The 58877-nt window shown below is 53.0% G+C and overlaps 1 protein-coding gene across 2 annotated transcripts; it reads right to left on the bottom strand.

The window, feature by feature from the left end:
* Positions 1–12211: 12211 nt before the first annotated feature.
* SLC39A14 (solute carrier family 39 member 14) lies at positions 12212–57930 on the bottom strand. 2 transcript variants are annotated; one of them, XM_056119005.1, is made up of 9 exons: positions 57769–57930; positions 26748–27022; positions 24103–24289; positions 22770–22939; positions 19220–19342; positions 17856–18044; positions 17517–17724; positions 15667–15851; positions 12212–13165 (listed from the first exon to the last, which is right to left on the bottom strand). In XM_056119005.1, the coding sequence occupies exons 2-9, from the start codon at positions 27006–27008 to the stop codon at positions 13019–13021; spliced, it is 1470 nt and encodes a 489-aa protein (XP_055974980.1). In that variant the 5' UTR covers positions 27009–27022; positions 57769–57930; the 3' UTR covers positions 12212–13018. The 2 variants fall into 2 exon arrangements, with proteins under 2 accessions (XP_055974980.1, XP_055974978.1); XM_056119003.1 differs by lacking the exon at positions 22770–22939 and adding an exon at positions 21020–21189.
* Between the last annotated feature and the right edge of the window lie 947 nt (positions 57931–58877).

Raw genomic sequence — 58877 nt, 5'->3', positions numbered from 1 at the left:
CCTTCCTTCCTTCCTTCCTTCCTTCCTTCCTTCCTTCCTCCCTCCCTCCCTTCCTTCCCTCCTCCCTTCCTCTTTCCCTCCCTCCCTCCCTTCCTTCATCCCTCCCTCCCTTCCTTCCCTCCTTCCTTCCTCTTTCCCTCCCTCCCTCTTTCCCTTTGCCCTTTATTTCTGTCATAGGCTTTAGAACACAACAGGCTGCTGTCCCTGAGTGTCCCTTAGCCCTTGTCTCTGTCTTCACTCAGCCTTCCACTGACCCTGGCATTTTCTGAAAGAATGAATGTAATTTTACTCTTACCTGCAGCAGGAGCTCTTTGTGTTGTTGGTTTTGGGGGAAAACAACTAGCAACGCTCGGGAGCTGAAGGACCAAGTGGCACCAATGGTCCCAGCATGCACTTCAGCCTTTAGCCATCTCCCTGGCCTCTGTACACACACACACACACACACACACACAAATATATATGTATGTATATATGTATAATATATGTATATGCATGTATATATGTATATATATTTGTGTGTGTGTATATATACATATATATACAAATATACAGTCTTTTTGGGTCAAACCCTGACTTATACAGGGTTTATTTCTGGCTCTGCACTCAGGAATTACTCCTGGCGGTGCTCAGGGAACCATATGGGATGCCGGGAATTGAACCCAGGTCTGCCACATGCAAGGCAGATGCCTTACCTGCTGTACTATGGCTCCAGCCCCTTTACCTGTATTTTTGTTTCATTTTGGTTTTGTGCCACACCTGGTTCTGCTTGGCTCAGGGCATACGTTGCAGTGGAGGGTGGTGGGTAGGCTGCATGCAGGCAAGAATCTTACACATTGTACTATCTCTCAAGGTCCTTTGTCTGTGGTTTTGAAGTTTCAAATCCCTCCCTTCCCAACCTGCTCTCAACTGTAAATGAAATTAAGATTTTGAGTAAATTAAGTACTTAGCTTCAGGTGTGTGTGTGGGGGGGGAATATATATTCAGTTTCTCAAAGGAAATTAGACCACAACGGGTCACAACGGAGCGATAGCACAACGGGTAGGGCGTTTGCCTTGCACGCAGCCGACCCAGGTTCCATCCTCCGCATCCCATATGGTCCCCCAGCACTGCCAGGAGTAATTCCTGAGCATCGCTGGGTGAGACCCAAAAAGAAAAAAAGAAAAAAATATTAGACCACAAAATATGAATCAGCACTGTCATAGTTTTTGTTGTTGTGATTGGTTGGTTGGTTTGGGGCCACATCTGGCAGTGCTCAGGGCTTACTCCTGGCTCTGTGCTCAGAGATGACTTCTAGAGGGGCTTGGAGGACCATATGCCATGTCAGGGATTGAAATGAGGTGAGCTGTGTGCAAGGGAGTGTTTTAATCCCTATCATTTCTCCCTGACCCTTGGCATAGAGATTAAATTTGGGGGAGTAGGAGACCTACACCTAGTGGTGCTCAGGGCTTACTCCTGGCTCTGCTCTCAGGGATCACTCCTGCTAAGCTTGGGGGATCACACGTGATCCTGGGGATCTGCCATGTGTAAAACAAGTGCCCTCCCTGCTGTCCTACCTCTCTGGCTTCTGGGGTTGTGCTTGATAGAGCATTTCTCACACATCTGGCTCTCATTCTGTGTCTGGAGAGAGATGGTATAGAGGTGATCATTTCTATATATCTGTTTGTTTGGGGGTCACACCAGTGGTTCGAGGACTTACTCCTGGCTCTGTGCTCAAAGATCACTCTTGGCAGGCTCATGAAACCATAATGGAGTGCTGGGATTGCACCTGGTTTAGCTGCATGCAAAGCCAGTGCTCTTCTTCTTCTTCTTTCTTCTTCTTCTTCTTCTTCTTCTTCTTCTTCTTCTTCTTCTTCTTCTTCTTCTTCTTCTTCTTCTTCTTCTTCTTCTCCTTCTTCTCCTTCTTCTCCTTCTCCTTCTTCTCCTTCTCCTTCTCCTTCTCCTTCTTCTCCTCCTCCTCCTCCTCCTCCTCCTCCTCCTCCTCCTCCTCCTTCTTCTTTTTTTTGGGTCACACCTGACAATGCTCACGGACTACTCCTTGGCTCTTCACTCAGGAATTACTCCTGGCCGTGCTCAGGGGACCATATGGGATGCTGGGGATCAAACCCAGGTTGGCCATGTGCGAGGCAAATGACCCACCTACTATACTACCAATCCAGCCCCTGAAATGACAGGGAGTGTGCTGCAGGCCCACCCCTGTTCCCAGGGTCGCTGTTGCTGAAGATCAGAGACACTTTGTAAAGAGCAGAGGCCACACCCCCACACTCTGCTGTGCCCCCCCAACAGCCGGGCCACACCCAGAGGTCCCCAAGCTCCGCCCCTGTATGTTCAGTGGTGCTCAGGGAGCCCAGTGGTGGGGAGGGGTCGAGTTCCAGGACCTGGCACATGTCAGCCACACGCACCGCAGTTTGGACGGCCCTGAGCCCCAGTGATGCGTCTCCAGACTTTCCTGGCACCTGATCAAAGTCCTGATTCTTCATAAGGATTGGGCCACACCTGGGGGTGTGTAGGGGCTCCTGGCCCTGGCTCCAAGGCAGCTCCTGGCAATGCTCAGGGTGGCTCCATCCAGCACACAAGCAAGCAGGACTTCAGCCCTCAGACCATCGCTCCAGCCCAAAGACCTGATGATGCATTCACTTACTTTTGGTGTTTTGAGTCACACACAAGCAGTGCTCGGGACTTACTCCCAGCTCTGTGCTTAGAGGTCACTCCCAGAGGGACCCTGTGGGATGTGGCGGATTGAACTGAGTCAGCCTCGTGCAAGACAAGCGCCCTGCCCACTGTGCTATTGTTCCAGCCTTAAACCCCTTTTTTTCTTTTTAAATTTTTTTTAATTTTTGGGTCACACCCAGCTATGCACAGGGGTTACTCCTGGCTCTGTACTCAGAAATCACCCCTGGCAGTGCTCAGGTGACCATATGGGATGCTGGGAATCGAACCTGGGTTGGCCACGTGCAAGGCAAACACCCTACCCGCTGTGCTATTGCTCCAGCCCCCTTTTTCTTTCTTTTTTTTTTTTTTAAAAGGAAAGTCTCCTACATTGATGTAGTTGTTTCCCCCTGAAAACCCACCACTTAGTATTTTGGAAGGAATTTCCATGATAGATGGAAAGGCGTCTTGCATCCTGCAGAACTGCCAACTTCCTGGGCATCAAAGTGCCCCGGCTGTGCCCTAGCCCTGGGCAGACGGTAGGGCTTAGCTCCAAAGTGTGGTAGCGGGCGCCCTTGGCCAGGCTCTACCCCAGCCTCAGGTCCTCAACAACCCACGCACATGTGGAAGCAGCTGCCCCAGCCCCCTCCCTTCTGCAGGGGGCTGGGACAGGCTGCTCTGGCTCCAGGGCCTCACCTGATGACTGCAGGGCCCACAGGGAACTGTGGACACCCAGGGGGACTGCATGGGGGTGGGAGCCTTTCCAGTTGACAAGATTTTTTTTCTCCCTCCAGGGCAAGCTCAAAATCAGAGCTGACCACCTCATGGGCTGACCACCTCACAGATTAACCAGCTCATAGGCTGACCAGTTCACAGACCAACCATCTCACAGCCCAAGCATCTCACAGCCTGACCATTTCACAGACAGACCACCCTAACAGGATGACCACCTCACGGGCTCACCACCTCACAGGCTGACCCTCTTACTGGCTGACTCCCTTACAGGCTAACCACTTCAAGGGCAATGCAGGGCTTCACAGGCCCAAGGGTGAGTTCGCTCACCCGTTCACCCGATGGACAGGCTGGTCTGTACCCCACTGATGCTGCATCCACAGTTTCCAACCCAATGACAGGCTGGGCGCTGGGGACACACTGACTGCCACTCGGCAGCGCCCCATTTGGGGGCCATGAGCCAGAACAAGGTTTGGTGGCGTTTTGGCACCAGCCCTTCCAGCTGGGCCGCCCTCCCAGCAGGCATCTCCACCCCGACCCTGGGTGGGAGACGTGGACTAGGAGCCGACAGTGGCCCCCTCGGCTTCTTGATAGTCTCAGGGGGCTGGCCCTGGCCTGGAGGCCCCGCGGTGGTGACTGTCGCGGCAGACACCGCTCCCAGGACACTCGCCACTTCCGTGGGGGTCACAGGATACAGGTAGGATGGGGGGGGGGGGGGGGCGGGTAGACAAGGGACACCTGCCCGGCCCTGCCCAGTTTCACAGTGGCACTTCTCTTCTTTATTTGGGGGCTGCCAGGGCGACCCGGACTCCAGCATGTAGGTAACCAACCCCTGCACGCCCCTACTCCGCACCCCACCCCCCGCCGCCGCCCCAGCCCAACCAGCTCAGCTCCCGCCGCCCAGCGCAGCCCGAAGCAGCCTTTTGCCGGGACAGCGACCCCTGGCGGCCACTAAGTGCCCCGCACTTTCTCCTAAGGGTCCTGGTCTGGGTTCACTCACTCTTTTTTTTTTTTTTCTCTCCTTTTTCTTTTTGGGTCACACCCGGCGATGCATTACTCCTGGCTCTGCACTCAGGAATTACCCCTGGCGGTGCTCAGGGGACCATATGGGATGCTGGAAATCGAACCCGGGTTGGCCAAATGCCTTACCCGCTGTGCTATTGCTCCAGCCCCAATTTCACTTATTTTAAAATGAATCTCTAGGAGCTGGAGGGTTATGCAGCATCCCATAAGGTACCTCAAGTCCACCAGGAGTGACCCCTGAGAGCCGAGCCAGGAGGAATCTCTGAGCACTTCTGGGTGTGGTCCCCAGAGCAATACAACTCCCTTCTTTTTACTTTTATTTTAGATTTACAGTACTCTAAATGGGCGGGGGGGGGGGGGTGGTGGTGGTGGTCCCGCACCACACCCTCCACCTCTAGTCCTGCGTCCCCCACTCAGAACTGGTGACCGCTTCTCTTCTCCCCTCCTCCTCTAGCCCCAGTGTCCATCCTGCCCTCATGATACAGGCTCCTTCTGCAGACCTGTTCTCAGCTTCTGTTGCCTTTGAACCTATTACTCGCGTACTGTGATTCTTTATTCTCTGCACATGAGAGTGTGCGCCCCTCTCCTTCTTAGCCTGGGTTTATTGAGCACTTTGTTATATGTATACATGTATTTGTGAAAACTTAGATGAGTTATTGCCTGGGTTTATTTGATTTCATTTATCTGGGGAGCAGACCTGGTGGTGCTCAGGGAGCACTCCTGGACTTGCTCATGGTACTGGGGATCGAATCTGGGTCATTTGCATGCAAGGTGCCTGCTGTACTGTCAGCTACTGGACCGTTTATTCTTTTTTGGGGGGGGGGGAGATGGGACAGGCGTTGAGTCACATCCAGCAGTGCTTAGAGCTTACTCCTGGCTCTGTGCTCAGGAATCACTCCTGGTGGGGCTCAGAGGACCATATGGGGATGCTGGGGACTGAACTCAAGGCATGTGCAAGGCAAGCTCCTAGGTATAATCTTTTTTTTTTTTTTTTTTTTGCTCTTTGGGTCACACTCAGCTATGCACAGGGGTTACTCGTGGCTCATCCATTCAGGAATTACTCCTGGCAGTGCTTGGGATATGGGATGCTGGGAATCGAACCGGGGTCGGCCGCATGCAAGGCAAACGCCCTACCTGCTGTCCTGCTGTGCTTTCGTTCCAGCCCCCTTAGGTATAATCTTAAGCAATCGTAAAGTTCCACAGATTTGTAAGCAAGCACAGAGAAGACAGCCAGGGTCTGGGGAAGGGGAGCTGCTTCTCGGCCAGACTGGGAAACCTTGGGATTATTCCGTAATTACAGCTGATGCCACCACCTTGGAATCCGGAACTACTGCCAGGGTCAGCGATTGCTGTCACACAGGATGAGCGTCTCTGCTCACTCCCTTCCTTTGTTTAAAATGAGCTCAGAATAGACATCTGGCAGGGCCTACTAATGCTGGAAAGAAAAATGTTTTCTTGGTTAGAAGCTCTAAACATACTTAGCTGAAGGCTGATAAAAACCTGTGGATCTTTTCCAAGCTTTTTTTTTTTTTTTAAAAGAACCATCTTTCATGAATGGAAAGGAATACAGTTTATTCTAGAGCAAGTACAGAAATCCATTTCTGCTGGGCCTCAAAACCGCTTTCTTCAGACATGGAGGCTCTGACTCCATCCGTGTTTATCAGCCTTTTTCCAACCTGGCCACCCCATCCTACCAGTGGGCCTCCTGGTCCTGTGCCATGGCCCGTTTACTCAGTTTCATCCTTGGAAAATCTGGGGGATCACGTGGCCACTGCTTGAGAAACACCATCAAACCACAGAGCACCAAGGTCTTCAAAATAGAGGAACATCTTTTCACATAGATCAAAAACCCTGCTTTCATATTTGGTGTCTATTATTCCTTGAGTGGGTGTTGCTCAAATCAGACCTCAGCGCCACTGAATGGTAAAGAAAGATGTGTGGGAATATGCAGCATAGAAGGGCATCCAGGCAGAATGTCCTGACCCCTCGGAGGGGGGCGGGTTGGGTTTCTCTCCCCGCCCCAAGCAGAACCCCGGCAGCCGAAAACCTCCAGAACCTAACCACAACCATGTTCAAGGCCACTCTCCACATGCTCGGACAAGCTTCACCCAAAAGGGAATTGGCAGGAAAACCCAGGTATGTGAGACCCTTGACTGAGATCTCCAAGCTCACTCGGATCGGGGCTGGGCCTCCTCCCCCCAACTCCCCAGTTTTCCAGTAGCTTGGCAGTCACACCCACAAACTGCCCCCCGGTGCCATGTAATCTCATCAACGGCCAAGATCCAGAGACTTTATTTTATTTTGCTTTTTGGGTCACAACCGGTAATCCACGGGGTTTACTCCTGGCTCATGCACTCAGGAACCACTCCTGGTCGTGCTCAGGGATGGGATGTGCTATGGGATGCTGGGAATTGAACCCAGATTGGGCATGTGCTAGGCAAATGCCCTACCTGCTGTGCTATAGCTCCAGTTCCCAAGAGACTTTAAACTAAATCTCCTGGAAGAGAACAACACAGAATTTCCTGGAGTGCGCAGTCGCATTTGCAGCCAAGCAACCTCTTATACTCTAGCCCACTAACATACCAAAAGTAGCACACACTTGTTTGGTCTTAACACACTTGTATTCTCCTACATAAGGGGCTTAATTGGCTCCAGAATGAAATACAACTTTCACACACTTCCGTCTTATTGTGGTGGGATTGGTGTTTGAATATTGTGTATCATGAACTGAAGCACAGCGGGTAGGGCGTTTGCCTTACATGCGGCCAACATGGCCGACCCGAGTTCGATTCCTCCGCCCCTCTCGGAGAGCCCGGCAAGCTACCGAGTGTCTCGCCCGCACGGCAGAGCCTGGCAAGCTACCTGTGACGTATTCAATATGCCAAACACAGTAACAATTGTCACAATGGAGACGTTAGTGGGCCCGCCTGAGCAAATCGATGAACAACGGGAGGGCCGTGACCATGACTGTATCATGAACTATTGTGAACTACGTTATGAAAATAAAATATATAAAAATTGAAAAAAAAGGGGGGGCATTCACTCCTTCACCCTCACCAAAAATGCAGCCTGGCCTGTACAGGTCTGAGGCTGCAGGTCACTCCCTTGCACCTCCGTGAAAGGCCAGAGCAAAGCAAACCCGAAGGAGAACTGGGCTGGAGACAGTACAGAGTGGAAGGCTTCCCATGCGTGGTCTTCCATATGACCGACCCAGACCCAACTCCCGATGCTGCAAATGCCCGCCCCTCCCTGGTCGTGAACCATCAGGAGTCATCCCAGAGCACAGCCAGGGTGTGACACAAATACACCACACAAGAGCACTACAGGGGTAATCCACAGCACTGCACAATCCCCCTGAGCACTGAGCTTGGAGTAACCTCTGAGCACTGTCAGAAGAGACCCTGGAAATAAAGGAATATTACCGGGGCTGGGGAGATGGCTCAAAGGGTTGGAACATGTGTTTTGCATGTCGAGGCCCTAGGCTTAATCTCCATCACTACATGATCCCCCAAACACCAAGCGAAGAGTAAACCCCTCCCCAGCACCTATGGGTGTTCCCTTACCACTCAGAAATCCCTTACAAAGAAATGGAAAATATGTTTCAAATGCTTTATTTTTGGGTGGGTGGGGGGGCATCTGTGGCAATACCTAGGGATTATTCCTTGCTCTGCACTCAGGAATTACTACTGGCTGGCTCAGGGAACCCTATGAGGTGCCAGAGAATTGATCCTGGATCGGCCGCGTGCAAGACCAAACCACCCACTCGCTGTACTATTGCTCCAGCCCCTCAGTTTTAGTATTTCAGACTTTTCTTCCTCCCCTTTCCTGCATAATTACATCAGGGGGTTGCACATGTTTGCTTACATTAAAAAAAATGGAATTTATATTTGGTTTTAGGGCCACAGCCAGGGGTGCTCAGGGGACCTGTGGCATTAGGGACCAAAGTTAAGCCTCCTCTGGGCAGCCTACCCTCTCCCTCCTGAGTTCTCCAGCCAGTGCTCACACGTGACAGTCCGAGCTCTGGGGGCTGCACGAGGGGCCACGGTGCTCCCTGAGGCTGTTTGCTGGGGTCACACCATGGCTGAAGCACACGATGTCTGTGCTGTGACTCCAGGCTAGGGCACGTCGATCCTCTAAAGTGCCCACACACGCACCTGGCAGCAATGCGACTAGAAACGGCTCCCAGCACCAGGGCCCTGCCCAGGGCACCAGAGACTGGGACTTGTGACCGCAGGCTTGAGTCTCTGTGCTGTTTTTTTTTGGGCCTAAAGTTGAAATTAAAAAAAAAATTTTTTTTCTTTGTTTAAGAGCCAGATCTGGCGGTACTCAGGTCTTACTCCTGGCCCTGCACGTAAGAATTACTCCTGGTGGTGCTAGAGGGTCCATATGGGATTCTGGGAATCGAACCTGGGTTGGGCATGTGTGAGGCAAACACCTACCCGCTGACCGTGTTGGCCTCTCCACCCACCTGTGGGCTTCCTGCTCTTGTGCCGTGGCCCTCCAGGGTGCTGCGGATCAAACCTCCTTAAGACTTTTTTAACTGATGAAACACTGGTTTCCATGAACATAAATCTTATCAGTATTATCCTCTGCACCACCTACCTGCTATTACCCTTCTGCCGCTGTCCACAATCCTGTCAGTCCACTTCCTTAGGTTTTTAAATGACCTCTGGGCTTAGCTGTTTGGTGTGGGTCCCAGGGCCACCCCCCCCAAATCTGCTCCTAAATTCAGGAGGACAAGGAACAAGGCATGAGTAAAAATGACACCCGAGCAAGTAAGCAGAGGATTGAGGCGCTCGGATGACCAGCAGCTCACTCCCCCTGCAGGTGCTGAGTGACAGACCACAGTCCCCTCACCCCTGACACACACACACACACACACACACACACACACACACACACACACACACACAGATTCAGGGGCCCGGGGGGCCATGGTCTGCTGGGGGCACCCTGAGCCCAGATGGACACGGACACAGGATACCATGAACGGCATTTTCAATCACTCCTGGTCGTTTGATGTGACAGTGAGTTTATTTCTGGAAATTCTTTGCAGGAAACACCACCAAACACTCCCATCAGGGAACATAGGCCACAGGCTCCAGGGGAGAGAAACGAATCATCGTGGTTTTTCCGGTGGTGCCAGGGATTGAAGAGGGTCTCTCACATGTGAGGCAAGTACTCTACCACCGAGTCACTTCCCTGGCACTGAATCAAATAATTTTATTATTTTTAATCTCTGATTTGTTTTGGGCCCACACTCAGTGATGTTACTGAGGTGTTATTCCTGGCTCTGCATCAGGAATCATTCGTTCCTGGTGGTGCTTGGGGGGGCGGGAGGGGAAGGATACTGGGGATTGAACCCAGGTCAGTTGTGGGCAAGACAAGTGTCCTACCTGCTGTACCACTGCTCCAGTCCCTGAACGAAATAACTTTTAAGTCTGTATATTGGGTGGGAGAGACAGTATAGCGGGTCGGGCGCTTGCTTTGCAGGCGGCCAAAACTGAGGTTTTATTCCTGTCATTCCTTAGGCCCCCTGACCACCGCCAGGAGGAATTCCTGAGTGAAGAGCCAGGAGTAACTCCTGAGCATTGCCAGGTGTGGTTCAAAGACAAAGACAAAACCAAAACCAACCAAACAAATCAAGTAGGCATATCTAGGTACCGTCTACAACTCTCCTCTTCAAAGTCAGAGACCAGTTAAACAAATCTTTACACGTCAGCGGGGCACCAGCGCCACCTTGTGTTCACCTGCCTTCATTACAACCACGCTAGCACGGAAGAGCAGGCTCTGGGATTCGAGAGTTACAGAATATAGCTTTATTTATAGAATCTTACAAATAAAACATTTACAGTCCACATAAGTTATTTTATTTGCTAATTTGTTCTCATAACACCTGAGTTATTTTTTTTAAATACTGTGATGGAAATGTAGAACTGCAAAAGGAAATATGAATAAAAACTACCCTCTCTCTTTGCAAAAAGGAGACAACTTGTTTTACAGCAGGTTCCTGTGGACTCCCCTCTCTGTGGAGGAACTTCCTGAAAACTGGCCACAGGGTCCCTGGACAAAGAAGTCCTCATTTTCAAACCTAGAAGGAAGGACTCTCGCGGGAAGCTCTCAGGTCGACAGAAGACACCTGACCTCTGACCCGTGCCTGCTGAGGATGATGGGGACAGGCAAGACCCTAACTCGGGCTCATGGTCTGTGGGCACATAAAAATGCTTAAAACAGCAAAGCTGACATTCGAAAGCCTGTGAGAACCTGCCACGTTCCCCAGCCACGAGGCAGATCCACCACCAGCAGCCGTAGATCAAGCAGTGGCAGGGTCTTCATGTCCGTGTCCCTCCCGGGTGCCCACCAGGACTGGCCCTCTGGGCCAACTTCAGGTAAGACTTTTCCCTTTGAGGCAGTTATCTATGACAACTTCTCTTTTGTGGTGTCCGGGATCAAACCCAAGGGCCTGGCACCTGGGAGGGGGCATGTGTTCTACCACGAGCCACATTTCCAGTCTTGAGGAAAAGGCTTAACAGACATGTTCATGACAAGAGAAACGGCCCCGCTTCTTCAGATTTCATTTTTTTCCCCCTACAAGTTAAAAGATTCTATTTTGGAGCTCTTCTAAACTAGAAACCCACTAATATTCTAACTTAATATTCTACTCCAAGAATAATGGTGTTAGTAAGGAATGACAGCTCTACTGGGAATGACTAAAATTATAATACATCAATGTGAACAGAGGAAAGCAGAATCTTCTAGTCTTTATTTTGTTTTTTGGGTCACACCCGGCGGTGCTCAGGGCTTACTCCTGGCTCTGTGCTCAGGAATCCTTCCTGGCGGGCTCGGGGGACTCTATGGGGTGCTGGGTATCAAACTCAAGTTGGCCGCGTGCAAGGCAAGCACCCTCCCCACTGTACTATCACTCTGGCCCCAGATATTCCAAAGCTTAAAAGTTTGAGTGTTATTTTCTGTTAGCTCCTGAAAGCAAACTGAGGAAAATAAAATGGGGGGTGAGGTGGGCGGGGGTAGGGGTAAATCATTCTCAACCAGTAACATATTACTAATAATGAATGAGTTATATATATATATATATTAAAAAAAAATGATTCCGACATTCAAGGAATTGGTTCTTTGGTAAAACCGGACCATGATCCCATCAGGAGCCAATCCTGATTTTCATCTCGAATCCTGATAAGCTGGAGTTTTCCTTCGGCTTCAGCCCATTCTCACGTCCATCGGAGTCAATGCACGAGAGAGGCAGGAGAACATAAGAGGGCGTGTGGCCAGGTGGCGCTCAGATTCATTTCAAGAACATTCCTGTCTGAGGGGCGCGCCCCAGGAAGCAAAGAATCAAAGTAGATGCTGTTTTGTAGTTTCTGCAGAGAAAGAAACTTTTCCTGGGCCAGAACAGAAAACTGGCAGGTGTGGGCCATGGGCCAGCTCTGCTGGGCCCCCTCACAGATCCAGCCCCAGGCACGGCCTCTGGGCTCACTGCGAGGAGGAGGAGGAGGAGGAGGAGGAGGAGGAGGAGGAGGAGGAGGAGGAGGAGGAGGAGGAGGAGGAGGAGGAGGAGGAGGAGGAGGAAGGCTTCCGGAGAGAGAGCCCCCCAGAGTGGCTCAGGAATCTCACATTATCAATATGATAATAATAATTCAATTCACCTAGTGAACCTGGAGATGAGCTCCCCTTGAAGCCAGGACTGTGTGGGGCCGTCCCCGACCTGCGTGACTCCCACCCACCTGTCCCTGGTCCCCCCACTTTCCAAAGCGTCAGAGCAACGGGGATTCCGCCCAGGACAGGGCTTGCCCCGTCCCGGTCTGGGATGTGGGAGGGAGGGCTGAGCCCTGTGGTGTCCTCAGCAGCCTCTGGACCGCAGGGACCCGCCACCTCGGACTTGTGGTCGGGAAGTGAATAAATCCTAGGCTCCGCCCCCCCAAGCCCACAAGCACCTGTCCAGGCAGGGCCTGGGCTGGGGAGAGTGGGGGGTGGGGGTGGAACCTGGACCCTCTTGATGTGCTCGCTGGGCTTGGGGAGGTGGCTGGGGGGACCGTGGTAAACCCGAGAGTCTGGCAGGAACAGGAACTGAGGGTGGGACCCAGCCCCACCTCAGGCGTTGCAGGCCAGGGGCAGCCTGAGACAGGGGGTGAGGTACCCCTGCCCCCGCAGACTGGACACCCCTGGGCCCCACTGTCCCTTGGCACAGGGGGGGCCCCTGCCCCTCCACCTCCTCCCTGCCCTGGTCAGCTTCTCCGGCACTCCCATCTCAGGGTGACCGGGTGCCTGACGGACCGTGCGACCCAATCGGAGGGGCCCAATTCAGTGTCCAGAATGCAAATTCATGGGTCTGGACACTGATCCCCCTGCGATTTCTAACCCAATTGGGACTGGCCACTATACTTTGGCATTGTCGGGGGAGGACCTGGCATCTCTCGGTGTGGGTTCGGGGAGGACGGTGCGGGGAACCAGAGATGAGTGGTCTGCTGTGTGCTGGGGCCCGTGTCCGGCCTTGAGTCACTCTGAGGAGGGGGCCCCGGCAGCTTCGTCTGCGGCACTGTCTCTGCTGGAGCTGCCCGCTCTGAGGGGCCTGCAGCCGAGGGCCTGCCCCGTCCCGCCGGCCCTAGCCAATCTGGATCTGTCCTGAGTACATGGTGAGCACCAGCATGATGGTGAAGCCCGTGAGGAGCCCCAGGTTCTGGATGGCAAAGGGGACCAGGACGCTGCCCTTCCGCTCGTCTTCCTGGGAGACCTCGTTCATCTCAGGGAACTGAGAAAGGAGACAAGAAATGCGGTCCAGAAGGGCTCGTACTCCCGCCACTGACCGTCAGGCATGTGCCCACCGGGGCCCAAGGACCACACCGTGACATGCACCTGCGATTTCTAATCAAGTCGCAGCTGAGCGCGACATTGGTGCATCGTCGGGAAGGGGTCTGGTAGCTCTCGGTGCTGGTTCGGGGTGGGGGGGAGGGTTTGAGAAACCAGAGGTGATGGTCTGACATGACTCTAAACTATCACCCGGGCCCCCTCACATCTTTCTAAGCAAAGCTCGCTCATTAAAAACAATCCAGGGGCTGGAGCAATAGCACTGCGGGTAGGGCGTTTGCCTTGCACGCAGCCAACCCCGGTTCGATTCCCAGCATCCCATATGGTCCCCTGAGCACCGCCAGGGGTGATTCCTGAGTGAGAAGCCAGGAGTAACCCCTGTGCACCGCTGGGTGTGACCCAAAAAGCAAAAAAAATAAATAAAAATAAATTTAAAAAATCCAAAGGGGGGAGAGAGAGAGAGAGAAGCGAAGTTCCTGCCATAGAGGCAGTGGAGGGGTCGGGGCAGGGAGAGGGGAACTGGGGACCCTGATGGTGGGAAATGTACACGCTGGAGGGATGAGTGTTGGGATTGACTGAAACCTGACCACTTACAGCTTTATAACGGTGTATCTCATGGTGACTCGATTGAAAAAGAAAAGAAAGAAAAATCTTGTTTCACTTTTTTAAAAGAGGGAAATACTTTATGCACACGTGGCCAATAGATATCATGATAGAAAACAAGGAAGGAAACTAACCTTGCTATGCAGGTCGATCAGTGAGGTATTTTGGCAGCACACTTTAAGCTAGTGGGTTATACTAAATGGTATTCTTTTTTTTTCCTTTTTTGAGGGGGAGTAGAGGGTTTTTGGCCATACCCGGCAATACTCAAGAGTTACTTCTGGCTCTGCACTCAGGAAAATTACTCTTGGTGGTACTTGGAAAATCACATGGGATGGCAGGGACTGAACTCAGGTTGGCTGTGTGCAAGGCAAGCGCCCTAACTGCTGTATTCTCTCTAGTCCCTAAATAGCACATTTTGAAGTTAATGGTAATACCAAGTGTTGGTAAAGTGCAATGGTATATGTTTTACACACTGATTTTTTTTTTTTTTTTTGCTTTTTGGGTCACACCCAACCAATGCTCAGGGGTTACTCCTGGCTCTGCACTCAGGAATCACTCCTGGCGGTGCTTGGGGGACCATATGGGATGCTGGGAATCGAACCCGGGTCGGCTGCGTGCAAGGCAAACGCCCTACCCGCTGTGCTATTGCTCTAGCCCCAGACACACTGATAAATTTAAAAATTATGTTAAGCCCTTTTAGAAAGAAACTTTGCAGGGCATGTTAAATGCCTTAAAACATGTATTTCAACAATTCTAGTTCTGGATAAGATATATGTTTTTACCAAAAAAGGGCTGGAGCGATAGCACAGCGGGTAGGGCGTTCGCCTTACACGCGGCCAACATGGCTGACCCGAGTTCGATTCCTCTGCCCCTCTCGGAGAGCCCGGCAAGCTACCGAGAGTATTCGATATGCCAGACACAGTAACAACAAAGTCTCCAATGGAGACGTTACTGGGCCCGCTCGAGCAAATCGACGATCAACGGGAGGGCCTTTACCTTTACCTTTACCTTAACCCTTGAAAAGGATACTTTTTAAAGAGCATATAGCATGAAATATATTTACTATACATTAAATCGGGACATGAGTAGTTAAAAGCAGACACAGTGTGTTGAGACAGAGTGACAATTGTGTTTCCAGGGACAATGATTAAAGGGAATGTTCTTTTCATCTTTCCCTCCCTTCTTCCTTCTTTATTATGTATCTGCAAATGCCAAATCTTCTCAATCCATAATTGAGAAGCCTAGGTTGAATTTTATATTTTTTTCCTTAAAGATGTAAATTAATAATGGGGCTGGAGCAGTAGAACGGCGGGTAGGGTATTTGCTTTGCAAGTGGCCAACCTGGGTTCGATTCCCAGCATCCCATATGGGTCCCCTTGAGCACCGCAGGAGTAATTTTCTTTTTTCTTTTTGGGTCACACCCGGCGATGCACAGGGGTTACTCCTGGTTCTGCACTCAGGAATCACCCCTGGCGGTGCTCAGGGGACCATATGGGATGCTGGGAATCGAACCTGGGTTGGTTGCATGCAAGGCAAACGCCCTATCCACTGTGCTATTGCTCCAGCCCCCAAGAGTAATTCTTGAGTGCAGAACCAGGAATAACCCTTTACATCGCTGGGTGTGACTCAAAAAACAATTAAAAAAAAAAAGATGTAAATGAATAAGAACAGACCTTCTTCTCACGCTGCTGTCCCCTTCAAAGGCACTGATTTGTGAAATCGTGTATTACTGGAGGGATTCAGTCAAGAGAGCTTTCACTGGAACCAAGCTCACTCATGTCCCCTTCACTGTTCTCCTACCCAAAATCCAACACTCCAGGGCACTGAGCGTGGGAGACTCACCATGTCGGCCAGAGCGATGTACAGGAACATCCCTCCAGCCAGTGCGAAGATCCAGTTGGCAGAGAAGTGGCTGCCCGCCAGGATGCCGAAGGCCAGGCCCACATAGCAGCAGCAGGCCGAGAGGAAGTTGAAGAAGAGCGCTTGCTGGATGCTCATGCCCGCGTTGAGCAGGATGACGAAGTCCCCTGGGCGGGAAGAGACGGAGGCGGCGCCTGAGCACCGGGCGAGCACGGGCTGCTCCCGGGAGGGACCCAGTCAGCCTGGGCTCCTGAGGGGAGTGGCCGGAGCCCTGGACGTGGGCCACCCTCACCGCCCGGCCCCAGGATTGTCCTCCCTTGCCAGACTTGTACTTCCACCCAAGTGGCTGGAAACAATTCAGGGGAATTGAAAATTAGAGAACTGACAGGAATAGCTTCAGTTTTTTACTTTTTTTGCGGGGTGCCGGGTGGTGGTAACACCCCATGACGCTGAGTCAACTTGAGGGTCAACACAGTGCTAAGGCCTGAACCTGGGCGTCTTGCATGTAAGCACATGCCCAGCCTGTGGAGCCGTCTGTCGGACTGAGGGTGAGTTGGAAGGTTGCTCCCTGGCTCACCACTCTCTTTTGGGAAGCAAAACTGAGACTGGAAGAAGGGACATGGGTCTCCTAGTGCTCAGCACAGACTGTTGGAGAGAGGGGGCCACCGCCTGCCACTGCCCCAGACCCGCGGAGCCCACCTGGGCCCTTTGTCGGGTCTGAGCTGTGAATGGCGGGATGTGGAATCAGGAAACTAACTTGTTTCCATTTCTTTTCTGCAGGAGGCAGGGTGTCGTAATAGTGGCTCCTCACAGAATAAAAATATATCAGAAAGACAGAAAGGGGTGGGGGAGTAAGCAGGGGGGAGAGGGGGTGAAGGAAATGGGGAAAAAGAGGAGAGGGCGAGAGAGAAAGTGAGAGAGAGAAAGTGTGAGAGAGAGAAAGAGAGAGACAGAGAGAGAGAGAGAAGTAATTTCCTTTAAGTACCAAGTAATGGCAAAATCAGGATTTGACACTGAGTCTCTGAGTGAGGCAGACTCTTTTTGTTTGTTTGATATTGGGGGGGGGCACACCAATACCAGACGATGCTCAGGGATAACTCCTCATTCTGCACTCAGGGATCACTCCCAGCAGATTCAGGAGACCATTTGGGATGCTGGGGCTGGAACCCGGGTCAGTCGTGTGCAAGGCAAGCGCCCTCCCTGCTGTACTGTCACTCCAGGCTGGAGACAGGATAGAACTTTGTGCTGAAGCGAAGGACCCTCTAATCCTCAGGCACTTCTTCCACCCACCAGGCCCGTCACACACTTCTCGGCCTCAGTAAGATGACAGGGCTTTTAGACATGACCAGCCTGGAACGCAGACTAGGGCGCAGCCGCAGTAAGGCCTTGCCCTCTTGCCCTCTTTATTTCTCACAGTAGAGCTGAGAGCTGGGCACTGATCTGAACCCCACGGTACAAGTCAGGAAGCAGAGCCTGGGGATACCAAAGGGAAAAAACAAATCTCTGCAATAAATCCATCTTGGAGCCGCAGTGATAGTACAGTGAGCAGGGCACTTGCCTTGCACGTGACGGACCTGGGTCCAATCCCCCGACATCCCATACGGTTCCCCGAATGCGCCAGGACTGATCCATGAGCGCAGAGCCGGGAGGAGCCCTGAGCACCACCGGGTCTGGCCCAAACCCCAAGGCACCCCCCCCACTCCCCAAACTATCTTTTTCCAACCTCGCTTGCTGAGAGTGAACTCAGCTGTCAGGGTCAGTGCTGAGTGTGTTGATGGACTCTCAGCGGGGGAACTTCCAGAAGGGCACCCTGGGACCAGCTGCGTGCTCACCCAGCTCGTGCGGGAACTCCTCACAGAGGATGGCCACCGAGGTACTGATGCCTTGGAAGACGGACACGGTGAAGGAGGCGCCGATGGCCAGGCCGTCGATGAAGTTGTGGAGGCCGTCGCTCAGGGTGATCATCCAGGCCAGGGTGCCGATGTCGGAGTAGCGGACGCCCTTCAGCCAGTAGCAGGCGCTCTGGGAAGCCTGCAGGTCCTGGGGGAGAGGCCGTGCCCGGGGACCCCCTCGGTCAAAGGGGTCAGCACCAGTGACCTTCCTGGGAGGCCTGAGGAGAGAGGCCGCTCCCCCTCGAAGGTGCCCCCCAGCGAGGAGGACCGCTGGCTGACCTGCACAGAGAGTGAGCCCACGATGACTTTCTCGTCGCCTCCGGGGGCCCTGCCGTCTGGCTCGCTGCCACAGTGCTGCGGGATCATGTGGTCCAGATCTCCGTTCTGCAGCTTCTCCGTCACACCCTCCTCCTGGTCCTTCTTGGATGGCAGTGTCTCAGAGGTGTAATGGCTGTGCCCGTGAGGATGCTGGGGGGGGGGGGGCGGGGGGGGCGGCAGGAGGCGGGTTGGCCACAGCACTTGCCCAGACCACCCAGAGTGAGCATGCGATGGCCCTGTTCCACCGTCCCAGCAAGCACAAGCACAGAATCCCGAGGAGAGTTCTACAGTGCTGGGCCAGGCCAAGGGAGGCTATGGTGTGTGAGCACAGATAGGGCAAGACCAAAACCCATTCCTGGGAGATAGAACCACTCCCGGGGCTCACATCTGCTCCCACGCAACTACTTAGGGCGTGGGCACGCACCAGCCACCAAAACCAAAGCAAACCTGAGCATCCTTTGGGAACTATAATGAAAGATTCTGGTTTCCTTCCTTCCTTCCTTCCTTCCTTCCTTCCTTCCTTCCTTCCTTCCTTCCTCTCTTTCTTTTTTAATGAATCACTATGAGGTACAGTTACAGACTAACTTTTGTGCTTATGCTTCAGTCATACAATGATCAAGTACCCATCCCTCCACCAGAGCCCATTCTCCACCACCAACGTTCCCAGTATCCCTCCCACCACCCCCACCCCATCTCCCTCCCCACCCTAACTCTGTGGCAGGCACATTCCCTTTTACTCTCTCTCTCTCTGTCTCTCTCTCTCTCTCTGTCTCTCTCTCTCTCTGTCTCTCTCTCTCTCTCTCTGTCTCTCTCTGTCTCTCTCTCTCTCTCTCTCTCTCTCTCTCTCTCGGTGTTGTGGTTTGCAATGCAATGTTCTGGTATTAAGAGGCCATCATGTTCGGTCTATAGTCTACTTTTAGTACACATCTCCCATCCTGAGCGGGCCCTCCAAGCATCCTCTACTTGGTGTTCCCTTCTCTATCTGAGCTGCCTTTTCCCTTGGCATGTGAGGCCAGCTTCCAAGCTGTGGAGTGATCCTCCTGGTCCTTATCTCTACTATCTAAAACGTTCTGTTCACAACCACACTTTACCCACGATGAATGTATATGCGAAGTCCCTGCCCTCTCCTCCAAGGGGCAATAATAGCGTGAGGAAATAATAATGGCATGAGGAAATATTCTTGGACACAGCAACGAGGATCACTGCTGCCCACAGAAAGGCACACAGCTGTTCCCCTGGCCTGCCGGCCAGAGTGTGGGGAGAGACTAGCGCCCCTGTTCCCTCGGAAGCACCACCTCCAACCTCTGCCAACAGGGGGGGCTCACCTCATTTTTCTGCTTCAGAAGCATCTTCAAGATCTTCTCTGTGAAAAAGAAAAGGTAAAAGCCCCCAAATACCACTGCAGACTTGGAGACGTAATAGTCTTCCAGGGGGTTGAAGCCGAACGCCTGCAGACACAGGAGAACAAAGGAAGTTTAAAGAAGTAACACACCTGCATTGGAGTCCTCCCGGCTCCTAAGCGCCTCCTAGCTTCTAGGGAGTGGGAGGGGTGCCTGCCTGCGAGACCACCCCCAAAGCCCCGCCCCGAGGGTTGATGCCCCCATCACTGGGCATATGACGCCAGGGACCCCTTTAGAGCCGTTCTCCAGAACAGCCGCCCCTTCACGGCCCTGCGCTTGGAACGAGAACTCAATCTCGGCTTCTTTGGTGCTTGATTTGCCATAAGGGCAGACTGCCGGCCAATTCCGGATTTAAGGAGAGAGGACTCTGTTTACTTTCATCTGGCGTCCTTGGCTGATCTGCCTGGAAGCACAAAGGGAGAGGGTGTAATTATGCTTTCTAAGATGGTAGGTCCAACTCCCCAATTAAGAAGCACAAACTGGAACAGCCCTGAACGCAGACCTCCCGTGGGCCACAGGGCCAGGAAGGCAGTGTGTGAGCCCATGGGGGTCCCTGAGGCCCTTTCTGAATAGTCTCATTGTGGGGTGGGGGGAAAGCTGAATAAGAAACATCCATGGGAAGAAGTCAAGAGGGGTCACACTGAGAAGCGCGCTGCCAGTGACGCTGCTGACCGGGACAGCCTTGGGAATCTGTCCGGGGACTTGCTCACATCTCTGCTTTTGGACAGGAAACAGGCTGCGGAGACGCCAGGCTCCTCGGGAAGGGGCCAGAGAAATAAAAGTGGGCCTCAGGGCCTCGGGGATGTGCAGATCCCCCTGCTCTTCCTCTCTGTGCTAACGGGATGAGACGCAAGCTCCCCGCTCTGGAGCAGTTTGCTGAGGGGCACACGGCCATGTTCTGGAGCAGAGCGGACACACTCGGGTCCACTTCCCAGGAGAGCCAAGTGTCGAGGCACGGCCGAGCCCACAGGCAGGAAGCACTGTGGTCTCCAGCGTCTGAGGGCCAGTAAAGGGAACCCCTGCCGTGTGGTGAGGGGTGAACACGCCCTGCTCTTCATGGTATAGCTGATCTGTGGTATTCTGACCGAGCACAAAAGTGCATGGGAGAACCCTCAAGGGCCCCCAAAAATGTGTGTGTGTACGTGTGTGAGCATGTGTGTGTGTGTGCACGCGTGTGTGTGCCTGCCCCCAGATCTTTCTGCTTCAGCCACAGGTCTGTCTACCTCGTGACCTGCAGGCAGGCCCCTCGCGTCCCTTGGCTCAGCCGCAAAGACCACAGCAAGCATGGCCATCTCGAGGGCCCGCTGCCCAGTCACAGAGACTGAGGAAGTCTACTCCCTCCAGGGTGACTTCTCTAAAACCTGGCCGAGGAGCCAAAGGCATGCCCCTTGGCCTCCCTTTCTCCCTGAAGGTCCTGCCCGGGATAACTGATCTTCTAACCCCGACCTCAGGAGGGTGCAGACGTGTTTTAGCCCAGGGGGAGTCCAAACACGACGTGGTGATGGCCAGCACTTGGCCAGCTTGGTGCAGACCCCATGCCTGCTGCTGTCCCCGGTTTAAAGAGAAAAGGAGTCCGAGGAGCGATGCCTTGGGCGGCGGGCCTGGGGCTGGAGACCCGAGTCCCTCTCGCTCGCTCGCTCCTGGGTCTGAGCATCTTCCCTCTCTGGGAGGAGGGGGGCTCCGTGGAAAGGCCTCCCACCGGGCACTGGGCCGGGCTCGCCATACCTCGGGGATGAGCTGGAAGAGGGCGTTGGAGTAGAGGGTTCCAATCGCCAGGGCTATGAAGTAGAGGAGCAGCCGCTTGTAAAAAGTCTTCTTCATGAAGGGCACCACGCTGGCCCCCATGAGGGAGCACAGGGAGATGACGGTCACGCAGAGGAGACCGTACCCCCACACTGCCGAGCGGAGAGGGCAGCCCACCCGGGACGGGGACCGGGGACAATGGCGACCACCATTTGTGGGGAGGGAAGTGGGGATGAAGGGGGAGGGGGGGAGGAGAGATTAACACAAGAAACAAGAGCAAAATCGGAGAAGAAAAAAAAAAGGAGGGAGGGAGAGAGGGAGAAATAGAAAATTTGTTAGTGATTCAAGTCCGGTGCAATTTCTCACAATCAAGTTCAGCAGAAATGAAGAGGGTTTCTGGGTCCTCTTGGAACTCTGGGTGGGCCCGAGCTGTCCAGGGCGACCGGTGGGCACGGACACTGAGCCCGGCTCTGGGGGCAGCTGGCAGGGAACAAGCCCTGCGTGTGTGCTGACCCCCGGCTCCCTGGGCCGTGTGCAGGGTGGGGTGAGTAAGTGCCCCCAGGCCCGTGGAAACAAGGCAGTTCCACTCTGCTTTAGGAGGCAGCGATGTTGGTTGGTTTCTATTTTTGTGTTTTTTTGTTGTTGTTGCTTTTTAGGAGGGAAAGTTCGATTAGGGACCAGAGTTCCAAGATCACCCAGTCACAAAATTCATTCCTCCACACAAAATTCATTCCTCCAACGCTTTCCTGGATCACACAGCCCGGGGTCGGGCCAATAGGAGCCCAGTTCAGACACACCACTGTGGCCAGGCACGGGGCGGAAGCTGTAATCACTGCATTTCCATTCCACTCTTCGGGTATATTGCTTTTCAAATTAATAATAATAATAATAATAATAAAAAATTCTACTTCTGAAGCTGAAAAAAAAAAAGTCCAAGATGAGGGAGAGCCACGAGAAGTACCCATGAGGCTCGCCAGGAATTCTGGAGCCCGGCATCATGGTGACGGCAAGCCTGATGCAGGCCTGGACAGTCCAGCTGGCAGCCTCCCCAGGCGGGCTGGCCACTGGCATGAGGCTTCAGTGAGCCTCCCCCACCTCCCCCCCGACACTTTACCCCACAGGGGGTCTGCTCAGGACCACCCTGTGTGCTTCCCTCTGCGCCAACTTGGACTTGATTTTTTTTTTCCAGCTCCACAGTCTTCACAATTAAAAAACCAAAATTAAACATTTCAAAACGGTTCTGGGAAGGGTGTGCCAGGAGGCTGTTCTCCTCAGGAAGAGGCCGAGATGCAAGGCGTGTGTGGAGCAAGGCTCCCCTCCCTTCAGCTCTGCCATTTTAACTGCTTTTGGTGAAGCCCGTCTCTGATTCAGAGACCTGTGTGATGCATTCTGGTCGCTTCAAACGCGGGTGTGGCCCCGCCTTAGGCCAAGTCTTCCTGGTTAGGTGGGTAACTAACCGGTGTGCTGCCTCGGCCTCTGAGGGGCATTTGGGAGCCCTACGGACAGGCCAGCAGCTGCCCAATAGACAAACATTGGGAGTCGCCCCCAAAGAACCTTGCATCTGGCACTACCCTGAGGGGTCCAGGGCCTACCTGGTGACCCAGAGAGAGAAAACGCTGGAAACTCAGAGATAGAGATCATTGGAGTCCCTGGACACAAGGAAGGGGGAGGCCACTTTTTTTTGGGTGGGGAGGGCGCTGCTGAGGCCGGGCGGGCCTGGGTTCTACTGCACCTCGGGGATGAGCTGGAAGAGCGCGTTAGAGAGCAGCGTTCCAATGGACAGGGCGATGAAGTAAGTGAGCACACGGCTGAAAAACGCTTTCTCCGTGCAGGGCAGGACGAGGACTCCCAGGAGAGAGGCCAGGTTAATCAGTGAGACACTGAGGAAACCAAAGCCCCACACTGCGGAGGAACAAGAACAGACGAGGCCTCCATTACTGAGGGCGGGAGCGGCCCTGACTCGCCGCCGCTTGGGCAGGCAGGGAGCTGTGGCCCCGTCAGGAATGTGGAGCCAGGCTACCTCTTGTTGGGGGCTTTGAGGAAGGAAAAAACAAAATAAAAAATAAACACACACACACACACACACAGACACACACAGACACATACTCTCTCTCTCTCATGCACACCAATCAAACACACCCCTCTCTCTCTCTCTCTCTCTCTCTCTCTCTCTCTCTCTCTGTCAGGCACTGATACACACACACACTCTCACACAGACATACACATACTCACTCACACACACAACTCTTATACACTCTCACACACTGGCACACCATTACACACATATACACACACACACACTCTCTCTCTCTCTCTCTCTCTCACACACACACACACACATACATACATTCTCTCTCTCTCTGTGTCAGGAACCGATACACACACACACACACTCACACAGAGACATACACACACAACTCTCTCATACTCACACTCTCACACACTGGCACAGGGTATACACGCACTCTCTCACATACATTCTCTCTCTCTCTCTCTCTCTCTCTCTCTCTCACACACACACACACACACACACACACACACACACACAGCTTAAGGGCTGCAGAGACACCACACAGGGTCCTTGAAGTCTGTCAGATGTGACCCCTGAGCACAGAGTCAGGGGTAAGTCCTGAGCACTGCTGGGTGTGCCCCCCAAACAAATTAAAATAGAATACAGAAAATCTGCTATCCAAAAGTAGTGTGACTCTTCGATGGAGAGGTAGAGGGAAATGACACACCTCGGGGCTGGACAGCCACTGGGAGGTGGGGCGGGGGGGGGGGGGGCGGGGGAAGGTGGCACAATGAGAGGCAGGACGCTGACCCCGGCACCCCGAGCTGGGAGATGCAGGAGGCCCAACCTGGTAAGGTCTTCCATGCAAAATGAAAATACAAAAGTGTCAGGGCCCTGGGGTAAAGAAAAAGGCACCTTGGCCCCCAGTGGCCGGCACTCACCTGCCCTACCTGGCGTGGCACTCAGCCTGCAGCGCTGCCCCCCAAGCCCCCACGCCCTGGCAGCCCACCTGCAGCAGACCGGCCCCGGCTCTGGCCCTGCCTCCCTCCCTCACCCTCCACGGCGCTGGGCTTCCCCTCCTCCGTCTGCTCGTTCTCCTTGTTCTCCCGGTTCTCCGAGGAGCAGGCCTGGGAATCCAGCTGCTGGAGGATGGTGGGGCAGAATTCCTGGAACTCACGCCTCCCGATGCGTGACTGGTCACTGAAGTTGTGGGCCGCGAAGAGCTCTCCAGCACTGAAGCACTGAGGTGGTGGGGGGAGGGAGGAGAGAGGGAGAAGACTTAAGAACCCGCGGGCCCAGCCCGGCTCCGGGGAGGGTGCTCCGCAGACTGATCGCCAGGGGTAAGAAAAACACTGGCGAGAGTCAGGCGCATCCTAGATAGATCAGCCGTCTGCGGCAGTCTCAGCCCGATGTGCCCCCATCCCTAAATGGCTGTCCAGAAACATCCTGGAAACAATTCGGTTCTAGCCGTTGGGACCAGGATGTGGATTCTTTGGAAACGGTCTGCTATCTGCATACCTGACGGGCTACGCCACGGAGACCCCCAGCTTGGCAGCATGTCACCAAGGCCAGGAAGCTGCTATGTTAAAACCCAGCCTTAGGGCCGGAGAGATAGCACAGCGGGGAGGGTGTTTGCTTTGCACACGGCTGACCCGGGTTCAATCCCTGGCATCCCATATGGTCCCCCAAGCACAGTCAGGCGTAATGGCTGAGTGCAGAGCCGGGAGTAACCCTGAGCACTGCTGGGTGTGACCCAAAAAAGAAAACCCACAGCTTTGGGCCCAAGTGATAGTACAACAGGTGGGGCACTCACCTTACAAGGCCAGGGGTGGTACCAACGATAACCCCACAGCCACTGCTCCCCAACCCCTACCCCCGACCCTGCCCCGTAGCTTCCAGAATTCTCCAGGGACGTGTGTGTGGCAAGTCTAGGGAAATATTTGTCTCTTCACCATATAGGGTTGGGGAAGAGGTTCCCAGCCTGAAGGGGTTGGCGATGGTGAGGGAGGGAAGGTTGGCCTAAAAGCCAGCATCTACCGTGGGAGTGAGCGTGGGCTGGCCGGTGGGCATGAGCCCGGAGCCATCGAGGACGCAGGTAGGAGGCCGGCACATACCATTCCTGTGAAACATCCCAAGCTTTACTTCTAATGATACGGACTTGCTTCGACATGGACCAGCCCTCCGGGTGTGTTGACGAGAGCGAGAGAGCTTCTGGGCCTGCGAGGCTGAGGGCTGGACTCTGGAGGCCTGGGGGGTCGGGCTGAGTTGTCATCCTCCTCACCCACTCAGGCCCTGGCTGCTTCTCTGAGTCCACACCACGTGGGCGAGGAGCTCACCGAACGCTCTCACCCGCCAGGATATGGCCTGGGAAGCTTCCTGCCCGGGGCCCAACCCCGATGCGTTCCCACGGGGGCCGCTAATGGCTCTTCGAGGCTGGATGGGCCCCCACTTCCCCGTAAGACTCCCTGCACAAGGGGTTCTCTGCTTCTCACAATGCCCCGAGCGGGAGCACAGAGCCCTACTGGCTGACACACAGCCTCCTGCTCTGGTCAGCTGGGAAGTCTGGGAGAAAACACAGGGAACCATGAGTTGAAAGACCCCAGTGGCTCAGTCCCAGGAACTTCATAAGCAGCTCCCAGAAAATGAAGATTTTTTTTTTTCCTGCCAGACTCAACCGGGATAGCAGGCAAAGGGTTTTGAAGACTGAAAACCGTCAGAAACATTCCAACGGGAGTAGACAGGACCATAATGGAGTCACTTCTGCTATTCCCCACTACAATTTATTTACTGCTCCACTGCGGTTTGGCCTAGATGATATCCTGAGAAACAGGTGGCCTGTGGGGAAGGCGCCTGCCCCCAGCACCCCCAGACGGTGACCCTGCTGAACCCATTCCAACTCATTGCCAGCTGGGATACTGACAGGCACAAAACCAAAGAGATCTTGGGGTTCACGCCACTGAATTTCCTTTCTTTCTTCTTTTTGGCGGGAAGGGTGGGGCCCTTTTGGGGCCTCACCCGGCAGGCCTCACTCCTGCCTCTGCACTTACTCTGGGTAGCCTCCAGGGACTATATGAGACACTGGGGATGGAGCCCAGGTCAGCTATGTGCAAAGCAAGCACCCTACCCGGCCTCATTTAAAAAAAAAGATTTTTTTTTTTGTTTTGGGTCACACCTGGTGATGCACAGGGGCTGCTCCTGTCTCCGCACTCAGGAATTACCCCTGGTGGTGCTCAGGGGACCATATGCTGGGAATCGAACCTGGGTTGGCTGCATGCAAGGCAAATGCCCTACCTGCTGTACTATTGCTCCAGCCCCTAAAAAAAATTTTTTTTAAGGTCACACCCAGCTTTGCTCAGGGGACTGTATGGGATGCTCGCAAACGCCCTCCCTGCTGTGCTATCGCTCAAGCCCCAGAAGTTGTTTTCTAACAATGTTACCGTCCCCCAAGGTTTCATCTTTCCAGCAGTCCCAGGGTACCCCTGATCAGTAGGAGAGTCTAGGGTAGAGGTAATTCCCCACTCCCCAAGTTTCACAGCCAACCTGGGGAAAGGGATGGCACACCTAAAGCGGCGTGCCTGGAGAAGCCCACCTGGCCGGTCTACACCACTGGCCAGTCCTGGGCTGCTGAGGGCCCGCCCCCCCCCCCGCCCCAATCCGTGACCCAGACCCAGGTCTGGTCCCGGGGGTGCCGGGCCTCACCGTGGAGAGGTTCCGAGGTCCCTGCACGGGCTGGCTCATGTTGGCCTGGCTCACGACCACGTTCAGGTGGTCGAGCAGCTTCCTCAGTTCCTGCAGCGTGAGGCTGTCGCCCTCCCCATAGTGATGCATGAGGTCATGCAGGAACGAGGCCGCGCTGAGGGTGGTTGTCCCCCTGGACACGGCGGAAGCCCCCGAGGCAGACGTCCAGATGCTGAGCAGGGCCAGAAGAAGGCAGGCCCCAGAGTCTGGGCGTAGCTTCATGGTGAGAAGTCGGCCTGGACACGAGGGGGAGAAAAAGCAGGTGAGCGAGGGCACGGCGTAAGAAGGCCTGCCGGGCTTGGGGTGGGGGGGGGCGCGAGTAGGACTGCAGAACAGACCCATGGCGGGGAAGGCCTCAGGACTCAGACCCACAGTGGGCAGTGCAGCCCCATGTCACCACAAGCATTGTAGAGGTGGGGGTGTTCACTCTCTCTCTCTCTCTCTCTCTCTCTCTCTCACACACACACACACACACACACACACACACACACACACACAGTGGCAGTAAGCCCTATATCATCACAAGCATTGTGGGGTTGGGGATGTTTACACACACACACACACACACACACACACACCGTGGCCCGGTGAGAACCCCTGGCAGCACTTGAAGCACTGGACGTCGTCAGTCAGTTCCTGGGCCCCTGGACGTCGCTCTAGGTTACCTGTACTAAGCACGGATATAAATAACACCCCGGCCCCAGGTACGTGCGTGAGGCACTCTTTGGAGGCCCCGGCTCCTTCTGCACTGTCGTCTCCACAAAACTGCTCCTCACCTCCACGCTCTTTCTCAAATCTGTCCCCACCAACTTCCAAACAGCCCGGATGAACACAAGCCCGCTTCCAGCGGGAGAGGCCCAGGTGACAGTTTCGCCCGGAGCTCCCTCAAGTGCCAGGAGACAGGGACCCTCCAGGCGATACCTCACCCACCTCACCCCACCCCAGGACCCTGACCACTGCGCAACGAGTTACTTCAGGCTGAGGGGAGCCTGTCACGGGCCGGTGCCACAAGGCAGGGGCTCCATAGCTGCACAGGGACTCTGGCAGCTGCTCAGCCACTGCAGACTCGAGAGCACCTGGCCTCTGGCCGACACCCAGGGCACTTTCTGCTCTAGTGGAGATTCGCCCAGGAGAGGGAAACAGCGAAGAAGAAAGTCTCTGGAAGAAAGGAGAGAGCAGAGCACACGGGGCACAGTGCGGGTGCAGTGGCAGGACACGGGTCCCAGATGCAGGAAGGACAAGTAAGCAGTGGAGAAGAGCAGGCGCAGCCGGGCAGGAGAACAAGCCGACCAGCCTGGAGCCCGGCACCCCTTTGTTCCTTGGGCACAGCCTCAAAGAGCCTGAGAGCCTCGGGTCTGTCTCCAGGGTGCCAGGCCCAACCTGGGTGTACCTGAGAGAGAGAGAGAGTGTGTGTGTGTGTGTGTATGTGTGTGTGTGAAGCCCAACCTGGGTGTACCTGAGTCTGTGTGTGTGTGTGTGTGTGTGTGTACAGGGAGAAAGTCAGCCACAGGCCTGCACTAACCTCAGTGGGACTTCAGGTCTCTACATTTGGGGGGGGGGGGGGCGGAGAGAAAATGAGGGAGGGAAAGAGAGGGCAAGAGATAGGGGGGGGGTCCTTGGACAGGAACCAGCATTCCTGCTCTTAGGGGTGACCGCCTTGCCTGGAACTTGGTGGCAGAGGCTAGCCACTGAGGTGAGAATGTTGGTAGTGAAATGGGAAGGGCGTCAAGAAGTTCCCGCCAGAGTGTCATCTTGTCATGCAGGTGATGAGATGACGGGAACAGGAGATAGATGGAGGCAGAAGGAAGCCCCTGGCAGGGAACTGAGCCCTCAACTCTTCCCAGACGGATGAGAGGACAGCAGGGGTCTCACCCATGTGCACAGGGCCAAGGAAAGTGGAGGGGACCGTGCTGGGGGACGGCCCAAGTGAGGCCCAGTGACAAGATACAGAGCAACACGCCCCATCAAGGGGACAGAGGCGGGCTGGGTTCCAGCTGCAGATTTCAGGTCTGGGACAAGTACAATGGATAGACAATGGCGTAGAGAGAGTGGAGGTAGGGTGGTGGCCCAGGGACGGGCTCAGGACATCCGGGCATTGGGGACAGGACATCAGGCCCTATGTGGGTCGTAAAGAGGTTGTAAGTGGGTGAAAGGAGAGGCCTGGACACGGAGAAGGGCTCAGACTCATCCACACAACTGGACGATGAACTTTAACTTCTATAGTTCTGTTGATTTTTTCTTTGGGGGCCACATCTATGATGCTCAGGGATTAGTCCTGGCTCTGCACTCGGGGATCACAGGGGGCAGTACTCAGAGGACCCTATGGGGTGCTGGGATTGAACCCACGTTGGCCACATGTAAAGCAAATGCCCTGCCTGGTACACTATCTCTCAGGCCCCCAACTTTAACTTTTTAAAGTTTTAGGACTGGAATGATAGCACAGCAGGCAAAGCACTTGCCATGCTTGTCCTCAGACAACCCTAATTCAACCCCCGGCACTGCCAGTAGTGATCCGAGCACAGAGCCAGGAGTAAACCCTAACCATAGCGGGGGATGGCCCCAAAATATAACAAATACTACCCCCAAATGCACCCGAGTTTCATATGCAAACTCTCTATACAATACTGAAGAGTTCAGGGATAAACACACACACACACACACACACACACACACACACACACACACTTCTGTGGGAATAAGAATAGAACCCCCTCACCCTGGGTGAGACCCCTCCCCACCCCAAGGGACCCAGCCCCGGCAGCGGAAAACCTCCAAAACTCAACCGCCGCGTCCTCACAGCTGCTCTTCACACACTCGGGCCGAGCCTCACCCACGAGTGAACCTATTCCGAGATACCTCAAAGGACACACCCTACCCAGACATACTCCAAGAGTACTGCACCACATTGGATGTAGGAGGCAACCAACCTTAGAGGGTAATATTAAATTATTTCAGTTCTGCTTTGGGGCAAGGATTGGGGTTCGGGATGGAAACACCTGAAATATGATGGTGGGATTAGTGTCTGACTATTAAATGTAATCAAATGTTGTAAACTACTTTATAAAAATTTTTTAAAAATTAAAAAAGAAAAAAAGAACAAGACTCAAGACACCCCTCTCCCTCCCCTCCCCGGCAATGGGCCTAGGAGCCACCAGGCACCCAACACACACATGGAAACCTCTGTGCTGAGGATGAGTGTGGGCCAGTCCAGTCACGTGTGGAGAAAGCCCAGCCGCTCCTGAGGCCGAAGGGTGAACCCCAGGAAGTGGTGCTGGGCTCCCCACTGCGGCCTCCTGTGTGACTCCTCCACTGATCCACAGGCCAGCTGTGCACACCCGCTTGGCAGCAGGAAGCGGGGGCTGGACACTGGCTGGGGATGGAGAGATGGAGTGGGGGGTGGCAGTGCTCCAGCCATCACAGGCCTCTGTGACCATCTCTAGCTCATTAACTGTGTCTCAGCTGAAATACAAAAAAAAAAAAAAAAAAGGGCGGGGGGAAGTGAAGAGTCGAATTCTCTTCCAGGCCTCTGGGGACTGAGAACAGTCGGGCGTCAAGATGCCGAGATCTGCATCCACAGTGCAACATAGGGCAGCCCCCGACCCTCCCAGGTGTCACTCCATGTGCCAGCCCTGCCCACCCTCTCACGGATGACTCATCCCCCTGGCAGGGCTGGCACAGTGGTACAGGCTCTGTGGGCACTGTTGCGGGGTAAGCTGGTGCGGGTGACCCTGAAGGACCTCAAACTAGCCCAGGGCGCGAGAGCCGGTGGCCTCAGGAATGAAGCCTCAGGAGCTGGTGCCTGTCTGAGCACGGAAGGTGCCAGGGAGGGGCCAACCAGGGAGGAGTCACCAGGTCTGTTTCCTGAGCTTAAAAAAAAAAGGAGGACAATAAACCAGCATAAAGGGAAACACTTGATGCAGAGGAAAACACTACATTAAAAAAAAAAAATCAAGATGTTGAGCTAAAAGGGGAAACTGAAATGGCATTGCACTTTTCCTCCGGGGGAGTCATGAACATCTGAGGAAAAAACAGTGGGGTGGGCCAGGTGGGGGAGAAGGTCCAGACGCCAGCCAGGCAAGGAGGCCGCGCTGACTTCAAACGCAGGGGAGGAAAGGGCTGCGGCGGCCCGGTTGCAGTGACCTCCCGGAACCCTGAGGCTGCCTGCCCGCCCGGACCTGATTCACTGGCCAGCTGCTGGGAAACAAACAGGTGGGAAGCGAAGAGCATCACCAGGTCAAGGTCCTCGCTGAACTGCTGAGCCCGCCTGGCCCCTGCAGGAACAGGAAACGCAGCCTCCAAGCAAGCAAGGACAAGGACAGCGTCCCGAGCCCCAGGTGAGGGGGGAACCTGTCACCTGACCGCCGTCTCCATATTCCCCCGCCATCAGGCTGCAGAAAAGCGGACCACGTCCCATGCGTCACTGCAGCTGAGTGAAGGAAGACAAGTCAGCATGGACGTTGGGCAGGAAAGGGAAGGACTGTCTAATGTTGGGGGGACGGTCGGCGAGGCCACAAACAAGCGGAAAGTCACCGTGGACAAACGCAAATGCATGTTGAGTCAGAAAGTATGGCAGACCCCAGGGAAAGCAAGGCCGCAGAGTGGGACTGGGAGACAGCCCAAGGACAGACGCAGCACTGCGTGGTCCCCCAAGCACAGAGCCAGGAGCAGCACCAGCATGTGTGGCCCAAAACATTTTTAAAAGGGGGTTGAAGTGATGGCACAGTGGGTAGGGGACCTGCCTTGTGCACAGCGAAGCTAGTTTAGATTCTCAGTACCCCATATGATCCCTGGACCCCACCAGGAGTAACCCCTGAGCACAGCCGGGGGCGGCCCTCTCCCCCTCAGCCCCCAATTGAAACACACTTTAAAAAAGCGTCAGCACAATCCACCCCAGCGCCATCTTACAGCATGCAGAAGTGAAGAAAACCGGCTGGTGGGCACCACCACCCCCGGAGAATTCTCTGGGCCTCCTACTGATCCAATATCACTGGGAGGTCCCAGATGGGGTAGGTGCTGTCTCCCTGCCTTCTCCAGATGGAATCCCGGCGACCATGAGCTTCTACAAGCATGGCTCCGGTATGCGGGTACCAGGACTGTTTTCCGAACTGCGCGGCCGTGTAAGACATTTCCTGATATGCAAAGTGATCAATGGAAAGTAAATGATCTAGCGTTTGTCCCTGAAAAACAAGCCTGAATGGTGATGGGAAAATCTGAGCCAAATATAATGCCCAACCAAAATGCAAAAATAAATAAATGTCAGCAAACTCAGACACCTCTTCCCAGCAGCAGCACTAAATTAGAAGAAAACATGTTTACCTAAGATTGAGATAAGACAAAAGGTGAAACTCTTTTTTTAAAAATTATTTCTTATTATCTCATTCTTGCTTTGGACAACCTGGCAGACTACGGAATGTAACCTGCCCACACGGCAGAGTCTGGCAAACTCCCCGTGGCGTACCCAATATGCCAAATACTAGTAACAATGATGGGTCTCATTCTCCTAACCCTGAAAGAGCCTTGAATGTGGCACTTTTTAGAATCTCAGGGCTAGGACGAAGGAGACCTTACTGGGGCCTGCTCGAGGCAATCAACAAACAACAGGATGATCATGATTGTGATCTTTTTTTTTTTTTGGTGGGACAGCCTCCCAGGGATTGCTCTGGGGATCAGAGGAAGGTAGGAATCAAACCTGGGGTCCCAGATACGTGAGGCCCGCATGGGCTCCAGACCTTCCACCTACCTCCCCAGGCCCCAAAGGAGGAATTCTTTCACTGGAGCAGCTCCACGCTCCCCAGTCTGAGACTATGTACCCCCCAAGAACTCAGCTGGGGGTGGGGGGAACCAGTTCCCACGCTTGTGGATGTGGGCACAGTTCGATGACTACCCAGTGCGGCTGTGGGCCACTGAGGGGGTTCCCAGGCCTCAGTGCCTTCCCCCCCCGAGGTCAGGGTGGGTGGAGAAGGGAGGCAGCATCTTTTCTCTCATGACTGGGACAAGTTACACAAGTTCCAGCATTCACACAAGTTACCGGCACCCCCCGACCACAAAATGGTAATATAGTACATGAAAACGCGGATGATGCTCTCTGGGGTAGGGAGGAGGGCCAGTCCTCACGGGCAGTGCTCAGGGCTTCAGCAACTCAGACAACCAAGCCCAAAGTCATGTGGTACTGTGGTACAAGGTGTGCGAGCTCCCGGGAATGGGTGACTTGTGTCAAGGAATTAAGAGTCACTGTCTAAACGTGGCTCCAAGCCCTGGACCCACCAAGGCGGGTGGATGAACCCTGGCAAGTCCAGGAAACTGGGAGCCCAATAGGCCAGCCTGGTCCAGGTCAATATTGCCTTAAGGGCTCCCTGGGGTTCAAAGTTTGAGAAAAACGACCAACCTGTGCCCTTCCTCCCCAGGTCCAGCGCAAACAGAGCTGGGAAATCTGCCCTGCCCTGAGCCCTTGCCCTCTGGGTACTCTTCTTCCTTTTCCCACCCCCAGGACCTTAGCCTCCAGCTTTGATCCAGCTCAAGGAAGAGGTACACACACGTACGCACGCATGCACGCTCTCTCTCTCTCTCTCTCTCTCTCTCTCTCATGAAATCTCTCACCTTGGCCCAACTCAAGGAAGAGGTGCACACACCACACACACACACACACATACACACACTACTTAATCTCATAAAATCTCTCACCTTGCTGGGATGAGAAAATGAAAACAAACCAAAAAGCGAAGGGTGACCCAGCAGCAGGGAACCAGGCTCCGCAGCAGCCTTCGCCAAGCCTGGCCATGTCAGACAGAACCGCAGGAGGGAGTCTGGGAAGGGCTCACGGGCCTGACTCCACGCTGAGCCCTGAGCGAGGGCCACGGCGGCGGCCAGGCTCCGAGCCGAAGCCTGGGGAGAAGAAGAGCATCTGCCAGGGATCGACGGAGCCAAAGTCTTCCCAAACCAACCACGGGGCCAGGCGGCCTGGGGAGCAGAGCCCGCCAGTCAGCTCCAGACAGCCGGAGTCGCCCCTCATTCATCACCATGTGCCAGACGCTCAGTTGCACAATCCTCACCTACTGTGCCGAAGTCCACTCCAGTTTCTGGGGCCACGGGGCCAGCCTGTGGCTTAGGAAACATGGAGCCCACATTACATCACCTGCATCCAGGGATGAGACTCCCGAAGTGTTAGGCAGGATTTGACAAACAAGTAAAAGGTATGGTCACAGGGCTCAGTCATAGGGCCCCGTGATGATGTGAGAAAGACGTGTCCCAGGGACAGCAGAGCTCTTAAGGTTGGAGCCCAGCACACTCCCTGGGTCACTTCCTCGCCAGCACCCTCAGTCCTCAAGCCCTCAGTCCTCTCCCCAGACCTGAAATCCTGTCCCTTGACAGAGGGCAGCTCAGTTACCTCCTCTTCTAGGAAGCCTTCCTGGACCAGTCTTCTCCAATTACTATGAACTCTCAACTACCTGGTTTCCCAAGAAACCTCCCCAAACAAATTATTCCTTGAAGGCAGGAAGGGCCCATCCCCCATGGCCCCTCCTCACAACTCAGCACCCTTAGGGCAGGGAAGGGGTAAGAAGCAGAGAAATGGAGCTGAAGTTGCTAAGTGCAGCCTCCTTCCCCACAGAGGTCTACCCACAGGGCCCTCCCCGGCTTGAAGGGAAACAGAGAGCTCCCAGCCGCCTGCCTTCCACCGACACCACCCTCCGACACCACCCTCCGGGGTCCACGAGCCAAGCTAAACCCGAAGGAGGCCAGTGACGACTCCTCTAGACTAAAACTGTTTCTTAAGTTCATGTAGAGTCATGAATTGAAATGTGAGTTAGTCCTTTCAGCCTGTTCAAGCTCTGTCCAAGAGTTCGTTCACTCAACAAGTACTCATTACCCTTGAGTTTCATAGCAGGAATAATGCCAGGTTTGGGGGTGTGGGTGGGGGTGCCTCGCACTTGCTCTCAGAGCCAACAATGCAACAGATAATTCCTAAGAATAATGAAGTAGGCACCAGGTTTCCTGGGAAGTGTGAGAGAAACCGCCCTGTTGTCATGAGCCCTGAGGCCACCCCCGGAGCCACGAAGGCTGCACCCCTTTGGAAATGCAGGAACTGATGTACCAGTTCCCCCCAGAAAAGGAGAAGTTCCAAGACTTTGAGAAGCCAGGACCACCAAAACCACAAAGCCCTGAGGATAAGGGTCTGTTTCATTGTATCTATCTGCAAAGGGAGCCCCAGAGCCAAGTCCAACCAAACCCACTTTGTAAAGGCAAAACAAGCGTCTCTCTTGTGGGTGGGGGATGGGGATCGCACATCAATCTGGATAGGTGATTCCTTTCTTTCACTCTGTGGGGTGCCATTGGCTCTCTTCTCTCTGAAGAAATCCACTGTTCTCTCTTGAACACATAACTCTCGCCCTCATTAATTTCTCCAATATAACTTACTTGTCTCCTCCAGAAATTCTTTTCCGTGTGGGAAGATGATGAAAACAAGTGCATGCAACCTGGAAAGAGGTAAGGACGGGCAGCCCAGTCCCGTTCCCACACGGCACACGCAGAGTGAGCCTACCCTGCGGCTTAGCGGCTGTGCCTGGTGAGCTGCTGATGCCCTGCTGAGTGTCCACCCCGAGCTGCTGCCCGGGACAGTGCCAGGGAGACACAGTGTGGGCCAGGCAGGAGGGAGGCAGCACTCCTGGGTGCTCTTACCCCCCCCCCCCGCACTCTCTATTTCTCCCACTGGCATGGTAAGTCACCATCTCAGCGTTGGGGGAACCCCAGGAGACCTAGATCTTTAAGGGAGTGACCCAAGTGACCTACATCATGAGAATCAATTCATTCAGTTGGGCGATTTGAGCAGAATGGGGTTATTTTGTCATGCTTCACAGAGTATTTCTCAACAAGAAGCCCGATGCGCCCTGTGGGACTCCAGAATATTGCAAGGGGGCCGGTCACAAGAGAAAAATCACATAAATGGATAGGGGGGTGGGGGGTGGGGGCGCACAGCATGAGGCGAGGGTGACACAGGAAAGAAACAAGGTGGGAAGTGGGCCAGGAAAAGGTTGAGAGGCACTGCCTGGGAGTACCACAAGAGCTAGAGACTCTAGATTCTAGCCCAGGGCTGCCTCCCAGAGAGATGCCTGTCCCAGGACCATGCCACCCCATCTTGATACCCAGCTGCAACTGGTAAGGCTCCCCACACACATTTAAGACTGGACTGAGATGGGGCCGGAGCCATAGGGCCGATACAGCAGGTAGAGCATTTGCTTTTTGCATGTGGCTGACTCAGGTTCGATCCCAGCATCCCATATGGTCCTCCAGCACAGTTGAGAGTACTTCCTGAGTGCAGAACCAGGAGTAACCCTGAGTATTGCAGGGTCGTGTGTGTCCCCCTGCCAAGAGAGACTGGACCTGGACCGAGAGCAGCCAATTCAAATTCAAAGATGGACTTGGCTAGGATCTAAGTTCAAAGTTGACTGCCAAAAAACAAAACAAAAAAAAATTTTTCAGTGAGGGAGGGAGCCTATGGGTGGGCTGCATGCACAGGCCTGAGCTCAGCCCCTGGCAACCTTGTGCAGTTCCCCAAGCACCACGGGGGGAGGGGCGGGGGGGGTGAACCCGGACAGACCCAGAGCGAGCCTGCACAATTGGGTGTGGAACATGTAACAAACTTATCTGTCTTTTTTTGGATGAAACTTTATTTCCTAGTGACTTGCCTTTTGTAAAACAGATTTCCAAGAGCAAAGGGTACAACGTCTCTGAAGAACCTCTCAAGTCAGGGTTATCTCAAAGACCTCCTACCTTCACTCTTTCCAAAGGAGGACTTCCATCTGCATCCCAGTTGAAAAAAAAAAAAAAAAAAGAACTGTTACCCCAGCAAGGGGACCTGGCATTGTGTCATCCCCCAGACTCTAGGCTGGCACGGGAAGTTCCAGAGGGCACCGCAAGGCAGCCAGTCCTCAGGCTAGGGAATGGGGGGAAATTCTGAGGCTTTTTTTTTTTTAAACTGAGACTGATGTGAAAGTGGGCAAGGGGTGGGGGGCAGGATGGGGATGTGGAGGGATGTTCTAGGTAGAAACAGCTGCATTTAGGAAGATGGTGGATCCAAGAACTCAGGGTCCAGCCTGGCCACGGAAAACACAGAGGAGCATTTATCTATAAATGCTAACTGCAACCCCTGAAAACAACTTTGGGTAGGATTTGCCGCTCAGAGGCTTTCACAAGAAGCGACTTCTGTTCACTTCTCCCAACATGGGTGAGCCGCACCCTGAGTGCCAGGATGCCGTGGGAGGGACGCTGGCTCCATCCTGACAGTGAGCCTCTGTAAGGCAGTGAGAATATCGTTTCTCTGGGTGGACTCTGCTGGAAAGCAGGTCCCGAGGACAGCCCCACTGCGCTGCCTGCAGCAAGCGCCCCCCGTGTGGCTGCCCTACTCTCTCCCCTTGCCCACACTCCTATCTATCTATCTATCTATCTATCTATCTATCTATTGTTTTATTGAATCACAAAAGCTTTCATGTTTGAAATTCAGCCATACAATGATGGAACACCCATCCCTCCACCAGTGCACATTTTTCACCACCAGTATCCCCAGTATCCCCCGCTCTCCCCCATCCCAGTCCTTACCCTACCTCCACGGCAGGCAATTTCCCCAGTACAGAGAGTCTACTATTTGGGCATTATGTTTCGCTCGATTTTTTTTTTTTGACTTTTTGGGTCACACCCAGCGATGCACAAGGGTTACTCCTGGCTCATGCACTCAGGAATCACTCCTGGCGGTGCTCAGGGGACCATATGGGATGCTGGGAATCGAACCCGTGTCGACCGAGTGCAAAGCAAATGCCCCACCCGCTGTGCTATCACTCTAGCCCGTTTCGCTCAAATTTTCCCATCACCATTCAAGCCTACCTGCCAGGGGCAGACGCTAGATAATGTATTTTCCATTGCTCATTTTGAATATCGTGAGAGTTCAAGTGGCTGCCAAAGAAGTCACACACTTTTCTGGGATTCTGGATTATAAACGGTTGAGTTCCAGAGACATCTCTGTATGGCACTAATCCATTTTGGGATTCAGTTGGGAGTCTCAGGACCAGGGCTGCTGGTGTGCTAAGATGATGCCTGGAGGCAAATTGTGTGCGTGCTAGCCCACACTCCCTTTTTCTTTCTTCCTTTTTTCTTTTTCTGGTTTTTGGGTCATACCCAGCTATGCTCAGGGTTTATTCCTGGCTTTGCACTCAGGAATTAATCTTGGTGGTTCTCAGGGAACCACATTGGATGCTGGGAATCGAACCCGGGTTGGCCATGTGCAAGGCAAACACCCTTCCCGCTGTGCTATCGCTCCAGCCCCACACACTCCCTTTCTTAATTTCAATCCCCCACACTCTCCATGTCCGACCAGAGACTGCTGAGTTCCCTAGGGTGAGGCGCCCAGGCCATCAGTTGGAAATCTGCAGGCTGGGCAAACTCTCAGTCCTGCTCATTCCTTCCTAAGGAATCAGAAACGGGGGAGAGGAGGGGAGCCCTTGGGTGGAACACCATGCTTGGAGAAGAGCCTGCTCACGGGACACTTCCGGATCCATTGCAGTCCCCAGGGTGGGGGGAGGGGAGAGGCAAAGGCAGAGCCTCATGAATGTTTATTAGCAGGGTAACAAAAGAGTTACCAGAGGAGAGCTATAGCACAGCGGTAGGGCGTTCGCCTTACAAGCGGCCAACATGGCCGACCCGAGTTCGATTCCTCCGCCCCTCTCAGAGAGCCCGGCAAGCTACCAAGAGTATTCGATATGCCAGACACAGTAACAACAAAGTCTCCAATGGAGACGTTACTGGGCCCACTCGAGCAAATCGACGATCAACGGGAGGGCCTTTACCTTTACCTTTACCTTACCAGAGGATTAAGAGCAGCTCTTTTCTAATCAGAGTTAAGAAAAGGGACAGGGAGGGGGTTAGGGGATGTTCCTGAACGGAATTCCTCTTCCTTTCCAAGGTCAGACCTGAGCCCCCACATGGCTCTGGTCCAAGGTCACTGGCTGTCCCCATCAGATGATCAAGGCAAAAGGTCTCCCTGCCCACCCCCCCTCTTCCTTACGGGATAACTAGTGCATCCTGAGTCCTAAGATTGCCAAAGTGGAACCTTCCCAGGAGAGAGCCAGCAGGCAGCCCTCCCAGTGCCCCACCACCCACTTCCCTCTGCTCCAGGCACAGTTCACTCTCTAGCTCGTAGTCAGGGTTTCTCCATCCTCTCTGGCCACTGCCCACTGCTCCATCCTGCCCCACCCTGGCCCTTTTCACACCTGCACCTACTCTAGGGACACCAGTGCCACCTAACTAAAGTCTGAATAGTAACCACCAAGAAGAGGTCTGACTGGTAACCTGTCAAGAGAAGCAAACAGGTGCCTGTGGGCATCCGAGACACTCTCTGAACCCCACCCCCCACACAGTCCCAGGGTCCATCAGCTGCCACAGTTCTAATGGTCAAATTCAGTTCACTTTCTTGGTTTTTTCCTTCTGTGTTTGGATTTGGGGTTTTTTGTTTTGTTTTGTTCTGTTTTGGGGTCACACCTAGTGATGCCCAGGGGTTACTCCTGGCTCTGAACTCAAGAATTACTGCTGATGGTGCTCAGGGGACCATAAGGGATGCTGGGGATCGAACCCAGGTCAGCCACATGCAGGCAAACACTGTACCGGCTGTACTATATTGCTCTGGTCCCATCAGTTCACGTTCTTGGTCTTTTCAGAACAACCAAGGGAGGTTAGTGGGGTCTAAGTCAGGACCTGCACAAATGCCCATGGCTAGAGGGGCATGTGCGGGGATGGGCAGCTCTGCAGGTGCCTTACTCGGGGTCATGGGTCAAGGGCAGGAGTAGACACCACTGAGGTCCAATGGACAGCCCAAGGGAGAGAGGGCGCCACTACTGGGGACAGTCAAGAGTTGCACATGGGTGGAGCCTTAACCCTCCTCAGGTTAAGATGCCCCTCAAGGTTGCAGGGACCTGGACAGTCTCAGACAGCAGAAAGTAAAAGCAACAGTGAGAGCAGTGACTCTTTCTCCCCCTGCCCCCCCCCCCCCCCAACCCAGCAGAGCTATTGTTACTGGGAAATCACATAGCCACAGCTGCAGACTGGCCAGGCAGGTGACCCAGCCTCCACCTCCTTGGGTTTCTGCCTGTCAAAGGATCAAAGGAGGTGGCCCAGCACCTGGGTGACAGACCCCGGCCGAGGCCTGGGATGAGAAACTGTGAGCACAGGGAAAGGAGTGTTTGTCATCAAAGAAAAATATCAAAAGCCCTGCACCGGAAGATCCCCAGACCCGTGGACACCTGGACCCCTCGCTTGCACAGAAGGAAGGGTCTAAAAGCCCCACAACAGGGCTGGAGCAATAGTACAGCGGGTAGGGCGTTTGCCTTGCATGCGGTCGACCGGGTTCGATTCCCAGCATCCCATATGGTCCCCTGAGCACCACCAGGAGTAAGTCCTGAGTGCAAAGCCAGGAGTAACCCCTGTGCATTGCCGGGTGTGATCCCCAAAAAAAGCAAATAAATAAATAAATAAATAAATGCCCCACAATTCTCTCCGTTCTGGGCCCAGATGGCAAGAATCCATTGTTCTCCCCTGGGTCCGGCAGGTTGGAATGATTCAAAGCTTGTTGCTGCTCTAAGTTCTCATGAGTGCCCTTGGTCTGCTCGACCAAACGGGGTCAGTTCCCACAGCACTCTCCCAGCTCGCATATCCCCCGCCCCTCCCCACAGAAAAGAAGGTCACTTCCCTAACAACAAGACCAACCCTTCCCTAGGCTCCCTTAACCTGCCACCAACTCTCTCTGTCCATTAAAAGGGGATCAACATTCTCACCAGACTTAAAGGCTTACTTGGCCAACACCCACCCAAAGGGGCCGCAGGACTGCTGGCCAGAGGGGGGCTCTCATTTCAGAGACAAGCTCCAGGCAGGGCAGGGCGGGGGGGGTGGGTGGGCTTTCAACCCTCCCACCCCCGATAGAGAAAACCAAAGAAATAGCACATGTCCATGGCACCACTTCAAAACAGAACTTTACAGACAACGCAAAACCCATGAGCAGAAGGGGAGGGGAGGACGTTCTCACCGGGAAGAGCACAGCCAACGACAAGCATGTGGGCAGGGCACTGCCCACTGCTTTCCACTGGCGGAAGGGCTGTCTGAATCTCCCGCCCCAGAGAAGGGACAGGGAAACCTAGGAACTGCAGTGGGGGAGACCCAGTGACAGTACAAACTAAGCTTGCATGTGGCCGCCCCTAATTCTAACCCCAGCACCACGTATGTCTCCCCACACCTCCACCCCAATCCCTAGCCCCGTCATGGAGTCACCCCTGAGCACAGAGCCAGGAGTAAGCTGCTAGGTGTGGCAATAAAACAAAACAAACAAACCTGTTTTTTAAAAGTATTCAAATTGGGGGGGAGGGGCTGCAGTGATAGTACAGTGGGCAGGTCATTATTTGCCTTGCACACGGCTGCCCCGGGTTCGATTCCCAGCATCCCATGTGGTCCCCCGAGCACCACCAGGAGTAATTTCTGAGTGCAAAGCCAGGACCCCAAAAGCAAAATAAATTAAAAAAATTAAAAATTAAAGTATTCCAATTTTAGGCTGGCAAAAGAGTATAGCCAGTAGGGTGCTAGCCATGCCTGCCACCAACCCAGGTCCAATCCCTGCACCCCAGAGGCCCCCCTGAGCCAGGAGTGATCCTTGAAATGTATTGAAATTTTCTTCCTTTTTTTGGTTCCGTTTTGGGGCCTGTGCTCAGAGATCACTCCTGGAAGAGCTCGGGGGACCATATGGGGTGCTGGGGATCTGGGAGAGAACTCAGTTCTACTGAGTGCAAGGTGAAGGCCCTAGGTGTTGTGCTGTGGCTCTGCCTCTTCTTAAAGAAACAGACCCAGATAACTACAGCAGGCGGACGCTTGCCTTGAAGTAGTCTACCCAGGCTCAGTTCCTGGCACTGCATAAAATCCCTGCACTCCTCCACGAGTGATTCCTGAGAATAGATCCACAAGCCAGATTGTAGCCCAAGCAACTCCCACCCCCCCACCAAAAAAGGAAAAGGTTTAAAAAATCTATAGAAAGAAAATTAGATCTTCTGACCAGAGATCTAACTTCTTCCGCAAAGCCTTTACTAATTTATTTTGTTGTTGTTGTTGGGGCTAGAGAGATAGTATAGCGAGTAGGGAACTAGGTCTCTATGTAGTCAACTTAGGTTGATCCCCAAAACTGTATATGGTCCCCTGAGCACTGCCAGGAATGATTTATGAGTGCAGAGTCAGGAGTAGCCCCTGAGTATCTCTGGGTGTGATCCCAAAACTGGCTTCCCAGGGAAGTGGAATAAAATGAAAAGTCCCTTCAGGCTTATAAGTCACCACATCATCTGACCTTTGCTGACCTCACTCATCACTCTTATCATTACTAATGTTATTAGCATCCGCTGTTATCAGTTCTGAAGGCTGTGTGGTGCCAGAGAAGAGACCAGAGGTCTTGGGCGACCACTTAAGCCACATCCCTGGCCGCCCATCCCTGATTATCAGGGGACCCTCCCTCCTACTGGAACCTTACCCGCCTGGTCTTCCTGATGTTCCTTGGACAGTCCAGTGCATTGTGATCACAGGGACTTTGCACTTGCTCCCCCTGCCTAGAAGCCTTAAAGCTCTATTGGTCTCAAGTTCAAAGGCACTTGAAAGTGGGGAACCAAACAAAAGTGGGGACTGGGAATGACTGGACAAAACAAAAAGTCCAAATCCTTCTGTACGGGCTTCAGGGAGAGCCTGTTCCCCAGCCGGCGCTGATTTCCTGACCCCCACTAGGCCACAAGGTCACTCACTGGCTCTGGTCTCTACTTCTGGGTCACCTACAAGTAAGCATAGCAGGTAAACCTCTTTTCCTGCAGGGTTGCCTGGACAGAGCCAAGGATGGGGACAGTCAGAGAAGCAGGTCCAGAGCTATGAGGCCACATGAGACGCCCAAAAAAATCAAAATGGGAAGGGGCAGCCCATAGGTAGGGCGTCAGTAAAGGGTCAGGCTAGGCGGGCAGCCTCCCCTAGGAAACAGCATGTGCACATTTCCCTGTACAGGGGAGAGAGGGGAACCCCCCTCCTGCCCCCAAACAGGCACAGGTTGTGTGTGTCGAGAGTTCCTCTGCTCTCATGGAAACGCTGACACCTGCCCTGTGTACGCATCGGAGACGTGGCGGAAAGGGCTCTGGCGCTCTGCCAAGGGAAGGGAGGGTGTGAGCCAGTACAGCCAAGGGCACCGGCCAACGGGGCAGTGCCACGGGTCAGGCCACGCCATGGGAGACATCTGTGCTGGCGACACGCGGCCTCAGGCTGTAGGAGGGGCCCGGGACACAGGGACGGAGGCAGGAGCTCTGTGCTCAGGCTGTAGAGCAGCTTTGCCAGGGGACCGGGACTGGGGGGGACAAGTGAGTTGGGATGTGCGTGCACCTTCCTGGAGAGGGATGCTTGGCTTGCTCACCCTGAAAGTGAAGCAAGGACCCCCTACTCGGAGAAGTAGGCACCCCTCAGACGGAGACTCTCCAAGCTCACGGAACTCCCAGAAAAGGACTGAACGTCCTCATGGCAAGATACAACAATTTTCACAAATTTTCTTCTGCGAAAATATTTGTTGATCATTCCATTTGCCATTTGGGGGTAACAAGCGATTTAAAATAAATTATTATGGGCTGGAGCCATAGCATAGCGGGTAGGGCGTTTGCCTTGCATGCAGCCGACCCAGGTTCGATTCCCAGCATCCCTTATGGTCCCCTGAGCACTGCCAGGGGTAATTCCTGAGTGCATGAACCAGGGCATCCTGAGTATGCCCTGATACTCAGGGTAATTCCTGAGTGCATGAACTCCTGTGCATCACCGGGTGTGACCCAAAAAGAAAAAAAAATATTATGGGGCAGACTTGAGAGGTGGTTGGGAAAATGGAGACAATGGTGGAGGGAAGGTGACAGTGGTAGTGGGATTGGGGTTGGAATATTGAATGCCTGTAACAAATCATCAGGAACAACTTTGTAAACGATGGTATTTATACAAAGTAGGGCGGGAAAGTCTCCAAGATCCAGGCAATGGTGAGGCCTGAGGCACGCAACAAAGGCCCCAAGGCCACAGAGAAGGCCGAGCAGGGAGTGAGCTGAGCTGAGCTGGACACAAAGGCCGGGGCAGGGAGTAGTGAGGAAGGGGGACAGCGCCCGTCTCCAGGCCCAGTCCTCCAGAAAAGGATGAATAAGTACTCAGTAAGTACTGGACTGCGGGACACCACCCCCATCCCCCACTCTGTCACACAACCCAACCTTTCAGACTTTGAGTGAAAGTGAGGAGAAACAGCTGGTCAGGAGCTGCCCAGTGAGCAGGGCTGGGATCTTCGTGGAAGGCCAGCAGGGAAGGCCCCGGGGGGTGACAAGGGGAGATCCAGGACACCCTAGGGTGTCAGCCAGTACAGAGAACTTACATGCAGTTGGCACAAGGTGCCCTACTGCCCTTTCAGGAGTTAACTAGTCGCTTACAACCACTCTTGGGTGTGGACGTTAACTAGCCCACTAGCACCCACAGCTTTTAACCAGTTGAATACTTCCACCATGTAAAACTGAATCTGCTTCATAGCTTCTCTCCTATGCTGCATACTCCAAATGGCTGTTACTTTGGTGGCTTAAAAATTTAAAGAGGCATAATGCCCAAAAGTAGAGAGAGAGAGTATGGGGAATATTGTCTGCCATGGAGGCAGGAGGAGGGTGGAAAAGGGGGGGTGTATATCGGGGATATTGGTGGTGAGGAATGTGCACTGGTGGAGGGATGGGTGTTTGATCATTGTGTGATTGTAACCCAAACATGAAAGCTTGTAACTATCTCATGGTGATTCAATAAAATTAAAAAAAAAAATTTAAAGAGGGGCTGGAGTAATAGCACAGTGGGTATGGCATTTGTCTTGCACACGGCCGACCCAGGTTCGATTCCCAGCATCCCGTATGGTCCTCGGAGCACCACCAGAAGTAATTTCTGAGTGCATAAGCCAGGAATAGCCCCTATGCATTGCTGGGTGTGACCCCCCCCCAAAAAAAAATTAAAGATGTTTGTTTTAATCTTTAAAATTTGTATCGGGGCTGGAGCAATAGCACAGAGGGTAGGGTGTGACCCAGGTTCGATTCCCAGCATCCCATATGGTCCCCTGAACACCGCCAGGAGTAATTGCTAAGTGCAGAGTCAGGAGGAACCCCTGAGCATCACTGGATGTAACCCAAAAAGCAAAAATAAATAAATAAATAAATAAATAAAATTTGTATCCTGTGACATTACCAGCTTGGCTAAACAGACTCAGGGGTCTATCAGACTTTTGTCTTCTTTCGCAGGCTGCCTGTTCCTGCGCTGTTTTGCTGACATGGTCGCCCTTTTCCTTACTGGTGTAAGAGTTCAACATGTGGTAAAAATATTAACCTTTTGTCACATGTCATAAGCATTCTTATTTACTCACCTTTTAACTTTATTGATTAGTATTGATGACAAGAATTTTTAAATAAAGGCAAATACATCACTTTTCCTTTAAAGGTTTCTGCTTCTTGAAGTATGCTTGAAAAATTATTTCCCAACCTGAAATTATTGAAATCTATGCCTATGTTTTCCTGTGTTAAAAATACAGATCTAAACCTCCACAGAGCGGGCTCAAAGGGCTGGAACATGGAGCTGGTATGAACGAGGCCCAGGTCAACCACCAGCTCTGCAAGGCCTTCCACGCCAAAAAAAAAAAAAAAAAAAATCAAAAACCAACAACACAAAGCTAATACACAAAGCTAATATCTCAATTTTTTATGTCTGGAATTTAATCTGACATGAGAAAGAGAATGCTATATAATTTTGTCTAAATATCCAATTTACTGATACTGCTTAGTGAAGAATCTGGGCCTTGTAAACCTCCACTGCAAAGTCCATTAAAGGTTAACAAACAGAAGTAAAGCCAAATATACCCTTTGCACTGAGAGCCCACAGGATCCATTCTGGCAGTGAAACATGAAAACGCAGCTAGGAGTACATATCTTTCCCCTTCCTTCTTCCTGCTTGGGGGTACAAATAAGTTGCAACCAAGAGGACAAAGTCCTATGTGCCAAGGTTGCCAGAGCAGAGCAGAGAGCTTACGAAGGAGCTGGATTTCAATAGGTCTCATGAAGGGAAATGGGCCTCACACAGCTGCCAAATCAGACCCTTCGTCTGCTATCAGCTCAAACCAGTATTGTGCCCCAACTCCACAGAGCACACTTGCATCCTTTCCTCTTTAATTTTATAATTATGAGCTGTTAGGACTTAGTGTTCCCAGGCACCGTGCAAAGCAATTTGACTGCATTATCTCATTAAGATATAGTCTACAAGGCCGGGAGATAGTGCAGGGAGTAGAGGGGTGACAGACAGTACGAGGGTTTGCCATGCTCGTGGTCAACATGGATTTGCTCCTGGCCTGAACACCTCCAGGAATGATCCCTGAGCACAGGAGTAAGCCCTGAGCACCAACAGGTATGCCCAAACACCACCCCTTCCCTACACACACACACACACACACACACACACACACACACACACAGACACGCACGCACGCACGCACGCACACACGCACACAGTCTACAGGGCTTGCCTTGCACATGACTGACTCCAGTTCGATCCTGGCCCTGCTGAGAATGTTCTCAGGCAGAGGCAGGAATAGTCCCAGCCCTGTCCCCTCCCACAAACTACCAGATAAGGCCAAGACCCCTCCCCCAATAAAAAAAGATGCAGAGTCTACAGTGTTTCCCAGTACTAATAGTTTCTAAGTACTGTTAATGACAGCTTTGCAGAAAAGAAAAAGCCTGCATTAAGTATATCCAAAAAGTTATTATTATTATTATTATTATTTTGAGAAACAGTAACACAAAACAGAAAAGCATCTGAAGGTTGAGGAAATATGATATCATTTCCACTTTACAGATAAGAATTCTAAAGCAAAGGCTCACTCTAAATCACACCAACTAAGGGCTGGAGACAGAATACAAGGAGCATAACTCTTTCCCTGCATGCAGCTGGCCCAGTTCAATGGCATGTTTTATTTCTCTGTAGTAATATTTTTCTGGTAACCAGGCCCAACTTCACTGCTTTCACTTCAAATTTTTCTGGCTCTTTCTGCACATTTATTGTTGTAGAAAAAGACTTCAACCCAGTACTTCATTTTGTGAGGAGATACTATGGAAATTATCATAAATGAGGGTAGGGATTTTTAGTGGGGAGGGGATTTACTGGTACTCAGGGTACCCCTGGCTCTGTACCCGGGGATCACTTCACGCAGTGCTTCAGGGACCATGTGTGGTGCCAGATTACATTTCACATGGTGGGGTAAGCTGCAGACAAGGCAAGTGTCTGAACCTTTATACAATCTCTCTGGCCCCAAACATTCAGGTTTAAAGTACACTCAGCAACAAATATGTATGGAGTATTAGAATCCTTGGCTGAAAATTCCTACCCTCCTGGAGCTTGCATTCTGCCAGTGAAAACCTGCAAACAACCTAAAAGTAAAGGGAGTGCTAAAATAATCCAAGTAAAGATGTACAGAGTTCCAATCCAGAGACCAAGAGTGGGGGCCTAAGTGAGACACCTCAGTGAGTCCCGAATTGCTTCAGCTATAAGGTTTTGAGTCGAGCCATACCTTCAATGAGATTTATTTTCCTTACATTAGAAAAAGGGCTGGAGCGATAGCACAGCAGTAGGGTGTTTGCCTTGCGCAAGGCCGGCCAGGCTGGGCCAGGTTCAATTCCCCCGCCCCTCTCGGAGAGCCTGGCAAGCTACTGAGAGTATCTCAACTGCACAGCAGAGCCTGGCAAACTCCCTGTGACGTATTCAATATGCCAAACACAGTAACAACAAGTCTCACAATGGAGACATTACTGGGCCCGCTCGAGCAAATCAATGAACAATGGGAGGATATAGCTGACAGTGCAGACATAAGAAAGAAAGAAAGAAAGAAAGAAAGAAAGAAAGAAAGAATACTAACAGCACCAACTTTGAAGCAACTTTGACAAGTAAGTGAGGTTCAATGCTCCGTAACTGCTCAGTGAAAAATTTAGGTGTTGGGGTGGGGGTGGAGTGGTGGAGTAGAATGGCCTAGAAAGATGTTTGGTAGTGAATAATAGGAGTTTTAGAACAGATCACCTTTCCTTAACAAGCTTCCATTCACAGAGAAAGACTACAAATATATAACAAACATGTCTTGGTTTAACAATAGGCCCTATATTACCTTCTGGATTCTTCTGTACTTCCTACGATACACATGTAGTACTCTAAGGAGAAGCTAATGAGAGTGCAGAAAGGCTTCATGCTGATCCAGGTCTTCAGAAAGAGTATCTCTTCCCTGCCAGCATGGAGGTGAATGCCAGGCCTAGTCTGTCCTAGGCTGGGCGCAGCACCCGGGTTCCTCACCCGGCTGCCCGGGGCACAGGGCTTCATCTCTGTTCTCCTCACAGCTTCCTAGGTGCGATGCAGGAATCTGAACATCTAGTTCTGAGCACCCAGTCTTCCCTGATCTCCTCCCAGACATGTACTCAATGATTCAGGGCCGCTAGGCTAGACAAGGATTTCCTACGACGACATTTTGTGGCTTACTAAAATTGTGTGAGTGAAGTCAGCTAAATGGATACCACAATTCTGCCCCACCCATCCAACTGGGAAATAACAGTGCAAACTCTCCAAGAGGCATGCAGCTTATTTTTTGCCTTTTTATTTTTATTTATTATTTTTATTGCAAAGGGTCTGGGTTCCAGGAATGCTGGTATCTGGGGCCAGTTTTATACCCACTTGATTCTTGAATCTGAGTCAATGCGGGCAGAGCAGGCAGCCAGTGACTGGATCCTGATGCCAAGAGCAGCCGAAATGGTTTTCTTTCAGTTTAAGATCGAGAAAGAAACCTCCCCCTCTTCTGCAACTCTGTGAACCGGGAACGTTTTTTTTTTCCTCCTGCCCGCCCCTCCACCCCAGGGCTGCGGGTTGAATGCCAGTGATACCCAGCCTCCCACCAACATCCACCTGCAACCTCAGAATGTGACCTTATTTGGAAACCGAATCCCTGCAAGGACCTCAAGCTCCTCCAGTCTGGGACCTTTCGATGCAATCACCGTGGATTCAGAGTGTTTACAAGAAGCGGGTCTGGACCAAGGCACACATGGGCAGAGGCTGAAGAAATGTTGCTCCAGGCCTGTCAGCTGGCGGAGGCCCCCGAAACAGGAGGACCCAGAAAGTCTCCCCTCCGTCATTCAGAGTGAAGGTGGCCCCGCAGACAGGCTGGTTCCAAACCATGGCTTCCTGAGCCGGGAAAGCACATTTCTGTCTCATCTATTAAATGCTTTGTGGGGTACCAGGGACCAAACCCCAGAATGTGCTCCACCACCAAGTCACATTCTAGTTCCAATTTCCGTTGCTTTAAGCCTTCAAGTTTGTGGCAATTTGTGAAGATGTGGCCATCGGGAATACTACAAGGCCTGGAATGGCTCAGTGGCAAAAGAGCCTGCTGGCAAGAGGGGCCACCCCTGGTGCCATCCTCACATACTGTGTGTCAGCCTGGCATTACCAGAGTATGACCCCTGGCAGGTACGGTACATGTGTGATATCACAATTAAACCAAGAACCCCCAAAGCACCAGAGCCAAGTAGCATAATCAGGTGTGTGCACAACCCCTCCCTCTAGTTATTGTAGCAACAAAGGACAAAAATAAAAGGGGGGTGGGGAGAAATGGGGGAAAAGGGGAAAGCATGAACTCAGTACTGTGGTGCCGAAATTTAAGTCTGAGCACTGTGATCCAACGAGATGCTGGGGCTGGTGGGATTCTAAGATGATCTCAGCATGCGTGGGAAAGCCTGTCAATGTGAGACACAACTCCTAAAACTAGTGGATTACCATGGGGGGAGGGGAGGGATTTTGCACAAGTTAGTTAACACCAAGTTAGCTGGCTGCGAGATAGGAAAACAAGAGGTGGAGGGAAGCTGAGCTGCAGAGTTTGCCTGGCAGGCTGGGTAAGGGCCCCTGCGCCTCCCCAAGCACCAAGGGCAATTCAGGCACCACAGCAAAGTGTGTGTGACGTCTGGCTTGTCAAAACAAGTCTCACAGCACCCACTAAACAGTGTGTGGGCAGGAAGGCCAGGGGAGGGGGAGGTGGGGGAACGAAGAAGATGGAAAAGGAGAGGGGGAGGGGGGGAGAGAGAGAGTACCCTAAAGGGCGAAAGCCCTCAAAGAACAGATCTCCTCCCAGCGAAGGAAATGCAATAGTCGAGAGGATAACATTAACAGATCCAAGCTGGGCCGACAAGCGACACAGAAAACCATCATCAGCGATACCCACCAGGATGCAGTGCAAAAAGTGGTAGATAGAGCACGTGTCCGGCACGAGAAAGGTTCTGGGCTCAATCCCTGGTATCACATACACCCAGAAATACCACTAGGTGTAGCCCTCGGGGACCCCAAGCGCTGCATCCTCTACCAAAAGGACGCAGTATGACTTCTGCAACATTCTCACCAAAACGGCATGAGCTCATCCGAAGAAGGAAAGACAGAGGATCTGTTACAGACGGGAGGACAAGGCACTAAATGCCAGCTGTCATCTGAGTGACATGCAGCCTGTACTTCATTAACGCTGTGCCAATGTTGTCTCTTTATCCTTTTTCCTGTTGTCTTCCTTATTTCCTTACTGAAATCACCGTGAGAAATAGTTCCAAAGCTGTTCATGGGGATTGGATCAATTGCACAGCGGGTAGGGCATTTTTGCCTTGCACGTGGCCAACCCAGGTTCAATTCCCAGCATCCCAGATGGTCCTCTGAGCACCACCAGGGGTAATTCCTGAGTGCATGAGCCAGAAGTAACCTCTGTGTATCACCAGGTGTGACCCAGAAAGGAAAAAAAAAAAAGCTGTTCATGATTGGGTTTCAGTCATCCAATGTCCAATACCCATCCCTCCACCAGTGGGATATTTCCCACTACCAATGACGTATTCGATATGCCAAACACAGTAACAAGTCTCAGAATGGACACATTACTGGGTCCGCTTGTGCAAACTGATAAACAACGGGAGGACAGTGCTATAGTGCTACAGTGCTTCCAATGTTCCCAGTTTCCCTCCTGCCACGCTATTACAAGGGGAGGTCTATAAACAAACCCTACTAAAGTTCAAAATTACTTTAAAATGCTTAAATTGGGGATTGGAGCAATAGTACCACATGCCTTGCACATGGCTGACCCAGATTTGATCTCTGGCATCCCGTTTGGTCCCCCGAGCACCACCAGGAGTGTTCCCTAGAGCAGAGTCAGGAGAGAGCCCTGAGTACCGCTGGGTATGCCCCAGCCCCCACAAAAATCTGTTTACATTGTTGAACAGATTATGATATAGCCATAAAGCAGATTAAACTCGGAGGGGAAAATTCTGATCCCACGGTAAGGGGTGGTGGTGGCTGGAACCTCAGCTGTGCCATGAGGAAAACTATTAATGATAAGGAAACAGGCAAGAATTACCAGAGTTTGCCTCAGAACCACAGGGTTAGACTTTCCCCCCTTACATATTGATTTACAATTTTTCTTTTTAATGGGCTGGAGTGATAGCACAGCGGTAGGGCGTTTGCCTTGCACGCAGCCAACATGGCTGACCCGAGTTCGATTCCTCCGCCCCTCTCGGAGAGCCCGGCAAGCTACCGAGAGTATCTCGCCCGCACGGCAGAGCCTGGCAAGCCACCCGTGATGTATTCAATATGCCAAACACAGTAACAACAAAATCTCCAATGGAGACGTTACTGGGTCTGCTCGAGCAAATCGAGCAATGGCACATACTGCTTTGGATTATCAAAAGAAAATTTCATTTAATACCAAACAGTTGCTTCGGGATATGGTGGGATATAAAGAATCACTTACAGATTTGGGAAGAAGCTTTAAGGTAGAGGGGCTGGAGCAATAGCACAGGGGGGAGGGTGCTTGCCTTGCACACGGCCGACCCGGGTTCGATCCCCAGCATCCCATATGGTCCCCCAAGCACTGCCAGGAGTAATTCCTGAGTGCAGAGCCAGGAGTAACCCCTGAGCATCACTGGGTGTGACCCAAAAAGTGGGGAGAAGGGAGGGGAAAGGCTTTAAGTTAGAAAGGGCGGTGCTGCACAGGGCTAGCAGAGGCTGGAGAATGGGGGCTGGTGTGGAGGATGAGGGTAGCCCCCAATTCAGAGAGTGAACCCCAGTCTGTGGCCGCCACCTCCCACGACAGGCATGTCCCTGGCTCATCTCTCCATCAGTCCCTCTGACCCGAACATGCTCAATGTCCCTGCGCTCCAGTCTGACGCCTTGAAGCCCTTCCTCACACAACTCCCATCTGCCAGGAACCACACCCCTCCCCCCACCTCTTTCTCCCTAGATCTCAAAATGGGACTCAATTCCATCTCCTGGAAGCTTCTGCAAACCTCTCTGAGCCCCCAGACCTACACTTCCTCCGCTTCCTTCCACGCAAGGGACCTTAAAGAAAACCAAAGGTAGCAAGGACTTTCGCAGTCACTCCAGCACAGACTCGACAGGAGTCTCCAAGCCTGGGTGTCCTACCTGGTGTTGTACAGTGGAAACTCTCAGCTGAGCCCCCACCAGATCATCCCATTCCCCCCCACCCCCATCTAGCAGGAGCCTGAGTCCACCCTGGCCCACCAGGCGGCCAGCCGAGGCTGCTTGAGGCAGAGGGCTCGGTCACCGTGCCTGTGTGCCGGTTCCCAAACCTCACATTGCTTTCACTGCTTCTGTGATTACAACGGAATGAATCAGTAACTGGAATATGAACGATGAGAAAAAGGTCTCAGTTCCTTGAAAATGAAGCGAAGGGATCCACACCCAGCTTCTTAATCTGTGAGTCATGCACAGGGTCCTATGGACTGAGTGTGGGGGATGTGAGAAACTTTGGCCACACAGCAAAGTGGTCCTGAGCATTCAAAAGTGAATCCAAAAATCAACCAGGAATCCGAGGTGTTTCTGGGATCGCCAACCCATGCTGCCTTTCCCGGGACTGGAGCCCAGAGGCCGGCAGGACAGGCACTTTCCTTGCATGGGGTTGACCCCAGTTCAATCCCTGGCAGGGTTCCAAGGACCACCAGGGATCACTCCTGAGCACAGAGCCAGAGCACAGGAATAGCCCCTGAGTAGCACTGGTGTGTAGCCTCAAACACCCTTTCCAAAAGAATTTTAGGGTGAAAAGGTTGTTTTTCTTTTTTTTTTTAAAAAAATAAGGATTTGAGTAGATAACGTATTAGATAAGATACGGTATGTGAACTGATTTGCAAATGACTTTTCTTTTAAAAAATTTTTTTTATCTTTAAATTTTGGGCTGCACCCAGCAATGTTCAGGGTTATTCCTGGCTCTACGCTCAGGAATTACTCCTGGTGGTACTTTTTTTTTTGTGCGTGTGTTTTTTTGTTTTTTGGGTCATACCCAGCGATGCACAGGGGTTACTTCTGGCTCTGCACTCAGGAATTACCCCTGGCAGTGCTCAGGGGACCATATGGGATGCTGGGAATCAAACCCGGGTTGGCCGCATACAAGGCAAACGCTCTACCCGCAGTGCTATTGCTCCTGCCCCTCCTGGTGGTACTTCGATACAGTACCCTATGGGATGCTGGGATCAAACCCAGGTCTTTGCATGTAAGGCAAACACCCTATCTGCTGTACTATAACTCTAGCCCTTAACATTTTCTTCCTGAAAAGACAAGAAGGAGATGTAGCAAAGGGTACTTATCTCACACAAGGCTGAGCGGGGTTTAATCCCACCATATGATCCTCTGGAGGGCGTTCAAACCTCATTGTGGCACTGGAGGTCCCAGATCACTGTTCAGGTGGCCCTGGGTTCATCTCTGGCCCGAGCAACACTGCATCCTGAACCCCACTGGGCAACTCACTGGGAGGGGTCGCAGGGTCTCAGAACTACTCTCCTCAACCCCTGCCAGGGAAAAAAAGTCCCTAACAGATAGAGCTATCCTTCACCAAGCAATCCTGCTTCAGTTTTCTCTATGGTCAGACACGTGGGAAATGCCATCTGTACAATGTCATTCACAGCAGCACTGCTCATAACGACACAGACTGTAAACAATTCTGCCGGGAGAGAGAGGGAGGTGACCTGTATTGGTAAAAGCTGGCGATGGCGCCGGGAAGATCAGATCGCACAGGTTTTTATTTTGTTGTTGTTGCTTTTTTTTTTAATGAATTACCAAGACTGAGTGCACCAAGACTCTGGGGATCCGGTGACAATTAACTTCGGTCACCTTTAGTCCACCAAGGCCCGAGATTTTCTTCATCCAGGGCCAGATGCTGGAGGAAGCAGATTGGAAGCTGAGAAGGCAGCCAGACTTTGAGTTTCCACAGCAGGAAACAGTTTCTCACCACCGGGCACAATGGGCTCACCGCCCCTTGCTGACGAAGGCTGACCTGCCTCCTCCCCTACGGGAGAGGCCTGATGGCCCAGGCAAAGGAACGGATGGATGGGAATGGAGCAATAGAACAGCGGGTAGGGTGTTTGCCTTGCATGAGGCTGACCCAGGTTCGATCCTGGGAATCCTATATGGTCCCCGTAGCATCTCCAGGAGTGATTCCTGAGTGCAGAGCCAGGAGTAACTCTTGAGCATCTCTGGGTGTGGCCCAAAAACAAAAATAAAAGGGTGCAGGTGGAGCAGCTGGGCTTCAGAGGCTGACCTGCTTAGTCCTGGGGAGGGCATGTGGTCTGGACTGGCAGCAGACTCTGGACTCTTTATCTACTGGCATTCTGCCAGCCCACCAACCTCAAGGGCAGAGAAGTCCAGTGTAGACATGTAGAGTTCGGGCTGGGCCCCACACCCTCCCCAGACAGCATGACCCTTCATCAGCTCCCCACCCTCCCATACCCGCATGTCCTGAGAGAGACACAAGAGTCAACTAGAAGAGGGGCTGCAGGGATAGTACAGCAGGTAAGGCACTTGCCCTGCATGTATTCGACCTGGGTTCAATTCCTGGCACCCCATATGGCTCAAGTCCCGCCAGAAGTGATCCTGAGTGCAGAGCCAAGTGTCAACCCTGAGTACCATCAGGTGTGGCCCACCCCAAAACAAACAAACAAAAAAGTCCACCAGAAGAAACATTTATCCATTAAAAAAAAAAAAAACCTTCAATAAGCAAGCATGCAACCTGCAACTGGTTCCTTCCTCTTCATGATCTTAAGGAAAAGATAAGAACCATCAACAGTGTAATCAATACACTTCATTAGAAATGAAAACATACTTTCCTTGATCTTCTCCATCAAGTCTCTTGGCCAACTTCAAGCAATTTAACTTGAGAATACAAACATAGAAATTATAGTTCTTCTGTTGTGAGAAAAAGAAGCCTTCCTAAAGTCCTCCCAGCTCCACATTCTATCACCTTTTCTTGTTTCTGGATCACACCCAGCTGTGCTCGGGGATCATATGGGATGCCTGAGACTGAAACCGGTCGGCAAGACCAGCGCCCTACCCGCTGCACTATCTCTCTGTGCCCATTCTATTACGTTTGATTCTGCCAAATGTCTAAACATTACTTTCCTTAGGTACAAACAGGCTGAGTTATTTCCATACAGTGTAAAGAAAAAGCTTCCAATTTCCAGAAAATCTATTTACAACACCATTACTTAAATTCCAAAAACTTCTAAATAATGAACATAGACTGAGGTTCCCTGTGGAATACAGTGGAACATGGGCAGGTAAGGAAAGAGGAAGTGGGAAGACTTTGAAAACAGAACCAGATTTGGGACCAAGAGTATGTGCCCAGAAGTCTACCCGCCTGTCTCTCCCCTACCCCCAGGTTGCTGCCTCCAGTCAGCCCAGAAAGGGCATTTCCGTTATCTGAAAAAATGAAACCAGCTCTCAGCACTCAAGGTCGAAAAAGTTTCCTTTTCCATTTGCCCACTAAATTTGGTTATGATGGTGACAGACAAGAGGCCTTCACCAAAAGGCTATGTTCAAAAAAAGAAAAGGCCGTGTTCATAAGGAAGATATGAATTCATCCTAAATCTGGGCTCAGAGCTACACCCCAATCTGGATCAGCTTCTGGAATCCTTAAGCAACCCACTCCATCCAAGAGATGAGGATGGGATGATAAGAATAGTACTTGATTCCCATCTCCGCGGTCAAACAGCTCAAGTTCAAAAGCTGGGGGGAGGCTGGCTGGGTCTGATCCCCAAACCAAACACCAAACCAATCTCTGTCACACTCTTGCAACAAGGTAGCAACTGATTACAAACCTTCAGCTTTAGGTCCAAAGCTTAAACTCTGTCTCTTTCCACTATGGCTAGTGGAATTAACTGGACACTACAAGGTATCCTCTGGGACAGTGACTCCTCATTCCTCACATTGGCTGTTCTTTCTCCCCAACAAGGACTGCCCTCTTGGGTGTCCTCAGCAACCCCCCCCCCCCCCCCGCACCCCTCCCTAGCCCCAGCAAGCACAGGGCAGGCACTATGCTTTTCAAGTGAAGCAAAATAGTTTTATTTAAAGAAACTTGCTTAGAGAAGTGTGAGGGATGGGGGAAAGAGAACTACGTGTTCAAGGCGCTGTGTACTTATGCACAGAAGGGGCGGAGGGGCCAGTCCTTCTGGCTTTCCTCCCAGCCTAAAGACAAGGTTAGTAATTCTGTTTGGCGCCCTCTAGTCACACTGCAAACCACAGAAGGAAGGGGACCACGACTGGTTCCAGCTCTTGGCCACTGTCACACTTAAGAAAACTCAGTCCTGAGTCGCCACCAGGAAAAGGCATAGGTGGTATTGCGCTCCAGCTGCTCAAATTTTCCTTCTGGACATTTTCTCTTGCATCATCAAATTCCTCCCCATCTTCAGGGCTCTGATTTTAAGAGATAACAAATTAATCAGGAGCCGTTAGGGGGTTAGAGCGGGAAGCTGCCCTTAACTCTCATCCGTTCCCAAGGCTGTACTGGGGCCAACTGGGAGCAGAGGTGGACAAGGGCCAGTCCACACTACCCTCTAACTAACATCTCCACTACCCAGCGGAAAGGGCCCCGAGGGACGGATGGCGCGGCCTGCAGACCTAAACCTCCTCCTCCCCCCCCACCCCCGCGCCCTATGAGGCTCCAGTCCAAGCTGGACCTGCCCTCCGCCCGGGGAGGGCATGCAGACCCTCGCCAAACCATCCGCCTGGCACGCACCGCATCTCCAAAACTGAAGACACAACCCACAGTCAGAAAGCATTCTTGTCTTCCTTGGGCTCAGGAGGAACCGACTAGGATGGTCCTTCTGGCCCCAGTGCCCTAACCCACCAAGAGAGGGCAGACTGACCCCTTCCTTTTTGGGTCGTGAGGAGCCCAAATAGCCCGAAACCCATGCTTTCCGAGCAAGTCGGGTCCGAGTTGAGCTGAGCGCCCCCCCACCCCCACCCCGCCTTTCTCGAGTCCTTCTGCAGCTCAGCCGGGAGGTCTGGAGGGGTCATCGTCAGCGGGGAGGGGATCTGGCTGAGAGGGGTCGCGGTGGGAGGGAGGGGGAACAGTTCTTGGAAAGCAAAGTCCGGCAGCCCGCCGCCGCATCTGAGCCGCCTCTGGAGCTGGCCCCCCGCGCCGCCTTTTCTGTCCCCCGCGCAGGGTCCGGAGAGCCCCTCCACGCTCCGGACACCCTTCTCCGGACCCGCGCTGTCCAGCCCCGGGACGGCGGCCGCGACCTCCCCGCCCTCGCCCCCCACCCCCACCCTCCACCCTTCACCCCCTCGCCAGCAGCCCCCGGGGCGGCCACTGCGGCCAGGTGCCCGCTTGCATCCGGGCTTGCGGGCCCGCGGCCGGTCCTCGGGGGCCGCTCCCGGCGCTGGTCCGAAGCCGGGACCCACGGCGGCCGGGTTCCAGAGGCTCGGCCCGGCCGTGCACCCTCCCCCACCCCGCAAGACCCGGTGACCCCGAGACCAGCCAGCAGGCTAAGGCTGCTTCTCGGCGCGATGCCCCATCCCGGGAGCTCAGCGCCCTGCGCCCGCGCGTGCGCCCTTCGCCGCTCACCTGCCGCTCCAGCGATCGCCAGTCGGGCCCCGCGCAGCCTCACAGCCAGGCCCCTCGGCGGCCGCGTCAGTGGCAGCGGCAGCGGCAGCGGCAGCAGCAGCAGCGGCGGCAGCTCGGTGCGTGCGTCCGCGCGGCGCGGCCCCTAGCGCTCGCCCCCCTCCTGCGTTCGTCCTCCCTGCCGCGCGCATGCCCCGCTATATACCGGGCGCGTCAGTGGAAGGCCCCGCCCCCGGCGCGGCTCGACCCCGCCCCCCGCACCAGACCGGCCCCGCCCTCAGCCCCGCCCCGTGCCTCCCCGCCCTGGAGCCCCGGCCTGCCACGTGGGGACTCCGCCCGCTGCGGGGCAACGTGCGCCGGCCGCCAGCCTGCGGGCTCCGGCTGGGCTGCGGCCAGGGCTGCGCTTGCCTCGAGCTACGGTCAATCTTCCCACCCTTTCGAGAATTCCAGGCCCCTTAGGCTCCTCCTTCTGCTGGGATCCTCCCGCTCTGGCCTTTCCGTTTTGGACGTGGGAAGCGGTCCAACCCCGCAGCCTTAGGAGTAAGCCCGCTACCCACTTGTATCATACTTCAGATCCACGCGAAATCCTTCTCCTGCCTCCCCGAGTCAGTGTTTGAAGGGGACTCACCCATACACAACGTTTCCTACACCTAAAGGACAAATAATGCCCAGTCCACGTTTCTTGGACACCGTATGATGCTCGGTTTTTTACAAGTACTTGAACCATGAGTCCCCCACCCCACTCCCATATAAAGCTACGAACCCTTATTTCCTTTTTTTAAAAAAATGGATTTTTTAATTAAAAACAGCGTGATTTACAAAGTTTTTCATTATAGCTGTTTCAAGCATTTAGTGTTCTTTTCTTCCAACAATATCCGTTTCTCTCCCAATCCCTACCAGCCCCCTTTAAAAGCCGTATTTTCTAACTGGATGCTGGGTGAAAGGTGACCTTTTGTGAGTTACCCAGGACTCTCATCCGAGAAGAAACCTTTGTAATTGAGATGGATCTCAGCACTTAGAAATGCAAATTTCTTGATAAGCCACCCATTAAGCTTCCATTCTTCTATTCTGCGGGAGGGGAGTCTAGTATTTCCTCTGTTGTCGTCAAGTAT

Source organism: Sorex fumeus, unplaced genomic scaffold (genome assembly GCF_029834395.1).
Source record: "Sorex fumeus unplaced genomic scaffold, SorFum_2.1 ptg000039l, whole genome shotgun sequence".
In the NCBI taxonomy this organism is placed as follows: Eukaryota; Metazoa; Chordata; class Mammalia; order Eulipotyphla; family Soricidae; genus Sorex; species Sorex fumeus.
The sequence above is the reverse complement of the archived record's forward strand: the minus strand, read 5'-3'. Positions and strand labels throughout refer to the sequence as shown.

Excerpts from the sequence above, each read along its gene's own strand:
- SLC39A14 (XM_056119005.1), bottom strand. The coding sequence starts at position 27,008 with ATGAAGCTACGCCCAGACTCTGGGGCCTGCCTTCTTCTGGCCCTGCTC. Across the intron at positions 24,290-26,747 it reads GACCTCGGAACCTCTCCACG|TGCTTCAGTGCTGGAGAGCT; the intron begins GTGAGGCCCGGC and ends CCACCACCTCAG. Across the intron at positions 17,725-17,855 it reads TGGGCTCACTCTCTGTGCAG|GACCTGCAGGCTTCCCAGAG; the intron begins GTCAGCCAGCGG and ends CCTCTCCCCCAG.